Source organism: Alosa pseudoharengus, unplaced genomic scaffold (genome assembly GCF_046254945.1).
Source record: "Alosa pseudoharengus isolate Yale_2024_CS ecotype anadromous, Long Island Sound unplaced genomic scaffold, YU_APseudo_1.1 YU_APseudo_1.1_scf_2, whole genome shotgun sequence".
Classification (NCBI taxonomy): domain Eukaryota; kingdom Metazoa; phylum Chordata; class Actinopteri; order Clupeiformes; family Clupeidae; genus Alosa; species Alosa pseudoharengus.
The window spans coordinates 21345733-21414720 of NW_027468663.1; the positions used below are offsets into that span (position 1 = coordinate 21345733).

The window sequence follows — 68988 nt, forward strand, 5'->3', positions numbered from 1 at the left end:
GCCAAGAGCTATAAGCACAAAGGCCAATCAGGGGTGGCTGGGGAAAAGTCTTTCCCAGGCCCATATGTGTTAAAACATGTACAGTAACCTTTCCTTTTACCTACAAGCAATGCCTAATATGACCAAAATATAATTACTGGTATTACTGGTATTTTGGCCTACTACTACAACCTAACAACTGAAAACTGATAGTTGAAGATCACTATCACAATGTGGTGATACACTCCCCCTGCTGGTCACTTTCGGGAGTGGTTCTCAAGGAAGTTATTGGCTTTAATGTAGACGTTAAAAGCATAATTGAATGTTCAGTTTAGTGTTTATCATGGTGTTTACAGCACACAATCCAATCAAAAGCAGCTTGTTTCCAATTTAAATTTCAATGACCTTGAATGGATTTTTGGTCTGGAGACCGTGACGCTAGCTCCCAACTTCCGGTTCCGTTGTCTCTTTGGTTACCACTGTAAACACTTCGAACTGTAAATTAGCACATGGACGGGACTAGCTGGGCTTCTGAATTTGAAACATTTAGGATACCAGGCTGCGAATTCACCTTACCCGTTTGGGTAGTGAAAGTTGCTGCGCTGACCAGACCAACTGGAAATCTACCCACTGCGTTCATTACAAAATATTAAGGTATCCCAGTTAGATTAGATCATTCCGATGTTGGAGTAAACTGGTCTCCTCGTTAGCTTATGCTTGCTTGCTTGCTTAGTTAGTAACTCCTTGAGGAGGTTGTAGTTACATCGATAGCTTCAGTTTTCTCAGCATATTTGCCTGACTTAAATATAATACACATTTTACACGGCAAAAAATAGACATTTCAGGTATTCCAGATCTTTTTGTAATATCCTTAACGTGAAAGTTATTGTTCAGCGATACATTATTCGGATTAATTATTATCCGATTCACCACACGAATTTGCTCTAGGGAGGAGCTCCTCTGCGTTTCTGGTTGCAGCAGGGATTATATTAACATTATCGTTATGCATGATAGAAGCTGGTTGGTTGTGGTGAAAAGGGGTTTTAAAGATCGCCAAGGTAACAGTCTTTCACCTGATGTCATGTCAGCGTTGTGGACAAATCTTGAACGGTTGAAAGTCATTGTCCTTCTTTTTCATCTAGATGTCTGATGATGATCCTTTCAGAACCCTCGCTTACAAAAAGAGTCCAAAAGTTTCAAAGAGAACCACTTTCCAGGTAATTCGTCCTGAAATGCATAGACCTAATGTGATTGATTACATATTGTAGGCTCTTGTATCCAACTGAGGCGTGTCTATGTAATATTTAAGATTACTTGATGTTGCTATGGAGCCCCTAAGGGGACATGTGCAAAACAAAATTAATTCTGTAAACGTTTTTGGTGCACACCAGAAAGTTTTGCATGCACACCACAAAAGTGTCTGCTGAGCATATGTGGTGGTATGCACCAGAAAAGTTCAAAGATTATTCTTTTTTGTTTGTCCCTGTCCTCTTTGGGGCTTTGAGTTTCTGGTGAGCACAAGTCTAGTTCTGGTGCTCGCAAGAAAGTTTATGGTGAGCACACAAAAGTATCTTGTCCGCACACAAACTTAAACGTTTCTGGACATGTCCCTCTAGGGGCCCCATACATTGCCAACTTTGACGTTGCAACTTTAACCAGCATGCACCACAGAGAAGAGCAGTCTTTCCCTCCATCTCCTGTTTCACTCATTTACAGTACCCCTGGAATTGAGACCACTAAATGTTGTGTTGGGGTTTTTGTGTCACTGCAAGCATGACAATTTTAGTAAAACAAAAATTTGAATTTTTCAAAAAGTTATATTATTGGGCTTTTCGGCCTTTGTTAACTAGAACAGTGAAAGAACCACAGGAAATGAGTGGCAGAGAGAGAGAGAGGGAGTGGGCTCAGGAAGTGACCCCAGGTGGGACTCAAACCTGCCAGCATATGCAAAACTGATACACGTGCAGACTCCAATGTATGTTTGGATCCTAGCCTTCTTAGTTTTTTTAATTTTCCAATTTTATAGATTTGTATCTTTAAAACAGATGTTATGTTTTAGGCACTCTTCCTATCAGCTTTGCTATAGTTGTATCATTTATCTAGTATAAGTATACTCTTTTGATCCTGTGAGGGAAATTTGGTCTCTGCATTTATCCCAATCCGTGAATTAGTGAAACACACTCAGCACACAGTGAACACACAGTGAGGTGAAGCACACACTAATCCCGGCGCAGTGAGCTGCCTGCAACAACAGCGGCGCTCGGGGAGCAGTGAGGGGTTAGGTGCCTTGCTCAAGGGCACTTCAGCCGTTCCTACTGGTCGGAGTTCGAACCGGCAACCCTCGGAAACAAGTCCGAAGTGCTAACCAGTAGGCCACGGCAACCATCTGTCAACAACCTACATATATCATCTGTATCTAACTTGTACTCATTTTAAAACGCTGTGATTTCCACTCCTCTCTCTTATCTCAAAGAGTTACTTCGGTAACACTTTACTTGACGGGTGAGTTCATAACACATTCATAGCAGCTGTCATAAACTGCACATAAAACATTCATGACTGTTTCATGAGACATGACTCAACATTCATACCAAACCTTTCATGAATTGGACTTTTATTTTGACAAGTTGTCATCGTTCTGTTTTCCACATTCATAAAAGGTTTGGTATGAATGTTGAGTCATGTCTCATGAAACAGTCATGAATGCTTTATGTGCAGTTTATGACAGCTGCTATGAATGTGTTATGAACTCACCCATCAAGTAAAGTGTTACCGTTACTTCTATACTTTTTGCTTATCCTGCTTGAAAATAGCACAGATTGAACCCAATAGTTGTAAATGGAACCTTAATAGTAAATGAATGAGTTCTGTCAACATGGAAACCTAATGTTACAGTATTACACAACATAGAGAAGAGACTGTGTCGCATTGTAAATATTGTAATATTTTTGCCTTCAACATTTTTTAGAACTGGTTATTGATTTTCTTCTAGGATGAGTTGGAGGCAGCTGTGTCTACAAGAGCAAGGAAGAAAAACAATAAGGAACATCAGTCTTACTCAGATGACTTTGACGACGATGGTATGGTGTATGAGGTATACTTTTGAAATCCTGTTAAAATGAGCTAACATGGATCAGATGTAATTATTTGCATTTCCTCACAGATGTACTAACAGAAATACTCAACAGACGAAAGAAAAAGTTGGAAACATTCCGTAAAGGGAACAAGCAAGGCAAGGTTCAGGAATTTCAGCTGTCAGATGAAGAGGAGAATGCCAGACCCAAGAGGGTGTCCTTCTTGAAATCTAGGAAGACGAGCTCTCCTGTGGATGTCGAAAAGGGTGAAACTGAAAAGACCGGTATCCACAGTGCACTGAATGAATCTTCACAGTCAACTTTGTCTAGTGGAAAATCAGAGAGTGGTCATCATGGCCATTCAGTTTTGACCCCGATGTCCGAAGGGAGCCCACATGACCCGTTGCAGCTCTGGCAAGATCAGTCAGAAACTTCTGTCTCTCCGAGGGGCCAATCAGAATCTCCCATGGAAAAGAGAGATCTATCAGGATTTTCACCCCAGTGGGGTCCGTCAGAATCTATCCAATCCCATAAACACTTTTCATCTCGCAGTGGGAGATCTGATTCGTCAGCGTCAACTCTTTTCCACCCAGACAGCAGACAGGGGGACTCTTTGTCACCCCCCTTATCTAAAGAGGGGCTGGGAGTTGTGCCTGACTCAACAGAGAGTAGTGAACATGACAAAACACTTGCACAAGGTCCACAGAATCTACCTCTTCCACACCCAAGAGAGCGAAGTGTGAAAGAGAAGCCCACAGCAGGTCAGTGATAGCACATCGTTGTTGTATAGAGTGAATTGAGGGCTCCATTCTCTGCCCGTTTTCTCTACTATTTCATCACAACAGTTACAGGCATGCACAGTGTCATAAATCGTAAGTAAAATAGATTACTAAATGAAATACATTTCACAGAATTAGGTTTACTGAAATAACAGTGAGCACATGAATAGTTCATTGTAGAGAGAGAAGGCTAATAATTTGATAATTATTAATAATGGTACTTAGAAACAGTAATTATCAATTATTGATATCAAAGTAAATCATTAGACAGGCGCGCGGGAACCTATTTTTGACCAGGGGTGCTGAATAACAAAAATAATGGATGTCTGACGATTTCTCCCCTCCTGGACATGTTTCGGATTTTGACTGCTAAATACGTCATTTTAGTGCGGTGTGCGGGTGATATTGAGAAGTTTTAGAAAAGTCCTGGGCAGCCACAAATTCCAATGTTCCGCGACAGCACTCCGACTCCACTGCACCCACCCTAACCCAACAGAAGCGCACTTGACATCATTAGCCTATTTCAGTATAGCTAAGGAAAATTACTTTTCTGATCGTCAAAACCACACCAGAGATGTTTGGCTTTAAATATAGGCTAATAATCAGGCTGCAATGATCTCGCAAATAATTCCTGAATAGCCTAAAGTGTGTCGTCTCCACAGCAAGTATCCTAATAATTTTTATCTTAGCGACTAGTGAAATGATTTCACTAGCTATAATTGATTAATTTTGCAAAACTGTACAACACAATTAAAGTTTCTTTCAGCTTATCCATGCTTTTTTGAACGTGTAAATCGCATAGAATATGTAGGCCTATATCAACCGTAGGCCTACACACTTGATCGCTATCACATAGCTGAAACCACGCTACGGTTCTTACAGTAACTGACTCACGTTCACGTTGATCTCTATAACTGTTAATTTTTAGTAGCCTATATTCGAACCAATCCATAACCCTTTTTTGCTATTTGACTCATCATGTCAGACAGCAAATTAGTAATTATTTAAATATATAATACATTTCAAAAATCTCTCTCCTGCCAGCAGGGGGTGCTGCAGCACCCTCAGCACCCCCCTTCCCGCGCCCTTGTCATTAGACACCTACAGTACCAGTATGCACACGTTGACTGCAAGGTGTGCCAACAAGTGATGTTTATCTTTGGCAGGTATCTAGGGGTAGTGCCCCTGTGATAATGGAATATCTTAACATTCTTTATTCTTATTTTTAATTTGTAGAATTTGTATTTATGTTAGATAATTCAACTGAATTGGACTGTTCTATACCAGTCTGTCCAGATTTGCTGCCAAGAACATCTTGTGTGCAGATCATGGATAATTTAATTGATTAATGGAGCCACTATTTTCATAAAGAGTGGTGAATAAACACTGCATACGCAATGACCAAGTCAGTCAATAAGTCACAGTTGCACTAAGAGATGCATGCTAATTTTGCAAATTAGGTAAAAACAAATAAAATAGTCAGATGTACCAAACAAGAGAGCAAACAGTCAATAACAGAGGTTCTCAATTACCTGCTTTTTCCTCCTCAAAGACATTAGCACTGAAGAAGGGCCTCCCAAACCCAAGCCACGTCAGAAGATGCGTCGGGCAGGCAGCCCTACCATGGAGGAGAGGCCAGGAGCAGAGGGCCCCTCCAGCCCTACTCTCTCCTCTAAAGCTGTCTCCCAGTCTCCCACCATTAGGGCCGGCACCTCCTCCTCTTCCTCCTCAGGGAAGAGAGGCCCATCCAGGGGTAGTCCTCAGGTCAGTAACACTACACTGACCCACCTACACTGTCAGTAACACTACACTGACCCACCTACACTGTCAGTAACACTACACTGACCCACCTACACTGTCAGTAACACTACACTGACCCACCTACACTGACCCACCTACACTGTCAGTAAGACTACACTGACCCACCTACACTGACCACCTACACTTATCACCTACACTTACCCACCTACACTGTCAGTAACACTACACTGACCCACCTACACTGTCAGTAACACTACACTGACCCACCTACACTGTCAATAACACTACACTGACCCACCTACACTGACCACCTACACTGACCCACCTACACTGTCAGTAACACTACACTGACCCACCTACACCGTCAGGTCCAGACAAAGACGTTATGTTTGAAGAATGACTGTCACCACTTACAGTTGGCTTACCTGTGCCAATGCACTCAAATTAAGTTTCTAAAACGGATAGTTCCAGTCCTTGGTTGTGAATGGCTGAATCGTCTTTGATGCTATTGTAAAACCCAGCACAACCCTTCACCTTGGCCGCATTTCATTCTGGGTCATTCCACGTCAATTCAACCAGGGCCCACGCACTTAGGTCTCAAAAAATCTGAAAAAATTACCAGGTGTACCTATGTTACCCAGGAGACACACTGTAAAATTACTCTCATGTAAGATCAATACTTTCCAAGATACAGCCAGTTTTACAGGGGGAGGGGGGTGTCGATTTTGTTCGGGGTCTTTTTTTTGTCAAAGTTCACAAGCCCACAGCGCAAGAACTAAACCATGTAGGAGGCTCAAATTTTGCATGCTGGTACATAAATAGGAATAGTATGTAGCAAAATCGTCACGTTTGGTCTGGATAATCCTGCATGGTCATAGCTGTCCCTCAAAGTTGATACACGTTTTATTGGAGTTTTTGGCTGGGCTCTGTTTAAGCCTTCAGAAGACATATTTGTACTCAACATAGGCTCTTGATTTATTTTCCTTACTGAGATAAGTAGATACACTCTCACAAAAAACAATGAACAGAAAAAAAAAATACCTTCAGGGTCTGAACAGCAGACCTTAGAAGTCTAAAAAATCATTTTGGTTCTCATGTTCAGAGCACCTAAACACCTTGTGGGAATATACAGAGATTTCCACCCTGGGCAACATGGGCAAAATGCACCATTGACATCAATATGTTTTGTATAGAGCTACCACAGGTTACTCTTTACAACCACAGGTGGCAGTGTGGTGACTCTATATAAAACATATTAATGTCAATGGGGCATTTTGCCCATGTTCAGGGTGGAAAATAAAAAAGAAAGATTTGCATAAGACAAGTCAAATTGGTGTTTTCAAAAAGAAGGGATCATGGAGAATAAGGAAAAACACATTTAAAACATCTTTGTATATTTCCACAAGGTGTTTGGGTGCTCTGAAAATGATAACCAAAATGATTTTTCAGACTTGTGAGGTCTGCTGTTCTGACCCTGAAGGGATTTATTTTCTGTTCATTGCTTTTTGTGAGAGTGTTTCTACTTATCTCAGTAAGGAAAATAAATCAAGAGCCTATGTTGAGTACAAATATGTCTTCTGAAGGCTTAAACAGAGCCCAGCCAAAAACTCCAATAAAATGTGTATCAACTTTGAGGGACAGCTATGACCATGCAGGATTATCCAGACCAAACGTGACGATTTTGCTACATACTTTTCCTATTTATGTAACAGCATGCAAAATTTGAGCCTCCTACATGGTTTAGTTCTTGCGCTGTGGGCTTGTGAACTTTGACAAAAAAAAGAGGCTGAACAAAATCGACACCCCCCTCCCCCTGTAAAATTGGCTGTATCTTGGAAAGTATTGATCTTACATAAGAGTAAATGTACAGTGTGTCTCCTGGGTAACATAGGTACACCTGGTAATTTTTTCAGAATTTTTTGAGACCTAAGTGCGTGGGCCCTGGTTGAACTGACGTGGAATGACCCTTCTGTATTACTGCACCACTCACTGCGATACGAAAGTCAGAGTTGCGTTTCGGCATTGCTTGGTAATCATTCTGATAAAAGAAATATAGTTCTTGGTTGAAGAATGATATCTATGACAAATATGATATGACAAATCATTATATTTCTCACTGCTGTGCCTTTATTTATTATGAAATATTGGCAAGTATACTGTATATAGTAACCATTTTAGAAAAGCAATGATTAGCGTAGTGCCCTTCACTGGAATCACTGGAACTTAGGGCCTCTTGGGGCTTATTGGTTAAATGTAATGGATCTAGAACAGTGGTTCTCAAACTCTTTCTGTCATTCCCCATTTTGGAGGTGGGGAATTTTCAAGCCCCACCTGACCTGACCCCTTCAACCCACATTTCGGTTCCATGTTACATTTCTCGGTCCGCTAGTTCAGATGTTATTTTAATTCATATGTTGGTCTGTTTATGACTCCTATGTTTGTGTGTGGCTATTTTGTTTTGAATCTATGATCTTCCTTTTGGCATTGTGAAAGATAGGCACTAAAAAACAAATTTCCTCTTGTTCATCGCACCCGACCTGTCATGTCTCTGTTCCCCACGAGTGGAGCCTGCCCCACACTTTGAGAACCACTGATCTAGAATCTAGATCTTAATTGAGCATCTTATTGAGCATTTCATGACCTGATTATTCAAGTGAGTTACTGCCTAGCAGTAGTTGAGACAGTAGTTAAGTTAATTATTACAAATTAAGTTGTTTTTAGTTACAAAAGTTACATTTTGTCCCCAGGTTGTAGAAAGAGATCCCTCAGCATCATCGAAGCTGAGCAGGTACTCATCTTCTGCTGGTGATGGGATGTCTTTACCGAAATCTACTGAAGACTCTTCCTGCAATAGTAAGGGCTGGGCAGGGCTTCGTTCTAATTTGAATCAAAATGTTTATTTTTATTTTATCTCTTTATATCAAAACGTAAGTTAAATAGTTTAATAGCTACATATGTGTGTATTACTTTTTTGTGTATTTAAGAGTAATTGTTTTTTATTTAGATGGTTTGGAAGAGACAGAGGAAGTCAAAGGAGATACATATTCAGTCAATTTTGAAGAATATGAAGTAAGTGTAATATCCTCCTTTATCCTGTCATCTCCCTGCCTATTCAGGCCATGTCCACATGTAGCCGGGGATTTTTAAAGAAGAGATTTTTCCTCCTTCGTATTGCAAAATAATTCCATCCACACGGATATGCAAAATCAGCCAATGAAGGCCGTTAAGAACACGTCAGTCAAACAGAAGGCGATATTGGCCAGTCGGAGACCTGACGACATTTTAAAGAAAACAATCCAAAAACTCAGTTCAGTAAGCGAGAACAGTGCTTTCGTGTGAACGAAAGGCCAAAACGCAGCGGCGGCTCCTCATATGGGCAGTATGGGCAGCTGTCCAGGGCGGCATCTTCTTGAGGGTGGCATGAGCTCTTGCAAAAAATAGAAGTATATGTTAGCTTTCAATTGCGCCAGTCGGTTTTCTATCGCTCATTTGCACATCAAGTCAATCATATGTGACCGTGTGGAGAGTGGGCACCCTATATTCTTTGCAGGCAGGTGTGTGTCCTTGCTGCTGAGAAGGTCTCACATACAGAAGTTGAGAAGGGAAAGGAGGAGGGGCGAGGGGTTCACCTTTGGAGCACGTCTCCCTACTGGAACAGGGGGAGCGGGGAATAGTGCAACACAAGGAACACAATTAGTAGGCTAAAGTCAGTCACATAGGCTGCATGTTATGTTTCTGGACTGTGTGATGTTGTTAAATAATAAAATAATACAAAAATAATCTGGACACCAATATGAATTGGTTTTGTCTTTACAATTGATTGATGGTATTGAGGGATAGGTAATTTGATTCTGGACAAGAAAGGGTCAAAGCAATCAGGTAAAAGAGGAAAGACAGGGGCGCTGAGGGGGGTGGTTGACCAGGGCCTCATACAAGCTATGTATGTAAAAATATCAGACGTGTAGACATGGCCTCAGTAGGAACAATGCTTAATGTGAATTATTTTTGGATTTACATTGATGAATCAATTGATATTGATTCACATGATTATGTTGACATGCCATTCAAACACAGTTTAATTACACAAATAGGTACGTAAATCTCTGTAAGTCAAAAATTACATTGAATGATGGTTGCCTCTGAACTGGCTTTAGTGTTTAGTCTAATTATCAAATTCTAAGTCTAAGTCTAATTGGACTAATCATCAAGGGTTAAAACAAAATGCAAGTACAGCTGTCTACCATATAATTCTTACCAGGACCAAGCTCAACCAAGTTAGTGCCAGTGGCAAAATTGGATCTGATTTAGTAAACAGTGGTAGGACGTACATATCAATACATAAGTTATGGGATTGCCTTCTACTAGGACATGACTAACTGATCTGGTAACATTGTACTGGTCTCCAACTAATAGGTTTAAGTGTTTCACACTACAGTGAATAGAATAAAAATGATGGTGTGGCACCCTCATTCTCCTATATTAGATTCCGCTTGAAATTGGCCGTTGCACCCTTCAATAGCTGGTAACATTGCCTGGCTTGTGGTCAGATCAATACAGGCCAAACACCCTGAGCTTAACCAATGGATCAAAGGAGTCTTCTTTGGTCAGGTTATTTACTGAGTGTGACTGTGAGTGCATTTTAACCTCTATTTCCATAGAAAACACAGCAAAGGTAATAGTAGGATGTGCTTTATGTTTTCATGTGAAATCCTCAATATTGTGTTGCATTTTAAATGTAGGAGTCTGCAGATCGTCCAGATGGTGCAGTAAGCCAACTGAGCAACACCTCAGGCAAAATTGATACCATCAGGTAAACATCCTCCTCTTAGACATCTGCCAAGGATTTGCAGTCACTTCCATAATGCAGATCCTCCTGAAGATATTGTTGTTTTAAGCAGAATGTGTTGTGTAAGTCCTCTGGTTTTTCTGATCCAAAATTCATAGTTGTTATTTATCCATCCCTCTGAAATCGCTATGACGAAGACACACAGCAAATCTATGTTTATTGTTGTTCTTAACATTTGAATGTCTGTGCATTTTCCCAAATGCAGGCCCTCAAGTGCCCAGCCATCCAGCTCCAAGAAGTCTGGTAGGGTGAGCTCCCGCACAGCCAAGTCTAAATACCTGGGGTCCCTCCAGGTCCTGGACAAGCAGCTCCTGGAGACGGACTCCCAGCCAGAGGCTACCTCCCTCCGGGCAGCTGTCTACCAGGTACTAAAGACAGCATCAGAGATCATCTGGGACACTGGGAATAGATTTTAAAAATATATATTACCGGAGGTGCCATTTAATTCACACTTTTTTGACCCCACTAGTATGATGGAATGGAATGATGCTGCATACACTGATGTCCTACACTTTACTAATGTGTGCCTTAATGTTTCTGGAAATGAACAGGAATGGCTTCAGAAGAAACAGGAGAAATTACGAGAAGAGTTGAAAGCCAAAAGGCATGAAGAGAAACTAAAGGAGGAAAAAAAGAGAGAGGTATAAATGCCTACATCATATCCAGACAAAACAGTTGCATGTTAGCAGTACTGAAAGGTTAACACACTGTACACATCCCACCCCCTGACTGAGTCTCTTGTCCCCTTAGGAGCAGCAGACCAAAAGAGAGGTTGCCACGGCCTCTTTTGAAGCATGGAAGGAGAAGAAGAGAGAAACGATCACAGATATGGTCAAAGAGAAACAAGAGGCCCTAAGAAAAAAGGAAAGGGAGAAGAGTGAAAAAGAAGAGAAAAAAGAAACGGCAAAAAAGGTGAATCACTCACCGAAGAAACTAAGTTGGTGCCGGCAGGAAAATGTTTGGCTTAAAGGTGCTATATGTAAACATGTATTGTAATAAATCATAAATGCCTTACCATAATATGCCTTCAGAGATTAAAGAAACATGTTAGTTTCAAATACTGGCTTTACTGACAACAATGGTACAGTCAGGATGCTCACAATTGAAACTTTCATTTGCAGCCTGCAAATCCTGTTTTGAGTTTGTGTTTTGGCTTGCTGCGCCATCCTCCACCAGTTTACCAATCACATAGCTAGTAGCATTTCTGACTTTGGATTGCCAGATTAGCCTACTTAATGCTTTCAAATGTTTTGATTCCGTTTTAAACACTAGTGGTCGTTCTTACATATAGAACCTTTAAGTAGATTTCAGTGCAGTGAATTACTTTACATGGAAACCCATTTGTAAGATTTATTTCACTGTGGCCTAGTGTTGGGATTCAAGTTTTAACATTTTACTTAGTGTCTTATTTCACAGGTGTTTGAGAAATGGAAACAAGAGCAAGATGAGATTTTGAAGGAGAGAATCAGGAAACAAACTCAGACTGAAAATAAGCTGAAGCAGAAAAAGGAAATGGACAAAGAAGAGAGAAAGAAAGATGCTTCTGCTGCTTTCTCCAAATGGTAGGACTAAAGACATTCCACACTGAATAACACTGAACTTTGAATTGTACACACACAAAGGCAGACATGCAAAAAAAACGTTCTCCTTTATGTAATCTGTTTGGTTAAAATAGTTGGGTGGAAATATTAAATATGGCTAATTACAGTGCCCAGGTTGTAAAGCTTTGGTCACAGCATATTTTAATTCTCTGTATAATTTCCATGCTGTCTCGTGTGGGTTAAAGTTAGGAGTGTCACAATTTCGGCTTTAAGTCGAAAATCGATCAAAATTAGACTGCATCTTGATCTCGAACTTCGAAATCAAAGGTAGAATCGACAATGTAGCCACACCCCCAATGTCACATCCAGCATGCATGCCGAGAGGCAAAAAGCCCACACGTGTTGAACTGCGGTGCGTCAACATTATCCTCAAACTAGAAGCTGAAGCCAGTTAAAACAAACACATCAATCGAACTCACAGCCCCTTCTCCTGCTACTCTAAATTCTAGTTACAGTCAAAATTACTTTAAAGGGGAACTATGCAGGTTTTTAGCTTAATTTACCTTAACTGAACAGCTTCGGAGTCGTTGGAATGGTTATACTTTTTTTGGGTTGAGCGGTGGCCCTCTTGCTTCCCCCTAGCGCCTGTGAGTGGAAAAACCACCCATGCAACTTTGGGCCGGCGGCCGACGGCCTCAGAGACAGAAAGTGCCGCAGCCTCACGATGTAATAAATTGCTTTACTGCACTACACACATACACGCCAGGCACTGACTAGAACAAGGTAGCGATGGAGTTTCTCAGACATTTGCCACGGCAGAGCCAGCGAAAAGAAACAGAAAGCGAGTAAACCGTTGTAGGAGGAACAGGGAACGAGGAAACGGCAGACTGACCAATTGAGGAGTGTCGTAATATACTCTGAAGCTGTAGGGGGAGCTCTGCAGAGAAACCTGTGAGCAAAAAGCGAGAAAACAGCAGTGCAGGTAGACTTCTTTTATTTCAAACCTGAATAAGACATTTCGCTACAAAACAATACAGACTGATGTAAAAGTTTGTGACTGTAGACTGTAAAGAGTAACCATGACTGTGATATAGAGACTTGTATCTGGTATAAATACCGATCAGATTAGAGTAATAGTAGGTGTGAAGAATATGGATAAGTTTGGCTATCAGTTAGCCGAAAAACATTATTGACGCTTGAAAGGGGGCTGAGAGAAATAATCTGGGGGCCGCCGTTTACAATCAAGGGGCCGCATGGCTGTGACAATCATGCCGCTGTCTGATTGACCGGCCGACCCACGAGGGCCCGCTGCCCCTCTGGCATCTGCCCAGTTTCCAGATTACCAGTCCGTCACTGCTTTTGACATAATACGTTGTACAATAAAGAAAACTGATGCTCTGAATACTGATTCAGCTTTCTCTGAAAGTTTTTCTTATTGATGCATTTAACCACAATTTGGATTACACTTGCTTTTAACAGGCGGAAGCTTTTCACTGCAAAACAGACGTGCGCTGTTTTCATACATATGGTGGAATACCTAATCAATCGCTATTAGCACTTCTTCTCCCCTGTATTTGCACAATACTCCCACTTTTCCCTCGCCCTCCCATAAATGCATCAGTAAGAAAAGCGCAGATAGCCATTCTATGCTCCAGTGGCACGCAAAATGCACTTTGATCCACATGCGATCAGTTTTGTACACACATGCCATGTTTTAAGGTGCAAAAAGCGTGAGAAACTCGGTAATTTGCCGATAATTCTTAGTACCGTACATCTAGGCCTGTGTGTTTAAGTGTGTGTTTGTGTGCATAATATGCGTGTGTGTGTGTGGGTGTTTTTGTGTGTGTATGTGTGCATGCATGCGGGCACATGTGTGTGTCTGTGTGCAGTGTGCGTGCTGTAGAAATGTAATAAGTACCGGCAACCCTTCGCTCAAATCCACCATATACAGGCCGATTGGTGTACAGTTACTAAATGTACACATAAATTAATTTATTGTATGCCCCCCCATGAACGGAATTCCACGAAACTTGCCATGCATTCAGAGAGTGTCATAATGATCCTACACTTCAAATTTCGTGTAGTTTTGAACATGTCAGCCAAAGATACCTGCGATTACTACCCCTAATTTGTGCCTTTTCATTTTTAACTAGGTGGTGCTACCGCAAATGAGGCATGGGTTATGGGATGGGTTGAGATGGCCCGTTGAGACAGAGAGAAATCGGTCATCCTAGGCCCAACAGTTCTGGACATATTCACAGAAAACTGTCCACCCTACTCTCCTTTTGGGCGGTCCGGTGTGGCGGGTGGGCGAAGGATCAAAACGAAAATCAATGGTTCTGTGTCATCCGTGTGGGGCTACGTTTCAGTGGGCTACCTTTCAGTGTCTCGGGAATCGTTGACACAAAATTACTGAAGAAAAAAAAAGACTAAACCTAGCTACGCTAGCGGCGGTCATAATAAGGCAAAAAAGTAATCAACACAAGAAATGCATTAATAATAATATAATTAAAAAACGATCGAAAATCAAATCGAATCGCAACTTTAAAATTCAAAATTAAACTGGAGGATTTGGAGAATCGTGACACCCCTAGATAAACTATTGCACAGGAATATATAAATAACTTTCCTCCTGCATACAATTCTAGGAGTGAGACCAAAAAGGATGTCATCCAAGAAAAAACTAAGACAGAAAGAAGAAAGGAGGAAGAAAAGCAGGAAGAGGAGCGATATGAAAAGGAGGAGAAAGACCAGCTGGCTTTGGAGATGTATGAGAAATGGATGGTATGTATATTGTTGGCACTGGAGATGTATGAGAAATGGATGGTATGTATATTGTTGGCACTGGAGATGTATGAGAAATGGATGGTATGTATATTGTTGGCACTGGAGATGTATGAGAAATTGATGGTATATCTACTGATCTTCCCTCTGGTCCTATACATCATTAAAGTATTGGTATTTTTTGCATTGTTTAAAGATTTGCTCTAACCACTCTTTCCCAGAAAAGAAAAGAATTCCAACTAAAACGAGAGAAAAATGAGAAACGAATCCAAGCCATTCTTCAGGATGAGCCTCGGCCTGCCTGGAGCCCCCCGAACAAAACTGTGCCTTTTGGAAAATGACCCTCCTAATACAACACTCAGAATGCACAACCACCCACCACCAGCTCCTGCGCACTGAGTCCTGTGTGCTCACGAGAGACTTCCTGGAATTAGGACAAACCTTGTGCTTTATACGCCATCTTCTTCCCTCTGTAATAATCAGTGATTCCAATTAATCCCTAAATGTTCGGTCTGTTGAGGTCTGAAATAGAGCTCATATCCATGAGAGCTACGGTCACGTCGGCTGCTGGGAAAGCCTTATCCTGTTTTAATTTTTTTTGTTGTTTATTTGTTTAATGCTTGTAATTTCATAGGGACTTGATATTTATTGTTTACAAAAAAACAGCACACTAAAGAAAACCATGACTTTTTTAATGCAACAGGTTGTTTTTCTTGATTCCACAGCATATCTATAACAGACTAAACACAGTAAAAAAACAGTACTAAGAGATAGATCATGTAATACATTGAAACTCACATGATGAAACAATAACACTAGTCCAAGCCCTTAGTTTAACAGATGCTTTGCCATCTACAGTTAAGTGTATTAGTTTTGGGAGTTTTTCAGACAATGGAACCTGGTGAACTTCTCAAAGTAAACAGTAACACTGAAACAAGGTGCTACATTGAGATTTTTGGTAGAAAAGATGAGGCAGTCTGCCGAGAGATCTGCCCCAATAGGCATCATTGGACCATTAAACTACACAATGATCCAAAACATACAGCAAAACAAGGCAAGAAATGGTTAACTGAGAACAATATCTTTATGGATTTTTTCTTCAGAGAGACATGAGTTTACTTGGTCAGTATACAGACGTTAGCAGGTGTTGACTCGACGTCTGCGCCAGGTATGATAGCAGCTCTATGATCCCAGGTCCCTACTAACCCTGCTAACGACTGTATACTGACCAAGTAAACTCATGTCTCTCTGAAGAAAAAATCCACTATAACACACACAAGTAACAAATAACACTACTTACCCATCCAGGTAAACCACCGGTCGCTTCCACGTTGATCTTGTAGTTGCGATTGAGGCCAGAACCGGATACCAATGACTGAAAAATGCCTGTCGTTGCACAACGCCTTTGCACAACACTGCCATCTGCTGGTTGTTCAGTGGAGGGTGTCTTCGCATTAAAATCTAGTGGTATTTATTTGTGGATCTTGTTTTTTTATTTTATTTTTTTTTTTTTTATTTATTTACTTATTTCATTGTAGTCAAATACAACACAAAATAGACAGAACAAAAGACATACAATATTACATTAAATACACAACATACAGGGGTACAGCCACAGTCACAGTAGGCCAAGGTGGACAGGCAGGTAGGCAGAAAAAAAAAGAAAAAAAAACACAGATTTATAAAAGATTTATAATGAAGTGTTTACCTTCATATTCAGCTTCAAAGTCAAACATACCAAAAAAAATATCCTTAAAACAAAATGAAAAATCTGGGATTAATACTGTGTGAATGAACTTTAGGAATTCTGACCAGAATTTCACTGTGTGGGTACAACTCCAAAAAAGATGTGACACGTTTTCATCAGTGCTATTACAAAATGAGCAGCTGGACTCAATATCCTGCTTGTATCTTTTAAGGAAGGATTTTGCTGGATAAAACCTGTGTATTAGTTTAAATGAAATCTCTCTCACTTTATTAGTGACAATGTATTTGAAAGGCAAGGACCACACTTTCTTCCAAGGGATATTCTCTACTATACCATTCCAGTATGGAATAACATAGGGAATAGTAACAATTTCAGTCTGGAATAACGCTCTGATCTTCCTATTGATACTGTGATTTTCTACTGAGAAGCATAGACGACCCACAGTAGTATCAAGTAAACTGTTTAGATGAGTAAGTGGTTGTGGGAGAGTATTACCCTTTAACAACATTATAATCCCAGTGGGAATTGCATCAAAAACAATAGCATATTCCTTTACAGTTACTGGAATTTGATAAATTCTTAGGAATTCTGAGTATTTGTATAGTTGTATATCAAATCAAAAAGTTGACTAACAAGTGTAATGTTATTGTTAAACCAGTTTTCAAAAAAAAGAGATTTGTTTTTGTAGAGAATATTCTCGTTATTCCAAATGTAACATTTGTGAGGTGAGAAGTTATGCTTATATACAGTATATGAGAGACCATGCCAAAAGCATTTGCTTGTGAAAGTTAGACAATTTGATAGGGATTTTACTAATCTTATAATTGCACATCAATAAAAACTCCAGGCCACCAACTTTAGAAAAAATATAGTTAGGGATAAAGCTCCATAAGGATGCAGGGTTATTAATAAACTGTCTAAGCCAATTTATTTTGAAAGTGTTATTTAAGGTTGTGAAGTCTAAAAAGTTCAACCCCCCCCCCCCCCCCCTATTGATTAGAGTTCATTATAACAGACTTTTTAATATAATGTATTCTGTTTTTCCATATAAAGTTAAACAAATAGAATCAATTTTTTTTTGGACAAGCTACTATCTACCGCTAAAAAGAGAGTAACATAAGTAAGTCTGGATATATTTTGTGGATCTTGGTGTGCAGTAGGAATGTCTCAAAATTACTTCATCGCCATAAAAGCAAAAAGATGTTGGGCTCGGCTGAACCAGACATTATTATTAGACATTCTCTGGCTGAAATTTATGCAAATGAGAGCGACTAACGCGAGGCGGTTAGCCAATGAAATGATAGCCAGTGAAGTTCGTCTCTTGCGGGTCCTACCAGAACGATAGAGCCTAAATATTTGTTCCGCTGATTAGTCGTGCAAAATGGAGGAAAAATTAATCGTGGCTGTGGCTAGTTTTCCCGTTCTTGATTTTTGTGTGTAGCCTACGATTTTTGATGAAATAAAATGTTAAATTTGCTTGTAGCCCATTACATAGTAGGCTAGCCTAAGTTTATGAGTTTAGCCGAAATAGATGGGCTAGGCATCTGCAAGCGTCTATGCGCCGCAATAATGGACACGAGCGGTTAAATTATTAGGGAAGTGCGGTGTAAGTTTACATTAATTTGTGCGTAGTGCCGGTGACATTCATTTATTTTACATGTCTTACAACATAAATAAATGCATTCATAGTGAAGTCAGATATGAGCATACAAAGACGCTCATGTTAAGCCTATAGACGCGCACTAAATGCGAATGCGCGATTTGATGCAAGCAAAAGTATTGACTGTTACTAACAAAGGTATTATAGCAATATTATAAATGTGGCGACGGAATAGCCTAGAACTTGGGTACGCATAGCCTTTGCACTTGCGGTGATAACCAAAACTACTGTGAATCGCGGACTATCCTACAACCAAAGAAAGTAAAGATTATTTTTACCTGCATTGGCCAAATAAAGGACGGGACTGCACCCTTCACAAACCGTAAAAAATAAGTTTATTAGTTTTACAGTTGACTACAGTTGACAGTTCACTATAAGTCCACACAAACAATTCTGGTTTCCTTGCACTAGCCAGTTTTGTCAGCCTACTCTGTCTGTTGTATGCAGAGCCATCTTTTTATATGGCTCTGGTTGTATGGCCTACACAGCGCGCAAGCTTTGGTCAATTTCTGTAACAAACAGTGCCACCTATAGGCCTGGGATATGAAGTAACGTGTTGAGTCGTGTTTCCGTGGACGCAAATATACTTGATACGGTTCCAGGGAAGACGGAGGAAAAAAAGGTCGGTTTGGTACGTGTGGACTAGGCCTTAGAGAAGGAAAACCCACTGTGGAGGAATTTAAAGGTAATTACTCTCCAGGTGAATGCCCTTCATCTTAATGAATGCTTCAGAATGGCCCCAGTGGACAGCTGACGAGAAATCAATACTGCTCTGTGTCCATCATGTTTAATGTCTTGTGAGAGTGTTTGAGAAACGTCAGAAATGAGAGAAGTAAAAGAGAGAGGACGCAGGAGGAAAGGATCGAAATTAATTTAATTTTTAAAAAAACAGATAGCGGGATCTGCTTTGGGTAGTAGGAACGATCAAAAGCCAACATACATGGAAGCGACTTCAGGCCGATACCCCTGCGACATTATTATATGGGAGGATTCCATGCTGATCTGAAACCGACATCGGGCCGATGTATGTGTGCTGTCTGGGAGTTTGTTGCAGCATTCACTGTTTTACAGTGACTGTAGGCTACTCAAATACATTGAATAGCCAGCTCACCATTTCAGTGTATTGATTATGTTGTTCTTGAAGCATCTTAAAAGCAGCAATAACATTCAAGATTGTTATGGTTTCTCAGTTATATGATCATTTCCATTTGTCTTTCCATTTGTTGGCAATCATGTTAATTTCATTTCATGGAGAATCTTTCTCAAAGGGAAAAATACTGTAAATACTGGTCTTGAAATGCCTTTGAAATGACTGATGATCTAGACCAGTTCTCCAGGCTACAATATGTATAGCTGTAGCCTGTGGTCAATATAATTAAGGAACAATACGAAAGAGGGCATAGAGAAGCCATCACATGACTTGAGTAATTATCTGCAACTTATTGAAAGCCATTAGACTGCACTAAAGACATTGACTGCACTTAAATAGCATGGATTGCAACAAGCAGGGGGACATCCATCATTATTTGAATTCAATTATGACACACTCACCATGATTTCTGCAGAATGGATTCATTTTGAAGATTTTAGTCAGACATCAGTATTTTTGTAGCCTATGCAGCCCTTAAACACAAATTCCAACGTAAACATCGACGATTAGCAGAAAAGCTCTATTACACAAAGAATAATCGTTTCCTAATAATACTAACTGTGATTCTGGCTTAGATTCACATTAAAAACAATAAATAATGGTAATGTAAAACTCTTCTTTCCTCTAACAATAAATGTGACAATACATGAATTGGAAAGAATTTAAGAATGTATATTGTCCTGTGACTATGAACATCTCTATTTAGAGGGATACATTATGTAAGCAACGCTCAACAAGCAATAAGGTTGCCTCCTTCACTAAACAGAACAATTCACTTTTTAAAAACATAATAATAATAAAAACAGGCTAAAATATGTTAGGCTATCTCACACGATGATAACAATTGCTGTAGGCCTACAATGACTAACGAACAATGAGTAGCTACAATTTCGCAAACCCTCTATTCGTTGGAATGGATAGCCTACAATGGTTCCTGCATATCTACCAGTAGCTAATATCTCTAATAATTACCAGCAGACCGAGGGAGCAGCAAATGCACATATATCATCTCGACTATTACCTTAGTGACATCACCTTCGCCTCTATCACCTTAAATCTCCCTTACAATATGCCCTACAACAAACATGGGTAGGCCTACCTAGCCTACGTAAATTGCATAAATCACCTTTACACGGATAGTGCCCACAGATCTTATCTTAAACATTCGTTACGTGTGTATGCAGACAGTTAATGCCCTTTCCTTCCTTCTCCATTCTTCTGACTGGACCCCTGTTGGCCCCAGCCTGATCAGCAGTCCAGATACACTTGCACACAGCAGTGAATGCAGTTCGGTAGTTCCGGTTCATCCAGCCGTACAGAATCGGGTTGGCAAAAGTGGAGCACATGGCAGTTATGTGGAAGGCGGTGTACAGGAGTTTAAAGTCTCTCATGTCGAGAATACTGTTGTGGAAGTCAACGGCGAGTTGAAAAGAATGAAGAGGCAACCAGCTGAGAGCAAACACCACTACCACGGCCACCAACATCTTTGTAGTTTTCTTGCGGCGTCGATGACGGTCGTTCCGGCCTCCACCGCCTGGACTTACATGCCTATGCAACTTGATCCAGATGCGAGCGTATGCGAAGGAGATGATGGAAAGTGGAATGCCGTACTGTAGTAAAAAGGTGGCAACACTGTACACGGTCCCGTCAACACCACCACCTGGCCACTTCTCCGTGCACACCTGTATGGACTGCTCAGGTGTCAGATCAAAGGACGCATACTCGCGAAAGATGGCGAGTGGACTGGCCAGAATTGCACTGGCAATCCAGGTGAAAACTATGACCACTGCGCATATATACCGTGACATTTTAGTCTCCATGTGATAGACAATGCTGCGATACCGGTCCATTGCTATAACATTAAGTGTTATAGTAGAGACGTGCACAGCAAGGCCTTGGGCGTAAGGTAGCATGAAGCAAAGTGTCCACCCAAACTTCCACTCGCCGTGGAGCGTGTACATGAGTGTGAAGGGCAGGCACAAGGTGTTCACCAGCAGGTCTGCCACGGCTAGGTTCACTATGAAGAAGTTTGTCACTGTATGCAAGTTTTTAAATTTATACACAACATATAGAACAAGAGAGTTACCTATCACCCCCAAAAGAATTATGATACTGTAGGCAAATATTAAAACCGCTTGAACTCCAACTAGTTTTGTACTGTCTTCCAGAAGAAAGTGTTCATCTTGCACAGTCGTTGGCGGGTTGGAGGAATTAACTTGAGACCCGAAAACTTCGTCCTGAGAAACATTTCCAACATCGTGTGCATCCATTCCCAGAATGTGTGGTACAGCCTATAATTAGAGAAGCAGGTGTAATCATACAATCGTTCTTTAGCGCGTCGCGCACATGAGAGAGCAAGGACGCGATTATATTGGTAAATCAATGGAAAAACGCGCTCAACACCTCCTGATAATTGTACACTGGGTGCTGGATGCTTACACGTAAACTACTGAATATAAAGAAAAAGCACAGCACTCGCAGTTCCTTAAAAAAACTTTTAATCGCCCTGCTGACGTTTCGAACAGAAAGCTTTTCCTCAGCGTGTCAATGGCGATTATATTGGGCCATCCAGTGTGTTTGCTAAGTGTCTTCAGAATAGTTCAGAATCAACGTGTCACTAAATAATACGTATTTAACTTCAAACCACCTTTTAAGTGAATTCAGATGGAAGATGTAATTTTATTTAAATCTGTCTGTATTAATTCCTGAACTGTAGACTATTATTATTTCAAGCAGATGGCATACTGGAGCAAATAAATGTAATTACTTTTTACCAGATTGATTGATTGATAAATATCGAAGTAACACTTACCTGGTTTCCAGAAATGAGGGTATTCCATGGATTTTTCCACGAACGCGTTTTTTCTTAACGCATTGTTTCAGAATTCCTGGTTTCTGAATGTAAAGCTAGTATATCCAACTTAGTGAGGTATTAGACATGTTTTTCCTGTCATTACCTGTTTCCCTCGCCGCCTGTTATGTGTACACCCAGCGCGTCTACCCAAATGGTGTGCGCAACGGAAGCCAATGCACTGCGCAATACAATAGGCTTGCCAGAGCGTCGTGGGAACGCCGGTGATAACTAGCCAGTGAGACAGACGGCACTCTTCCTCTGTTGCGTGTTTTCTAAACAGACCTTCCTATAAATAACAAGAAAATGCGTCGAGATGTATTTAGATAACATACAAGGGCTTTACTATGCACCACTGGATCGTTATTTAATTTCTGAACAAAATCCTTGATCATTTTGGTGAACAAATTAACAGACAGTTCTTGGAGACATCAACATAGGAAAAGAAATGTTATAATATGATGTCTGTAATATAGACTTTATGCACAAGCCACAATATTTACAATGTTGGTAAATGTGATTAGATGAAGGACTCTGGGATTATGACACAAAAGGAACCATGATCTCTATCAAGCGGTAATGATCATTGTGCTGTGAGATAATTGTATTGCCATTAAGTCACATGGTGTCACAAAATCAAATTAAGGTTAACCAACCTTGTCTATGTGAAACAGCTGCATGTTAAACTCATTGTTGTAAAACTCATCTGGCTATATAATTTGGCGGCCAACATAAACATAATGACTTGAAGTCTGTTATGTCAGCTTCACTGTGAAGTAATTATTGTTCCTGTAGGGCCAATCTTTTCCCCTCCAGCTCAAATTCCTTCCTACATGCAGGGTTGATGACCTTGTCACAAAGAGAAGGTCAGTCTACTCCATCTTTGCCTTATTCAGCTTTCTTTGACTTGCTTTGAGATCTTTTGAGATTTTAAACCCTCACCACTGAAGCTTGTTTTGTAGAATTTTAGGAAATATTCATAATATAATACCACCAGATTTTTGACTTCTTTGTGTATAATAACTAGTGTATCAGTGTATAATAACTGGAGATGATCCGTTGTCTTTGTACTTGTACTCTGCACAATGACAATACAGTTAAATCAAATCTAATATAAAGATGAAACAGTTAAAAAATAAACAATATGTACAGCCAGCTTGAGAGACAAACCCACAATGCTGGAGAGCTCAATTTGAGGCCAACATCTTAGCAGCCCTTTTCTGTATGGGTGCATGAGTAATTAAACAGTAAATCCATGTAACAAGGTGGTTGCTGCTTAAGGTCTGTGGTGTAGATATGTCAATAGAAGCTTTTTTTTAGAGACAATCAAACCTGGAACATGTTGTGGTCTGTTACAGGTAAGAGCTGACTCAGACTTGAACAGATAATACACTTGAAGACAAACGCATAGCAACAAACGCGATAGCAACAGAGGCGATTATTGATTCCTCTCCTCTCCTTTTTAATTAAGCATCCTGTTGTCACATCAGTCAGTTCAGGCTCATAATACCCTGAGCTCAGCTCACTGACATTTTTTCATGAGAAGGGCTGGACACGGGAGGTGGAGAGTCCATTGTGTATTAAGTGCCCAAACAATAACCCCAATGATGTGGAACCTCTCAATTATAGTTAGATTAGTTGAACTTAATTTATAGCTCTTGTTTGTCTGCATATAGCAAAATGTATTTGGATGCTAATTTGTTTTGAATGGCATTTGTAATAAAAAATATGTTTTATTCATAATGTAATCGTGGTTGTGTGTTTTGTGGAGGATCATGTAGGCTCAGATATGGCTATTCTCAAACACAGAGGAGGACAATGTGAAACTGAATGAAAAAGAGGAGTGGTCATGCAATGGGTTTTTCCATTTAATGTGAGGTAAATGTTTCTCGCTGGCTTTTCTCTGACGTGTTTGATTCTGTACACTTGCATAGATTTCTGGGCCCAACTGGCCCTTTGAGTACAATTTGACGTTTTGATGTTTGTTTCTTTTTTTTGTGTGGAGTGTAGCGTGGAAGGCAGACAGTTCTCAAATTCTTTAGCAAATAATTACACCTATGAAGCCAAACTAATGTTCATCACTGAAAGAGCACATGTGCAACATCCTTTTTTATGACTTGTTTCCTACACCATGTAATCACAGTTTTTGATGAAACACTCTGAAATTGTATTTAACTCACAATATAAAACTGACCTTGACTGCATGTCCAGTTTAGTCACTTTAGCTTTAGGGACACTCTACACCAATATAAAGACTGCCTTTAAAACAGGCTGGGATGTCAACTTGTGGTAGCAGCAATGTTTTGTGGGCCATTTTAATCCCCAGTGTAGCACACAATATCTGGTCCTATTGATTTATTCTGTAACTGTGCCTAAGAGGATAGGGATTTGTGATGATTAGTGTATGCCACTGGGGTCGATGTTAGGCTGTCCATTAACAGTCTGATCACTTAAGTGTTGTATAGTAGCCAAAGAAACAAAGGCTTATAAAACGTGGTTTACTGTATGTTCAATACCAGGAGAGGACCAGGCCAGAGCAGACAGGTCCAAGGACGTTCACTCCACTGCTTTAACCATATTTCTCTGCCAGTCTTTTAAGTGTAGCCTATGGAAGTTCAACCACATAGGACACAAAGGAGTTAGGATTCTTTCTTTAAGTTTATTCACCAGTGTGTAGGTAGCAGCTAGTAACCAAAAATAGTCTCTGGCATTCAACCAAAATACGTTAGCATGAATTGGTAATGTTGAAGCTTTGTTCTCTCCAACTAAAATATGGCAGTGGGCTTACTTTCTAAAACCAAACAAACATACACACAGTCTTAGAAATGGATAACACTTAACATGTATAATATCAAAATAAAAAGTAGTTTCAAGATCTCACTTACATCTTCAGCAGTTACAGCAAATTATAGTAGTTACAGCAAATGTGGACGAATAATCCTCAAACTTCATTAGCACCTATAGCACAAACATATCACGTTTCTAACAGCATATTAAACACTCACTTTGACTCACTCAACTACTGTGTGGAAAAGCTATTTACCAGGAAATGTTCTTAATATCGATACATAATTATCAGCTTAACGTGCTTTCTCTCGTAGCCTCAGGGAAAAAGGAGCGGGTTCCAACTCACGCAGGAAAGTACTAATGAAGTAGGCTAACTATACAACTCATCAGAAGAATTGGCAACTACCGCCCCCTACTGGGTATACATATTACTCTAGATCAGCGGTCCCCAACCACCGGGCCGCGGCCCGGTACCGGGCCGCAGGACATTCCTAACCGGGCCGTAGCCTACGACATGAGTTTAAAAAAAATGCATGCAAACTAAACTAAATTTAATTCGCAATAATGTCACGTTTTACATGGCATAGGCCTATATGCAGTTGTTTGATTGCACGCATGTTTGCATTTTGCAAGGTCTATTTTCTTACGTCTGTCTGTCCCGCCTTCAACACTTTTACATATTGCCTTCAGCGCTGCGCAGCCTCAGGTCAGCTCACTTCACTTGATCAGTTCTTGGCGAACAAAAACAGCAACAAAAAACAAGCATCTTTAGCAGGTCACTGGCCAGAGTGTTTGAGTTGCGAGAGCCGCTGCAGAGATTTCTTACAGAAAAAAAGTCACCGTTAGCTGCACATTTTAATTAGGACTGGGTGTCAAAACTCGCTTACCTGTGTGACATATTCGGGTTGCTTAATGACCTCAACCTGTCACTCCAGGGGAGAATGTCGTCTTTAACGACGTCTTTAAACTGGCAGATAAAGTCGCTGCATTTAAAGCCAAGCTTGATTTGTGGGGACGACGAGTGGACCAGATAAGTTCCAAACAGTATTGGAGGTTTTGGGAGAGACTGAGGCAGGGCCCTTTCTCTCGCAGCTGGTGCGCGATCACCTTGTTGCGCTTTCAAATGAGTTTGAGCGTTACTTCCCATCCTCCAAAGATCCACGACAAACCAATGAGTGGGTCCGCAACCCATTTGTCAAGATCCCGAATAGTCCTAACTTGTCAGCGCAGGAGGAAGAGCAGTTGATCGAAATTGCAAATGACGGTGGTCTTAAGAGTGTGTAGGCCTATAAGGAAACCTCTCTGGCGGGTTTTTTTTATCAAAACCAAAGCAGAATATCCCGAGATAGCCAGTAAAAGCGCTGAAAACGTTTCCCACGTATCTATGCGAGGCCGGGTTTTCGGCAATGACTGCAACTAAGACCAAATTGCGCAATCGACTGGACATTTCAAACACACTGAGGGTGTCACTGTCTTCCATCACCCCCAGATGGAAGCTTCTTGTTGTAGGGAAACAAGCAGGGCTCCCACTGATTATATTCGTAATGCACGTTTAGTTCCCATGTTTTGTTCCCATATTTTGTTAAGCATGTTCACACTTATAGATGTAGCTTCAAGTTGTTCAATATTCATAGTTCATATTGTTCAATTTTCACTTCTTCAAGTTCACGTTTTTCACAAGAGATCGTTACCTTCACTGTTCATACATAACTAAAGCTAGTTCTTTTCAAGTAATGCATGCACAACACATATGGAACATGGAAACCCCCCCCCCCGCCGGTCCGTGAAAAAAAAATAGGAATCAAACCGGTCCATGGTACATAAAAGGTTGGGGACCCCTGCTCTAGATATTGCATCCAACTACAAATAGTAGACAACCATTTTTTTTAGGTTTAGTGTATGACAATGTGAACCTTTGATCTCAATAGAAAACAATAGGCCTAAAAGAAAACAAATGACAAATCTCACAATATAAAAGATGAACCATAAATGTAGTAATTTAATCCCTTCTATACCTGGTTACATAAAGTAACCCCTTTCTCTCTCTAGGAGAAATAGTAGTTTCTCATTTGGCCTGTAAATACTCTATAAATATGAACTGTCACACTGAACCTAAAATGTCATTAGTCAGTGCAGCGTACATAAAAAAAGCCTTTCTTGAATCGTCTCTCACTAAAGAAGCCTGTGGTAGCCTTCAGAAGTATGTCCATTGTTAAGACAATTGGTGCATAATATTTCCTTTGGGATCTGTGGTGGCTGTGGGGTGTGTCAAGCTGGGGCATACTAAAGAGGGTTCAGATGAAAAACAAAGACTATCGGATGAAAAAAAAAGACTCTGTTTTATGCCCAATTAAACTCAGATGTTGCTAAAAAGACAAAACAATTCAGTCACGCTTTTATTGAACAGTTATATTACATTGCATCATTGTTCATTAAGTGCAGTTAATTATTATAACAGTATTCTTTGTCTGCTGTAAACGGGTGTGAGTGGGAGGTGTTGGTGTATGCCTGTGGCATTTCATCTTGTAATTCTGTGCCTGTCTCCATGGTCCTTCCCATCCCACCGATTAATCTTCCTTTATCTTTTGATGTATCTTTAGGTCTCTTGCCAGGCCTACACTGAAGTATATATTATATCTCGTGGCATGTGGTCTTGAATAATTTTACTGCCAAAGCCATTGAAATATGACATGTCCCTCGGATGGGACCTCAAACCCTCAGTTCACATTTGCTTTACTCACCCAAGTCCTCAAGATGACCTCAGCACTATTATTGTTAATTTGTTAACTCCACCCACTCTTCAAACTGGATCATGGGTTTCAGCCAGGAATCAGGAAAAGTATAATCAGACAGAATCCCACCACAAAACAGCGAGCCTTTTTTTTCCACATCCATTACAGTCATCAACCTTCCATGGTGATGAGCATCCTATAGACCCATTCCCACATTATGAGACATTCTTTCCCAGAACAATGGAAATAGCCTGTGGTCTCTCCAAGCAATTTCATCACACCCCTATTTGTGGTGTGCCTTCCAAAATCTGGCTCAAGCAGGTTTATTTCTTATTATAAAACACTTCTTATGTATGTTGATGACAGCTGATGTGCAGTTGCTGAGTCTTCCTCTGTACTGTAGTGCATTATGGCTAATGAGGCCTGGGGAACAGGACCAGCTGGGGTGTTTTCAAGGAAATTGACTGCATATAAATGTATTTCTATGAGATTACTCATGTGGTGAGGAAAATTAAATGTCATCTCTTGTTCATCTCTGTGGATAGTGTTCAAGCTAGTGCTCCCATGATGCCATAGCAACAAAGTCAGAATACAGTTTTGGATGTGTGTGTGCGTGTGTGTGTGTGTGTGTGTGTGTGTGTGTGTGTGTGTGTGTGTGTGTGTGTGTGTGTGCGTGTGTTTGTGTGTGTGTATGTGTGTGTGTGTGAAATGCAGAAATGTATTTACAGCAAACGTAGACCCGCATACATTGTTTCCTGACTGTTGATGCTGTTTGTCAGTTTGTAAAGTTTATGCGAAGTAGGAGGTAACGTTAGGAATCTCTGATCAATGTGATTGGTTAGGATGGACTAATGATTTCAAACGTAACATTACTACACCTCTATCTTTATCCATGCTAGCTTGTAACCAAATCTCAACCATGCAGTGACCAGACTCTATTCACTTTGTGAATGAGTCTTGCTTTTCCCAGGCGGGGGGCGGGGGGGGGGGGGTTCTATCAGGAAGACTCAGGAAGCAAGAATAAGGTTTACCATATTTAATTGGATTTTGAAGAAGGTTAACAAATTGCTTCTCCTTAGAGGATTACTGATATATACAAGACAGCATAAGTATAATGAAAAAGAGTCTTTGCCGTAGGCCCCGTCCTCGGTCCAGGGCTCGGAGCGTTGAGACCCTCACAGATCCTGCCGGATGGGTACGGCAGAGGCGGAGCCTACCCCCGGACAGTATGGCAGGGACCAAACTGGTGGTGGTTGGGCAAGGAGTGAAGGTGTTTTAAAGCATGTGTAGACCGCTGATTGGCTACGAGAAATGAATGAGTGACGTAGCATTGAGTCTTCCTAACAGAACTAAACGCTGACGCTTCCATTACTGTCAATTTCATGAACCCAGAGTACCACCTTGTACAAAGTGGATCATGTTTCAGCGCAGGTCCACATTGGCTACTCAGATTATTATTCATTATTTTTTCTGCATGTGTGTCCCTCGAGCAACTTGGAGTTAAGTGCCTTGCTCAAGGGCACAACTGTGGAAGTCGGGAATCAAGCCCAGGTGGCAACTGCACGCTAGCCAAGCTCCTCAGCCACTTCACTATCACCACCCTCAGATTCAAATGCTTTTTTTGTTATGTTATTGGATTCAAATGCTATTCTTGTTATGTTATAGGATTCAAATGTTATTTGATTATTTGAAGGTAGAACTATCTGATGTTGCTTTAAGACAAGAGACAAGACATAGAGGATGTTCACATCAGGATTCGTCCGTGTCAATGATAGATGCTTGTCTGACTTCTGCTCATTTTACTCTCTATGTCTTCACTCCACATCTCTCTCTCTCCCTCTCCCTCTCTCTCAATTCAATTCAATTCAATTCAAAGGGGCTTTATTAGCATGACTGTTTGGATACAGTGTTGCCAAAGCCAGTGTTACCGATAACACAGTAGTGTCACAAAAGAAAGAAAATAGACATACAGCAATGCAGGTAAACATCTCTCTCTCTCTCTCTCCCACTTTCTCCCACTCTCTGTGCTTTGGCATTTGCTTTATCAATGTTATTTAAACATTGCTGGAGACCCTGGCTCTCAACCTGATCACTGATGAGGTGCTCGGTCTGTCTGAGTTGGACTCCATTCCACTGCCATTCATCACAATTAACTCCCATTATAGTCAGGGAAGAGCGAGCCCATACTTTTAATAGAGCCACATCAACTCGCCTGCCATCCATTCTGCTAATCCATTAGGTAGGTGCAGCACATCAACAAGGGACAAGACATGAGCCACACTTCCAGGCCAGTGAAGAGATCTGACTTCAATAAACCAGGCCAATATGAATACAGGCCAACATGAACACAGGGGTACATAAGGCAGAACTCATCTGTTAATTGAATTGGGTTTATTGATGCCTCTAAGGCCTTTGACAGAGTAAATCATCATAAACTATTTGAAAAACTGAGCCAAAGGGGTGCCGCTGACAGCATTATAGAAAATATGGTAACACTTTACCTGACGGGTGAGTTTATAACACATTTGTTACTGCAATGTAAACAATTACGGTAGACCTACCTTTTAATTTTCAGTAATTCTACCTTATGCAACTGTCAGCATAATGTGTATATAATGTGTATAGTTCAGCATAGTTCATGCTGACTATCATAATACCCATGTGTCTGTAAACCTGTTTTAGTCAGCAGTTACACACTTCTCAAACCTGATTTGTTGTAGGCAGGTTGAAGGCTACTTTTCACCATTATTCTGTATTTTTTGCCACTCTTTAATTGAAAGTGTGATTGATTCAGCTCAGTGTCAGTGCGTCACTCCTCAAGGCCTATAAAGTAGTAGAATATCAGTCGTGTCAGTGGTAGATTTACTCTCCTCTGCAGTGTCTTGTCACATAAGTCAAAATAGGACATCCCTGGATCTCACATTCCTCACAATGACACACAGAGTTTTGGAATTAGGAGTAATGGGCAATAACCCATACTGACCATAGACACAGCACAGTGTGTTCCACCAATCATACTGTATACAGTAGCTCTTCAGCTGTGTTACAGTGAGTATGTAATGCAATGGGCATCGGTGCCAGAGATATCATCTTATTTATTTGAATTTTTATATTTTCATTACAGCTCACACCATCCAGAGTTTCCAAACAAATTAGGAAATTCCCACTGATTTACATCATTGGTGACTATTATTACATTATGTGTAGATTACTTTAACATTGAACCATGGAACTTTCTGTTGGTTGGTGAAATAAGGGTTGCTTCATTGGACTTGCTTTTTTATAACCTCAGTAGTCTTTATTGGACTTCCTGCAAACACTTCTCCAGGGGTTGAGTCGAGGGGCAACATCAATAATTCCCAAAGTAATGCCGTTTCCAGGCATCATACCCTGCTGTTACTGCATTGGCAGATGGAGCTGTGTCATTAACCCAATAAGGTCGAAATCCAGTCGTGACTATCCCATGCCGGCTTCAGTGTCAGAGGAATCTGGCCAAACACCTATGTCTATTTTAGTAAGAGATTCAGGTGTCTTACACCGCAAACACATTTTGGATATTGCAAATGGAGGTGTAATCACCATCTAAAATGTATTAGATAATTGTCTTTGACTTGATATTGTTTTCAAGTCTTTGCCATTGCATTATGACATAAAGAAGCATCATGGACTGAATGCACAATTAGTTTCAGATTTAATCCACAGTGAGCTGCATCACCATACAGTTTTTAGTTACAGCTTTGCACACAACATAATAATCTTTTTATATTAAAGAAGCCCTATGCAGGTCTGGTTGTTCCTTCGCTGTTTCTGGGTTTTCGCCTGATTTGGGCTCGCATTATTCACGACATAGCTCCCCCTGCAGCTTCGGTAGCAAGTGACTGCTATGCTAAACCCCCAATAGCTAGCGAGCTAGCATCAATAAACCAGGCTAAACACATAGGGCTCACAATAAAACGGTCGAGCAAAAATCACATTACAAAAACGAAGTTCACCCAAAGGTAGGCTACTTACAATTTCAACAGCAACAAAGCCAAGTCGGAGTCCGTTTTGCAGTCTTCTTAGAAACTACAATCTGACTACATTTTCGAGTATTTCCGCCGAGTTACATCCGGATGTGTTCCGACCGTTACCAGAAAGTTGCATATTCGGTTTTTCCGCGGAGAAGCACTAGGGGGAGACGAAGCACCCACCAAACGACCCAAAAAGTGTTGTAGAACCATCAGAACGACTCTCAACCTGCATAATTAAGGTAATTTTTGCTAAAATTGTTGCATAGGGCCTCTTTAAGACACTTATTGCAAAAACATTCCTAGACTCAATGAATAATTCATATGCTCATTCATTTGATATTTTTGTGGTGCCGAGTCTGGCCAAGCATTGCTTAAAAGGAAAGGAGCATTGTGTTTTTTAAAAGCATATTGTTAATGTGTGACCAATATCAGGGAGGCCGCAGGTTTACAGCTATATTTTGTTTTTGGTAAGGAGGGCTTCTGTTGTGTGATTGTGTGATCAACACAGACCTGCCAAGATACAAGATGTATTTCAGTGTAAAAACACTCCACAGAATAGTTACTTGTCTGTCTCCACAAATTAATGTCCATTTGAAAAGCAAGCAATTGATCATCAATTGTACCAAGAGGGTACTACGTGAAAACACAAATCCCATCAGTTACTGTTCCCCTTGTCAGTATGGTAAGCCTATTCTCTAACCAAATGTCAAAATTGATCTCATCTTCCCAGAGTGTCTTTGTGTTATCTCCTTGGATCATATTTGGCAGTGGAATAATTTATCTTTTCATGGGCACAATTTTACCATGTCATAATTCCCCAATTCCCACAGTTCATTTTGCCCTGCAATGAGACACACACAGAAATAGAGAAAGAGTAAGAAAGATGGAGAGAGAGAAATAGAGAAAGAGTAAGAGAGATGGAGAGAGAGAGAGAAAGAGAGATGGAGACTAACACACACACATACAGACAACAAATGTTTGCGCTGTGTGACACTGCCTTGTGGGTTAGATATCAAGAGTGAGAGAATAACGAGATCGTGACTCTGTCATCTGTTCATCTGCAGGGATCGAGCGCTTGCTTTCCTCTGCCAACTTGTACTCTACAAAGGATGTAATTAAGGTTCTTCTGATGAGCATTTGTGTCTTGTGCATGAGAGCAGCATACATCTCTGGCCTCCACAGATATGCAGTGTATTCAATTTCATTCATCCCAGCCTGTGTGTTGAAGTAAACTCCAGGTACAGGAAAGCATCTCTGTCAAAAAGTGTTATGCACCTAGCGCAAAGCAAAGGTGGAGGGAATTGTTTTGAGCCTGAGTTGAGCATCAAGGCTGTTACCCTTTCACATGTCTGTAAGTGGATTAGAGTGGATATGGCTGGCGTGTGTTTTCATTATCGAGAGCAGCTGGGGTGTCAACCTGCTGGCCAGTGCTCTGTAATGACTGCCGAGGGTCTGCGGAATATTCAGGGTGCGTGTGGATTGTTTGTGACAGGTTGGTCAGCAGCCACTGCTCTGGCTTTCTGCAGGTGTAGCAGAGGGCATCAGGACCTCCATCCCTCAGCGATGTGGGTATGGAGGTATCAGTGTCGTGGCCCGGGGGTAGCCTGGCCACAAAACCCCTTACTACAGCAGTCACATGATCCACCACATGGCTGTTGATTGGCCCATGAAGTATGTGCATGGAGTCATGTTCACATGGTGCAGGAGTTCAAGTACAAGTGCTTGAACTCTTGTGTACAGTGTAAATGTGTTTGTTTGTATGGCCACCATAAGAGATCTTGAAAGAGAACTCATTTTCTATTTACTACTATTTACTCATTTTGAACACATGCATTATGTCATAGCAACCTAGTTTACTCAAATATGTGACAATGTTATACATTGTGCATACCCAAATTTACTGAATACAAAAAAGTTATACGAATACAAAAAAGTTATATGACAATACATTAAAATATAAGCTTTAACATTTACAACTGATTTAACAGTTAACAGTTAGAACTGCTATTCACCTCAATAATAGTTATCCTAACTGACTACTCACCATCTGTTACCTCTACATTTTCTCTAAAATAAGAAAGCTTTTAAATAACCTTTTAAACAAAATATTGTGACAAATAAAAAAAGTGTGATGATCTGATAATGATCCATCTGAAAAGGGCAAAGCTGCCAGCTGGCTACGATGCCATCCAGATGAGGAAGGGGGTGAGGATGGTGGGCAGGGTGGTGAGTGGCGTGACGGAGCCGAGGTAGCTCATGATGCCCATGCCGGTCAGGGCCGACAGGAGGGCACACTTCCTGCTGCAGAAGATCTTCCTCACTGCCTTACAGAACTGGGAGAGGAAATGGACACAAGGAAAAAGGGCACACATGTAAGATTCTGAGACAGACAAAGTATGACAGAAAGATGCAGCAAAGACTTAACACAATGCAGAAAGTCCAGACTGACCAGACTGTCCTAAAACAGGTTGTTCTCTGAGGCATGGGATTGGATTGTGTTACTACTTTATTTTTAGCACTTTCCTTTTCAATTTTTATCATTTCAAATATAGAATTTTCAGCATACATTTAATGTTGGCTAAATGATTGTGTGTCTAAATGATCACAACTTGTGTTAGGGTAGCTTTGTACACTAGATGGAGCTGCTCTCATTATGATTGCCAATTATGCTCCCAATCCCCCACAAACCCAGGCTTGCTTTTGAGATCAACTGTATTAACAGAAGGATTTAGGAGAAGGCTAAATGCCTGGGGAAGAACATTAGAGAAGTATAGTTGAAGATTGATGTACACTTCTTGCTATTCTGCAGAAGGTTGCAATTTACATTTCTCAATTTTCTTTGGTTTATCAGCATTGCTGTTTTCAAATATCAGCTGTAAAGGTCAATATGACCTTTAGTCATGACAGCTCTTCATCACTTGAATTCCTTCTGTTGGAAAATACCGTCTATACAGCCCATATAGATGTATGGGATCAACAACATATCTACAGCCCATCCACAGTCTGCAATTCTTCTATGAGATGTATCCCTGATCTCTCTATCCCCCCTTATCCCCCCACCAACGTCAGCACAGTGGTGTAAATAACTCAGCTTTTAACAGAAAAAACACTTGTTTAGTCAGTTCTTAGTGTAATCTGAATACGCTCATTCCAAAGACTACCTACACGTGAAATAAAAGCCCTGTGGAATAAGTCTTAAGTTTAATTGCTCAGTAGTCTGCATTTCTGGCATTCTCACAAGAATTGCAACAACTCTCTTAAGAAGCACCTGGCCTCTTAAGATCCTTCACACGTGAGCATGACCTTAAAATACTCTGGCCTGAAATGTTGTTGGCTTATTTTCCCTGCTATAATTTCACACAGCCTCAAGAGCAAGCCCTCAAAAAAGTGTGGACAAATACACTAAGTTGTTCAGATTAATTCGCACACAAGGTTTGACTAAGAAATTGCCACTATTTGAATATGCTCGACTGACACAGATACAGTACTTTACACATTATTTCAACTCTCAGGAGCCCCCACCCCACCCCACCTCAAAACCAGGCTCCAGTCCCAGCTGCTCATTTTGTTCCATGTGCGGCCTCATCCCACCCAGCCTCCCCCCGTCCTCTACCTGGTAGGTCTGAAAGCTGATGGCCGTGCCATAGCGGCAGTACATGACGTAGTGCTCACAGTTGAACCACAGCAGGCTGTAGGCCACGGCGCCCAGCAGCTTCTCTGCCCGCTGAGCCACCTCCTCTGCGTCTAGGGCGGGCTGGCTGCACACATGGTCCATGTGGTTGACCAGAATCTTTGAGCCGTAGGCAGGGCCACCCTGTTGTTGCCCAGATAGATGCCAAAGTGGGTGAACAGGGTCCTGGGCACCTCCAGGAGGTCACCCCGTTTGTACAGGGACAGGTCGTACGTGGGCCTCCTGCTGTCCTCCCCCTCCCTCCTCTTCTCCCCCCACTCCTCCTCATCCTCCCTCGGGTCCTCGTGGCCCTCCACGCTGCCGCCGATGAAGAACACGGTGAGGAGATGGAGGGGGAACATGTTTGTGTGCAGTAGCTGAGTAGACCCTTGGCCCTGTTTTATGGAGGCCCTGCTGGGAAGGGCCAGGAGGGGATTTAACAGCCTACAGAGTCCTACAGAGCCCTACAGAGCATGAGTGTGTGGATAAACAGCTTTACTCCATCACATGCTAATGGCGGTGGTGGAGGTTGTATTTCACAATACAGTTCCAAGCCTCTTTGTCCATACATTAATGTAGCCCATTAAGTAGCTTTGAAAGTTGAAGTGACTAAGTATTCGATTAGAATCAGTTGTATAATGCTTACTTGCTTTATGTGTGAAATGTGATCCATTCTCAAATAAAATTGGCCTCTTTTTTGATAGCGGTGCCGAGGTGTCAGTTCATTTTTTAATCAATAAATCAAGCAGCCAAAGCCGTTTAAGAACCAGAGAACTTGAGTACAGGCTATCTCTTATACCACTCACCTGGGCATCCAGTTCCAATGAGAATTTTACAGAATCTTCAGCCACGAATTACTCAGCACAAAACTCATCTCATCCATATCCAGATAGTTTGCGTTTGACACGAGTGGCAAAGGAGTGCATACAGCCTTACACGGTGGCCTGTATCGGTCAGTCAAGGGTTCAGAAACAGTTCTGAATTTAGAGATCTGTCAATCGATTAGTCATTACAGATATTATCAATAATTAAAGCTCATATAAAAAATGCTCCACTGAGGTCATAAAGTAATTTACATTATTAGAGCCAGAATAAAATAACACAGACATCAATATTGTGTAAGCAGCACCTTCAGGTGTGCCGTGGAATTTTGAGGAACCCAATACGTTTTTTTACAGGCTCATGAAATAGACTATAGGGCTATTTTTAAATGCATAAATGACACAGCTTCTTAATTTAAAAAAAGCTCAGTTAAAATCATGTGAGCATACCTATTGCTGTGGTCTCAGCTCATTAACATTATGCACAGAGAAAATATGGGCATAAGAATGAACACCCCCGTTATAGCCTATAATAATGTGTGTGACATAACGCTACTTTATAATCAGCAGAGATGGCAAAAGTACTCACTTCCCGTACTCAAGTAGAAGTACAAATATTTGTGTTAAAAAATACTCTGGTAAAAGTAGAATTTAACTTCTTTACTCAAGTAAAAGTAACAAAGTACAGGCTTGGAAATGTACTTAAAGTATAAAAGTAAAAGTAGTCTTGTAAATGACAACCATTTTTTATGCAACGGTACCTGGATCACACACAGTGCCAGTCTCTCTTTTTAAATCTTCCCCTTAACCTGTTGGGCCATTTAGGCTTTCACCCCCAACATTGCAATGCCTACTTCAGAAGGCAGTGTGTTCTTTTGGCCTACCATCAAATGCTGGACATCTTTAGAAAGCTAAGATCCTGTAGTTTTTTAAGAAGCAGTGGCACAGAGTTACAGAGCCTAGAATATTGTTTTTTATTTCTTTCTGCCGGATAACAAGCATCTCTGAACTGACCACATCACCATGTTTGGTGATGGTGGAGGTTAAGTGGTTCATAGAGTGTTGATGAGTGTACATATTGTTATTGTGGATAATACCGTGTGATTTTTAAATGTTAACAGTTGTAATTGGTGGAGATAAACTCTAATAAGAGGTTGATAAACTATTTCTGAAATTTCAGGTGGGTAAACTGCGTTTAGCCTAGCCTACTTGCGTTTAGCCTCCACTACATCCCTGTTCAAGACCCAATGCTGCATCTACCTACTTACTGCTAACGATATAGGCTACACTGCAGCTAGAAGTTAAGGAAGCACTAATAGTAGAGCGGCTACAGGAAAAATCGGCAGGTATGTGCTCAAGACCAATACAAAAAAATCTGCCTGATTTACCAGTTTAAATGACGGCCATTTTCCAAGATGGCCGCCAAAAAATACCATAGAAATAGATTTGTTGCACAGAATTGATCAAGCAAGTTATTATACAAGCATGAATTTTGGCATGAATGTGCTAAAAAAACAATACAATCAAATCTACCTGACTCGTCACTTGAAATGGAAGCCATTTTACAATATGGCTGCCAAAAGACTGAATTTAGCCCAGAAGTGAGCAAGAAAATGATGATACAAGCATGTAATTTTGTGTGTTTGTGCTAAAGAGCAATATAATCAAATCCACCTATTTTGCAACTTGAAAATGTAATATGCCATTTTTAAAGATGGCCACCAAATAAGACACTAGAACTTAATTAATTGCAATTAATTTAGCAGATGTGGCCCAAATCAATGTTAACATTCACTACATTTCTGTTTCCTTCTATGATGAAGTCATTGGAAATTCAATCAAGCAAAAATCAAGCAAAAAGGCACATAACTGATATTCAGTGTTTCACAAATGAACTACATGTATGTACAAAGACTACAAACCCTGGAAGGGCTAAATTAATCTTAGAAATCTATGCAACAGCATCAGGACTGACAGAGCCGTGCACCAACTTGCCGTATCTAAAATACGACTGTACAACCAGAGCAGGCGATAACAGAGCATGTTTTTTTTTTTGGTAACTGTAACAAGGCAAAGAACTCTGATGCCAAGAAGAACAATGGCAGTAAGTATCTCAGCATGGAAAAATAACAGTCCATTTCACAGCAAATGTGAGCAATTTTTCAATTGTGTTTTTAAGAAAACACCATCAACATTTCACCCTTTGGAATTAATTGAGTCACTGTAACAGTGCTCTACATCTACTATTCACATGTGCAACCACATAGTGCTGTGCACAAAAGCCCCAAACGGAAGCACTTGCATCTATGGGTGCAACCTTTTTTGCATGAACACTTAGTGAGTTCCTGACAGCTGGCTGCAATTGGAGGCAAAGTTGTCCAACAAACCTGCCATGTATCATCTCCTTTCATCCAACCCCATTCAGCAGGATTCCCAATATCTGGCCTGGCGATTGTAGTCTGGCCCCAGATGATTATTCTGACCATGTCACAAGTAAGATGTAATATTTCTTTACCCACCCTCACCTTGAGCATGGAAAAGGGCAATGTTGCTACAGTTAGTCAAACCAAACTTTTTTTTGACGTTGCGGTCAGTCAGGCCTTCAGAGTGGTTACACAGAACACTTAGTATGCCTCATATATAATATTCCTGTCTGTTCTTACTACCCTACTTTGTAGCCTACTCTCCTACTACAAATTACACTGTATATGCCGTTTTACATTTGAGTATATGTACTGTATATCACTCTCGATATCCTTACAATATTTAGACCAAAACTATCTGAATTAAACCAGCCACTGAGGTTATTCAGAATTAATTTTAGCCACTTACAGCGACATTGGACCACTGCTGATTGATTCACTCTGGTCGCCTTGTTCTCTAACTCTGGGGTAATTGTGGGGACAGTCGCAGAGAGCACAAATTATAGTGAGCGGCACATTATTACCATATTATTACCGTTAGTACCATTAGCACGTTATTAGTGTTTTTAAACGCCCATATCGAGAAAATCATAAATTACCGTTATTAGCATATTATTACCACAATGGTATCGCATCACGCACCACCCTCCATTGACATCAAGAATTGTCATTATTAGCATGTTATCATGTTATCAGTGTGTTATAAGGGGCTTATTTGTCGTTAATAACTGTTACCGCTGTTATTTGCATGTAAAACCAAAAGCGACTTATGCGACTGGAAAGACGGAAGTCATTATTTGTCTATGGAGGGTCGGCGAATAAAGCGACCAAAGTGAATTCGCCGGGAGCGAACCAATCTGGGCGACCCGAGCGATTAAGCGATTTAGCAATTAAAAGTCAGCTAATATGATGGTAATAAGCGGTTCGGCAAAAAACAATTGGAATGCTCTTATCTTCGAATGTCCCAGGCTGACAAGCCAGAGCCATTATGTGATTAGCTAAATCAAACATGTCAATGTCACGTCCAGAGCGAAAAAAGCGAATTCATGACAAAGCTTCTTCAATGACCTTGGCTACTTGGTAGCTGAGGTTGTTTCTGGTGTACACGCATCTTTTGTTTAACAGCAACATCGAGAAAATCATGAATTGCCGTTATTAGCATATTAGTGTCATTGTATTATTAGCATGTCATAACCATTTTATTTGTTTGGGGGGGGTGGGGGGTGGCATCACGCAACGCCCTCCATTGACATTAAGAACTGGCATTATTAGCATGTTATCACCATGCTATTTGTGTGTCATAAGTGGCTTATTTGTCATTGTGGAACATTTTTAATATCTGTATCACTTCATCATATATGGAAACATATTTAAGGAGAGTGAACAATGATTTACACCACATTTGCAATTTGCAATTGCAAATTTCTCGGGTCTTTTTGGACTCCATCTTGGAAAATGGCCAGCATTTCAAGTAGCAAATCAAGTGGATTTGATTGTATTGGTCTTAAGCACATACATGTCGAATTGCATGCTTGTATCATAATTTGCTAGGTCAATTCTATGCAATAAATCAATTTCTGGAGTCTTTTTTGGCGGCCATCTTGGAAAATGGCCGCCATTTCAAGTGGCCAATCAGGTAGATTTGATTGTATTGGTCATAAGCACATACCTACCAAGTTTCATGCTTGTATCATAATTTGCACGATTCTTGCCAAATTGGCCTTGTAGCCGCTCTACTACAAAGGCGTAGAGAGGAGGAGGGCATTTTTACTCAATTTAATTGAGACATAGCCTACTACTCACGTTAACGTTACTGCCATTAAGCTGCATATATATTCCCACCCGCTATTGATGACGCGAAAAATAATAACGGTAGCCTAACTCCACTGAAATTATTTGAAACTAAAGTAACGAGCCAGTTTTGTGAAATGTAAGGAGTAGAAAGTACCAATATTCGTGTTAAAATGTAAGGAGTAAAAGTAAAAAGTTGCCTCAAAAATAAATAGTAAAGTAAAACATATCTGAAAAACCTACTTGAGTACAGTAACGAAGTTACTTCCCATCTCTGATAATCAGTAACCATGAGTCGGTGTGCCTGGGCGTTTTGGTTTGACGTTTGGTCAAGAGGTTGACAACCTCTGCTCTATTACACTATAATTGCATCACATTAAAGGATTATGTGGAAAACTCCCATGATCTATTGATGATATATGATTAGTTTTCCTTCAAGACCAAAGCAAAAGTCTCTTTGGATGCAAACAGTTTTAAATGTGACTGATATCCATACCTGAAAACATGTTGTGCATCTTGTGAGCATTGTGATTGGTCCAGAGGGAGGATGCTCTATGACAGGGAGTGCTGTCCTCTAACAGGACCATAGGATTCCCTAGTTTTCTGTGAGAGCTGGCTAAATTCAATATGCTGCATGGATCAATGGTGGGTGCAGTGTATCACAAACTTCTGGTGACTGCAAAGCAAATTCTATTCAGAGACATGATCAGAGACATCAAATTCAAAATGAACATATATTTTCCATGAAATAGTCAAATTTGTAATTTTTAACATTTGATATGTTATCTGTGTCCTTTTTTGCAACTAAATATGAGTTTAAGAGATTTGCAGATTATTACATTCTGTTTTTATTCACATTTTACACAATGTCCCAACTTTTTCTGTTTTGGGGTTGTACATATGTATGTATAAGGGGGAAATATATTCATTTTATTGGTTTTATTAAAAGCAAACTTTGTGAAATGGGCTTGGGACAGTCACACCATAGCTTTTCCTGGTTTGGCTGAAAATTGTGAAAAACAGGAATATGACTGGCATGAATGGTCTATATGTTCATATAAAACAGCTTTTTCTGAACAATATAACCACATTTATTTGCAGATTAGACATTTCTTTACTTATGTTTGACATAAAAAAGGCCATGTCACGTCAACCACCCTGATATACTTGTATTAGCATATATGGAAATATATTTTAATCTTTACAAAAGAAATGATACAATCAAGACAGTTAATTCTCTTATTCAGTACAAAAATAGAGCATCTAAATATACTTCAATAAAAAGGCTATACGGGCTGTAATTGCACTTTGCGTAGATATCAGTTTTCAGCTGTGCCAAGGTAAGGAGGATTTCACTGAGGAATGTGTGCTCATGCAAATGGTTACTCAGACAGTTAACCTACAGCCTGAGATATAAAGTTGTAGAGTCATCACAAGGCCAACTGTTAATTAGCGATGTCGTAAGTGATATTGACAGACACGTCGGGAATGCGGTCAGCATGAACATTTCTGTATCGATGGTTTCTAACAGCACCCTTTAGTTAGTGAGATCTGAAGTGTGACAACCAAGTGTGGTCTCCCCTAATAATAATAAAAAAACCAAAACAAAGTGGAAATAGACAAATAAATCAATTTCAAATCAATTGTCCTGATCAGTGCTGCACACTCTTACATATCTTCAGCAGCCTAAGCATTCTCAAGCCGCCATTCATTCATAAATGCAAATGACCCAGAGATCCAAAACTCTGTGTGCAAAATTAACAGACTAAAGCATTGGCTTTAAACAAACCATCTTATTCTGTACATATCTCTGGGATGATGCATTTACAACAAACTTGAACCCAGATGTTCATCTGTTACATCTGTTACATCAGTTCTTGAGTGGACACCCTGTGAAGTGTTCATGTTTAGGTTCCTCATTGTAGTCCATGTCCATCAACCTGCCATCCACAGTGTGAATGGAATAAGTACTGCTGGCAATGTAGTTGACGGTGCCAGGCCAAAACAAACAATGGACAGCACTCCCAGCGAGATAGTCAGCAGGACACTCCTCTGGTCACGGACGACTGTTTTCAGAACATCACAAAACTGATGAAAAGACAGAGGAGAAATGACACATGCAATATCAGTAACACCATCACTCTACTTCCATTGACACTTGTTATTCAGAATGAGTTATTATGATAATTTAATTAGAAGATTTTGTTTTGCATTGAAAAACGTCGTTATTAAGTGAAAAACTTCAAAATCGAGAATTTGACTCAGAATCAGCTTTAATTGAACTAACATAACAATTAATGTATTTAGTATAATTAGGCCTGTACCTGATCTGTTTGCTGACTAACGGGTGAGCCGTATCTGCAATACGTTACAAAGTGTTCACAGTTATTCCAGAGCAGGCTGTAAGCAACTTCTCCCACCAATTTTTCTGCTCTCAGTGCGACATCCTCTTGAGACAGTGCCTGCATTTTCATTCTGCTGTCCATGGTGTTGACGAAAATACTTGCGCCATATGCGAAATCTTCCACGGTGTCGACGCGTATGCTCGCTTTCTTGTAGATGCAGCCAAGGATTAGCCTCTTATTCGTCACGACTGACCTTATCTTCTTCTCGTTAATGGTGAGTATGGGCATAATGTCAGGCATGAGATGCGCAACTTTGTTGTCACCCAGGTAGATACCGAAATGGATGAAAAGAGTACGCTTCACCTCCAACAAATCCCCCCGCTTGAAGGAGGATGTGCAGCAACCTTTTTGTTCTTCTTCCGGCCATAAGTTGAAATTGGATAGAAGGAATAGCTTCTCAAAAACGAACGTGAGTGAGTCTAGCATTTTGTTTTTCTGGTAATTTGTAGTGATGTTAGGGGTGTATTTATATGTCTAAAAACTTGCTTTGGCACGTGTCGTGTAAGGTGGGGACAATGGTACGGCTAACTAATCCTAAGAAAATGATTGGTTGCGAATAAGTTTCTCACGGCTTGCCCGAAAGACTGTTAACCCCATGAAAAATACGATAGTTCATTCTGACAAAAATATGTTGCATTTGTGTTGTCAAATCTATTAGAACGGATTCGAAACGAGCTTCATGCTAATTGTATTTACTCAAAACAGTGAACTGTAACAATCTGACAGTAACTGCAGCTAGAAATTGCCCATGCGCACAACATTGATTATGGCATACAGGATCATTACTGTCCAATAATGACAACACTAGGTAAACTTTATTGGTAACGCTTTATTTTAAAGTTCACATGTTAGCAACTTATACATACCTAATTAATGCCTGTATTAGTGACTTGTAGAGCATGTGTTAGGCAACATTAATCATTAGGCGTGTATTCACAAATGTCGTGTTCATGACGAATTAGGCCTTTATTCTTGATATAATCTTAATAATGACCTATAAGCCTTGATCTCTACTTACTAATTAGTAGTAAGTAAAAGAGAATATGTATAACCCACTAGTATACTGTCTGAATAAATACCGAATAGTGGGAGAACAGTTGTAGAATAAGCAAGTATGGCTTCACCTCATTGCTGTTTCACTGCCCAGGTTGCTGTGTTAAACAGCACTTAACAACTGGGAGATTATTCTACAACTGTTCTCCCACTATTCGGTATTTATTCAGACAGTATACTAGTGGGTTATACATATTCTCTTTTGGTACTTACTACTAATTAGTAAGTAGAGATCAAGGCTTACTAGGTCATTATTTAGATTATATCAAGAATAAAGGCCTAATTCGTCATGAACAAGACATTTGTGAATACACACCTAACAAATTATTAATGTTGCCTAACACATGCCTTACAAGTCACTAATACAGGCATTAATTAGGTATGTATAGTGGCTAACATGTGAACCTTAAAATAAAGTTGTGACAGTTTCCCAGCAAAATGTGATCCAGGCTGCAACATATTATGTGCACAGCACATGCAACCCACTGTGCAAGTGTGGGTCACCTTTCTTTCTAGAACTGACTGAGGCACAATGCATCCAACCCACACTACCTGTAGGCAAAAAATATACAGAAATGGGTGTGGGAAAAATGGTCATAAATGCCACTACTAATATCTAATATATTCATTCATTCAATCTTTATTTATTCACGGAGGTTCATTGAGGGAAATCCTCATTTTCAGTGAAGCCGATATATATATATATACATAGAGAGAGAGAGAGAGAGAGAGAGAGAGAGAGAGAGAGACAGAAATAGTGAGAGAGAGAGAGAAATTGAGAGATGAATCCAATGGTAGAAACAGATTTTACACATTATCTGAAATATTGCTGCAATGTATCAAACATTCTACTGGTAGTACTGAAACTTTAAACCATCTAACCTACATAGCTGATCTGAAATGGATAGAATGCAACGGATCCACAAACAGATTAAACAAATTCTGTACAAAAGAACCACAAAGCTGATAAAGAGACTCAGGCGCCAATGAAGTTCAGACGCAGGATTTGGTATAGAAGGAATTCCATGGCCTAGTTTATCGAACTTATTGCAATGCACAGTGTGTAGCGAGCCAACACCGGACACCGGGCCCTTAGGCAAGATTATCAAGGCAGGCCCCCCTGTGTCTCAGGCTGTAGAACTTTGAAATTGTCCAAGTTCAACGTGTTTGCTGTTTTGCACGCAATACGCATGTTCACTTAGCCTACCATATCCCACAATCCCTAGTCACAAATTACACCAAATTACGCCTGGTTGCTCCGGGCCCGTAAGCGATTGCATACCCTGCTTACCAATAGTTACGCCACTGGCAATGCATCAAGTGGGAGATAATTTGTTAGACAGCAAAACAATTGAGAAAATATACTGACCTGAAATGATATCTATCTAAAAAATTGCTGTAGTGTGAGAATGACTTTTATGGCATAGCTAAATATTCTGCCTCGAAATTTCATAAAAGCAGTTCTTTTTCCAGTCATTATATTAAAGAGGCAAAACTGCTTCAACCTTTTAGACTGATGATAATGTCAGATGAATTTTGTCATACAGAACTATGAATGGCTCCTTGCAGGAGAGAGAGAGAGAGAGAGAGAGAGAGAGAGAGAGAGAGAGAGAGATGATTTCGCTCAACCTGCAAATACCTATTCACATCATTGGATAGTGTGTCCAGACTCCAGGCAATTATCAGATAGCGTCTGTCCAGTCTTCACCTCTGTCCTCAAACTACAATCTTCCATCTTCAGTTTTAGGGGATTACCTCTGGGCATGAATCAAAATGTTGTTCACTCTGACCCAATTCACTGGGTCACCTAGTTCTAATTGCTCAGCAAGATTACTCTTTGGGATCCTGAAATGTTATTGTGTGACTGATCCAAACAGCAGTGTTGAAAGGAGGTGCGCTGTAAGCTTCTTTGGGGTTAATTGGCAGTGGGACAGAGGACAAAGAAAAGCATCAAAATGGCCACTGCCTCCTCTACCCTCTCACGTCTAAAGACCGGTTGTGCAATGCTGGAAAACTAGTGCAGTTCACTCACTGATGGAGCGTGTCTGGAACATACAGGGTTTAAGGTATGGATCCTACAGGGTTTAAGGTATGGATCCTACTGTAGTATTTCCCATTTAAGATTTCTTGCATTGATTTGGTTGCCATACAGACTGTTCCCAAATGAATGGAATGTAAGAGGAAAGTCGCTTTCATTGATAATAAATCAGTTTTTTTTCTTTTCCCTCCCATGCAAATCAGCACCATGTATTGCACCATTTGAAACCATGTATTGCACTTCTTCTTCCTGTCATTACAAATATATTTCTTCCTGGCATTACAAATATAGTGCAATGGTTATTTTATTCAGGATTAGATTGATTAGATAAAGACTGTTTAGACTACCGTATTTTCCGGAAAATTAAGTCGTTCCGGAGTATAAATCGCATTAGTCAAAAAATCCGTCATGGACAGGAAAAAAACATATATAAGTCGCACTGGACTATAAGTCGCATTTATTTAGAAATGTATTTCACAAAATCCAAAACCAAAAACAGAGACTATGTAACTGGACTATTGAGGCCAAAAAGATTAATGTTAATGAAGACAAAGAAGGAGTGAAGGCAGCCAAGAAGAGGGCCGGATAGGCCTAATTGTAAAGCAAAAAATTCACTGAAAGAAAATGCCATGTGGTACACCAAAATTTTGCTAAAATGTGGAGAATACAATGCAATCAAGCATTTTGGGCAATGTGGAGTCACAAGCTGGCAGCAGATTAAATGCTCAGGAGAGAGAAAAAGACGGTTTTAAAAGGACGTGACCAAAGCGCAAGCCAGGCGATCGGCCTATAGGCCCGACAGTAATTGTAAAACAATTTTGACAAGCCGGCAGCAGATTAAATGCCCACGAGAGAGAAAAAGATGCGTTTTAAAAAGAGGTGCACAGACCGGTTTTTAATAGGACGTGCTGACCAAAGCTGCAGCAAGCAGGTGATATTTAGACATTTATTTCACAAAATCCAAGACCAAGAACAGACAGATGTAACTGGACACATAGAGGCCAAAAATATTGAGAATTCTACAGGGAATGTTAATGAAGACGAAGGAGTGAATAGTGGCAAGAGGCAAGCCGAAGGCTGCTGACGAGTGCCCGCGCTAATTGTGAAGCAATTTACAAAAGATTCACTGAACAAAAATGATGATGTGGTACATGAAAATTTAGCTAAAATGTGGAGAATGCAATGCAATCAAGCATTTTGGACGATATATTGACACAAGCTGGCAGCAGAACAAATACTCGGCCAGCCACCTCCGAGAGAGCGAGAGAAAAAAATATGTGCATTTAAAACCAGGGCCTAAATTTCAGCGCCGGATTGCGGGTATTGCGCATAAGTTATTAAGTATTTAGCATAATAATAAAAGTCCCACAACTCCATCATAATGAGAGAAATTCCCACACATGTTAGCTGTCTGATAACGTTAATCTAATAATGGAGCGGCCTGAATGCGGGACTATTGACTGGACGGACCAACTCTGACTTCAATTGAACCCCATGCAGACACACACACGCGCGCGCATGTACCACTTTGCGGGTGCCTCTCTCTCCCTCTCATCGCTGAAGTCAAATTATAGCCTAGGAGGTGCTTCTACATCAACCGCGATCGACAGAAAAGGAAAACAAATCCTTAGCGATCAGGAACCGTCAGGAATTTTGCAAACACAGAAGCATGACAGCCTATAATGCGAGAGAACATGGATGTGTTCTCCATTTGAGGAACGTTATAATCGATTGCGGACGTGAACAGACAGATACAGACATGGAGCGCATAGTAGGCCTACTTTCACTTTCTAGTGTGCGTATTCAGTACGTGAAAGATAATTAGTAGCAAAACAGCGATCAAATATTAGCCTACATGGCAGTGAGTTTTGTTTTCAAATGTTTTCATGCATGTCTAGATAACGGGTGAGGAATGTTTAGGAGACAGACTCGTAAATCCTCAAATTATGTCTGGGGTCTTTCTTATTTAGGCTGCGCAAAGCACAGCACCTTTATTTGGGCCATGGGTTACTGTTTGATTATATTGCTAAATATCGGGACTGATGACCACTGAAATCTGTGGGGTATTTGATGGTTGACTATTAGGTTTCATGTATGGCATCCGCTTTCATTTATTCATGGAACGTGTGTTGTGCTGAAATCGAAACCTTTTTCAGCCTAAATTTAGTTATTTTTTTAATTATGCATGATTTACTTTTTTATAAAATTCGTAGGCTGATTGTGTTTAAATGTAGGTTACTGCTTCAGCCTCTGGCAAGCTCAGAAGGGGGCGGCATGCAACTGGTAGCTTGAGAGCAACGTGTTGGAGACTCGTGGTGTAAGACAATGACTTTTCATTGGCAACAATATTAAACCAACCAACAATATAAAATATGAAGAAGAGCTCTTTTATGAGTTAAATTTAAACAAAATTATTACTGGCCTTTATTTGTCCGAATCTGAGGTCCAAATAGACTCCTGGCCATAATTTGAGGATTTAGGTATGCAAGTGTGTTTCCGGCATAGCGCTAATCTCTGACTGAACTTGTGCATTTGAGAGCACTCTCTCGCGGCTAGACAGTAATGTTTCATGTAGGGTTCATGTCAGTTAATATGAATTAACATTTAAAAACATGTTCAGTTATGTATTTTTTTATATATATAAGTCGCACCTGACTATAAGTCGCAGGGCCAGCCAAACTATGAAAAAAAGTGTGACTTATAGTCCGGAAAATACGGTAATATATTCACCCTTTGTAATTTCATGTGAAGGGTGTTGCATTAAAGAGATATTTCCTCTTTCAGGAATGTACAACTGTTTACTTACATGAAGTGTTTGTTACTCAGCTGGCAAATTAATAAAACTAAAGTTTGACTGAAGAATATTTACAGCCCATTGGCTTACAATTGTGTGTGTGTGTGTGTGTGTGTGTATGTGTGTGTGTGTGTGTGTGTGTGTGTGTGTGATAGAGAGCGAGCGAGAGAGAGAGAGCGAGAGAGAGAGAGAGAAAGAGAGAGAGAGAGACCAATGAAATGCACTTTCAAAAGGTATCAGTATCTTTGGACCTGTAGAGATTTACTGGTGGGCATCTAATGAACCCCAGCAGCACCCAGCAGATGTGGAGTAAAACCAGAGGTCTGTCAGGCAGGACAGGAGTGACTTCCAGGTCATTGCAGAGGCCTGATGAACTCTCCCTGCCCCTCTGTTGTTAGAGTCGTGTCTTATGATAGTAGTTCACACCAGAGACATGACTCTCTGCAGACTCAGAATGCAGTGGTGGTCTTAGACCAGAACAAGTGGGTGTCATCATAGCAACAGATGTGGGAGTTGGGGACATTTTAGGACATTTCAGCACTGGTTCAACCACCCTGATTTGACATGCTGGCATCAGTATGTGAAATAATTTAGATAGAGGCAGAAATTGTTGACTTTCTGAAATCTTTACTTTAGCCAACCTAAGAAAACCTATAATGTGCAATGGTAAAAGTGACTGTTATTAGCGTGTACTTAAGGTTGATTTCTCCAGTAAATCAAGATTGTTTGCATAAAGCGTTACAATGTTTTGTCACTTTTACTTTTCTGCAAAATGTATATAGCTGCAACAAAACAACACAGCACAACAATATACAAAGCCTAATCTCAGGCACAACTGTTTGCCATAGATGTGTTTAATGTCATCAGAGAAGAGTCAAATAGCCGGGTGTATTTATGAAACTATAGGTAGTTCAACAAGAATTAAACCCTAAATCAATACAACCGCTAAAGCTAGGGCTTGTAATTGTGTATTATTTTGAACTGTCTGTACTAATAAAAATAATGACTCTACAAAATCACTGATCTCATAAATCCCAGAATGGATTGGTTGTTTATGAGTGAGTGAGTTATTTTCCAAATGCTAAATCGCTGAGATCCCCGTCTGTAAGAAGGTTAGTGCTCCCAGTAGCACATGTTTCTCTCGTACCATGGTCAGGGTCGGAGCAGCAGACTTAATGCTTTTGGCCAACTTGTGAACTCAGACCCTCATGGAAGCAAGGCTGAGACCAGCCCCTCTGTCTTCCAATGTGGTGGATTAAGGCCTTCAGACTTGAGTGCTGGTCTTTGATTACTGGGCTCTAACCTTTCATAGTCATTTTGTGTACATACCGGCCTGGGGCAGCCTTGTGACCCTGTGTCACTGCAATAAACCAATGCCCTTTTTTGGGAGTTAGTTTATGGAGTTTTCCCATATTGAGGTAGTTTATGGAGCTTTTCCATATTGAGGTTACAGCAAGGCTCTGATGAGCTCAGCTGTTACAATTAAACCATTTTCATTTTGTCAGGAAAAATGTGTCTGGAAATTTCAACGTTGACACGCTGGTGACCCCAGCATATCTTATCAGTTGTTTGTGAGTCTGAAGATAGAGCAGCATTCTACTTGGGGCTGGAGTGGCGTCTTCCATCTGGTCTTGGGCAGTTCAACTAGAGGCCATTGCTGTTTAGGTTCAGACTCACAGTTCACTCTCAAGTATGAAATCTGTCGCCTGTTGCAACCCACTGTTATAAAACAGTTCACAACAAAAGGCAAGATTTATGGCAGTACTAGTCATCTAGTACTACAGCTGCCATGATCGGCCATTATTGAAATTAGTAATAAATGGCTCTTTCTGGACTTTCTTTACCTCCTGCTACCTCCGCTGTGACCTTGTTACAATTGGGGCTAGTGATGACCTTGTTCGATAGCAAGTCAGAGGAAGATTGTAAAACTCACTGAACTAATATTTACCTTTTCTGCCAACGTGATCTGTGATATATTGTTTGCTAGGTTTCACTTATAATTATTCACATCAAAGTGTTGGATTTTCTACCTATATAAATTCCACAATAGTCACCTTTTATGTGTGTATAACATGTGTATTATTATTACTTACATGTAAATATACATCAAAATAATAAACATAGTATAGTATGGTTATATAGAATGACACTGTATGAGGTGTACAGAACATAGATCTCATCTCAATGTGTTAATCGCTTTTAGAATTCTCCAGAGTCCGTATGAACATTCCAAGGTCCAGTGTATCTTGGTGCACTTCGATGAACTTAGCATGTCAAATAAAGGACACATGAGGACAGTGATTCTGCTTATACTCAGGGGCCATTGAGGACCCGATGCTCGCTCCTCCTTAAATGTCTGTAAAAAACATTTAAACTATTTATAACTGATTGTCCTGGCTAATTGGCTACAAATAAACAAATCTGAACTTGAGTAATTTTTGTACTTTAGATGGTTTGTGTTTGTTCCATATTCATCTATAATTAGCCTATCATTTGTGGTTCAGAGATAATGAATTGTCATGAAATGAATGTAATGAAATGTTTCTATTATTCAGCTCTGCCATGGAAATTGTTACTGTCTTTTGCATATTGTATTTTAAACGTACTGTTATATTAACACCCTAATATAATTTATAATATAATAATTCACTTTTGGAACTGCCTTTTCAACTTCACTTTGCTCCAATATAAAAAAGACAGAATTACATCTGGGTTATAATGAACTATGCCACTTCCCTGTGGGATACCTTGATTTGTTGAACACCTTATAATGTCAAAAGCATTATACCTTAAAATCCTGGTAGTCTCACAGATAGCTCACCACTCCTGTGATAGCATGAGGCAGGGAGCTATGATTCTCAAAGCACCTATATACAGTATTTTTTTTAGCACAACATTGAGGATGTCATGTTGCTCAGAAGCACCGAAACATCCATCTTGTACAAAACACTGAAGCATTAGTGAGTGGCACACAGACAGGAGGGGCTGTTACACTGGTGGACCAACATTGGGTCTTGTGTTTGTCTTATGTGGGTCTTTTGTGTAACATGAGCTGGTTACAATGTTACTCTGGCTTTGCATTCTGCCTACCCTATTTAGAACCTTGAATAGGCTACTCATCTCATCTGTACTGGGGAGGTCTGGGCTACACAGAAGCACAAAGCTGTAAGACCTATTGAGTAGGACCTCAGAGTGTCTAAGGAATTCACAAGTATCAGTAAAACGTTTTAAAAAACTGTTATTTTCAGGACACAGCTGACTGAACAAAGCTGTTTATTCTAAACACAACGCTAGAGGCCAAGTGAACTGTTAAACTTTTTGTAAAACAAAGGAAACTAACAATATTCATACAACATGCTCTTTACAATAATGGTTCATCGGTTGTTATAAAAAGTATTGATTACATTTTTTGTAGAATTGAAAGAGAAAAAAAACCTAATTGCATGTCTGTCACATCTGAGTCTATGTACATCTGTCAAAAAAAAAATCAGCATTCGACTAATCCAATATTCTTTTGTTCTAAAGCAGTTGGTTTTATAGAAAGTTCTTATATTTTGATAATTAAGAGGAAATAATTGGATTATCTCACTGGCACATCATTATACATACAGTATGTATCACAGCCATAATATACAGTATGCCATTATAAAATGGCCTGTCAGTGTCGCCTAAGATAAATCCTTGGTTTTGCAGTCATGATGCCTCACAGAAAAAATAATGTGGACGTGTGGACGCTCACCTGGTAACCTGGATTACAGATTACCTGACCGAGCGACCACAGTTCGTCAGACTGAAGAACTGTCTCTCTGACACTGTGATCAGCAGCACCGGAGCACCACATGAAACTGTGCTCTCTCCAGTCCTGTTCACCCTGTACACATCTGACTTCTGCTACAACACCAATGTGCAATGGTGCAAACTCAATCACCTTCAACTCAACACTTCAAAGACCAAGGAGATGGTGGTGGATTTCCGCAGGTCGAAGCCCACTCTGCTACCAGTCCCCATTGATGGGGTCAATGTGGAGGAGGTAAGCACCTACAAGTATCTGGGTCTCCACCTGGACAATAAACTGGACTGGTCAACACTGATGCACTCTACAAGAAAGGGCAGAGCAGGCTGTACTTCCTGAGGAGGCTGCGGTCCTTCAATGTGTGCAGCAAGCTCCTCAGGATGTCTGTTGTTGCCAGCGTCCTCTTCTATGCAGTGGTATGCTGGGGAGGAAGCACAAAGAAGAAGGATGCGGGGTGAATTGACAGGCTGGTAAGGAAAGCTGCCTCTGTAGTGGGATCTGAATTGGAGTGCATCACTTCAATATCTGACAGAAGGACCCTGAACAAACTGATCAACATCTTGGACAATGAGTGTCCACTCCACAGCACTATTGTTAAGCAGAAGAGCCTGATCAGCTGGAGACTTCGCTCACTGCCTTGCACAACAGACAGACTGAGGAAGCCATTTGTCCCCAGGGCCATTGAACTGTTCAATGCTTCACTTTAGGGAAGAGGAGAGAGACTTCTCTGTGTAGCACTGTTAGATTCAGTGCCACTAAGGCACTGCGCATGCGCGATAATCTTTCTCTTGCTTTTGCAGTCCAAGCACAGAACATCACCTTCTTGAACTAAAGAAAATATTCCATATAACTACACATTTATAACTTCTAGAAATATCTATCGTGATAGATTTTCTACTTCTTAACTTTATGTCTCTTATATTTCGCACCAAGAAGATATTTTATTTTGTTTCAACACAAGAGCTTCGGTGAGTTTATTTTATCACGGTTGTGAATGATATGTGAATAATCTTATGGTGAATTGGAGACCATGAAAGCTCACTAAAAAACAGTCGAAGCATTTACACATACACTACACACATACAGACACTTTTATTTGCTGAATTTGAGTGGTAGGAGATCCACATTTTCTTTGGTTGTTTTGATTTAAAGTTTGAATGTAACTAGACGCGAATCTGCGCAGCTAATCTGTTCATTGAACTCACATGGTGATATTAGCTTGCTAATATACTTAGAAATTAATGTTAGGTTGACAGTTAGTCGACACTTGTGGGTGAAATATGTATTGTTGTATATTTTCCTTGATAATTACGGGTGTATTACCGAACCGTTCTATATGCTGTCTGCTCAAGGTTGGTTAGCCGTGCTGGTTTACCAGTAATTTGTGCTAGCAATCTGCTTGTTGCAGCTGAGATGTAGCCTAGCCTCCATTTGTGGCAGTATTACGGCGTTATGCCGATTGATTTTTTGATGCTATAGCAAAAGTTTAAATGAGATCTCATAGAAAAGAAATGTTTGATGGTAACTGTTACACTGTTTCGTGTAGATTGTTTTTTTATACGGATAGAAGATTTCAGTGGATTCCAGACGAGCTAAAATGGCGAGCCTGTCCAAGATATTCAACGTGTCGACCGCCCAGCCTGCTGCAGTCTGATCAACTGCAGCAAGGTTTCTTCACCATCTGCGTGAACTTCGAGCAGCGCACACGGATTACAGATAAGCGTTCCTTCCCACACAAGGAGCCCAAAGGAAACTACTTTTGAATTTTCTGTTAATACCATAAGGGACTTTTGCATTTATTTATAGTTCAACATTTTCTTTAATACCTAAAAGGACTTTTTCTTTCTTTCACAAATTCACTGAACTGCACTGATTAAATTGCACTTGCTCTTGAAGGGTGATTGATTGATACTGGGAAAGTGTTTATTTGTCATTTTTACAATTATACTGCCTTACATACACCACATCCATACATCATACATTGCTACATTTTACTAATAATTACACACATTTATTTTCTTTCATTTACTAAACTAAGGAAAACTGTACAAAATAAAGTGCTTAGTTGCCATATCTCGGGTTCAGCTTTTACTTATTACACGGCTCAAGAATATAGTAATCTCAGCTGTGTAGCTTTTAACTGGTCCACAACACAAGTGCTACATCTGCATAGTCTGTCTGCCTCTTCACCCCCTCCATGTTTGGATACTGTCTGTCCACTAGCCACTTTTTACCACTGTCTTTCTGCCTTACTGTTTGTGTGCTATATTAGCACATATGCATAACCCCTCCCTCCATCCGACAGCCAAACTGTGGCCACACTTATACCTTTTCTTAAAATAGTTATATATATATAGATATATAGACTTTATTCTTGCACTGTTGGACTTACTCATTTGCACTATCACCATGACCACTATCACCATTGCACTATCACCGTGACACTCACTCACACAGAGCACCTTACCTTACCTTACTATGCACAGAGAATCACAGGCTCAGTCCCTGCCTCAGTCATTGCAAGCGCCTCTTGATTGATTAATCACCACTATGTGGATACTGTTTTTAGAATTGATTTAGATTAAGTGTTAGTTAGTATAATTTGTATTTTAGTATATTTAGTATATTCTTTATCTTCTACTGTCCTTATTGCTTAGTTGTGTTTTTATATTATATACTTTTAATTACTTTTTCTGCTGTTAGTGAATGTGTGTGTGTTGTCTGTATGCTACTGAGACCTTGAATTTCCCCTGGGGATCAATACAGTATCTATCTATCTATCTATCTATCTATCTATATCTATCTATATATCTAATGCACTGAAAAAATAAGATATGTCTAAGAATGCATGCTAGTGTATTAAATTAGAGTCAATTGAAAGCTTTTTACTGCATGTGTAAGAATTAGTCAATTAGTAATGTGTGTCATTTGAGTGGTTTGGGACCCTGTGTTGGAGTGTTGAGCCCCTGTACTTGCTGTGTTTGGGCCCCTTTGACTCCTGGAGAGTTACACAAGTTCCCTAAGTGGCATGTGTAGCCTCTAGTGCAGTGGTCTCCAACACGGTGCCCGCGGGACAGCTATGAGGCGCCCCCAGCGCACTTTATAAAAATAGCCAACAGGTCGCCTGCAGATCACGCTCTAAAAACACGCTCCATTGTGAAGTTTTCAATAGATATTGAAGTCTAGACCAGAACCATTTTAAGAATGTATGTAGCCATACATCTGTAACATTAAATTGATACTGGTGATACCTTACAAATTGTAGCTGCGTTAAATTTTAGCCTAGTGTGCCGTGAGAGATCATCAGGTGTGCCGCAGAAAATTACCCAAATGTCATTCACTGGTCCAGAAAAGCAACTGTTGCATCAAAGAATAACCACATGCTCTCATTGATTGTATGATTTCACTATTTGTGGTATGCAGGCATTGTACAACGGGGGCCCCATATCCAGTATTCACAGAATCATCACATATTCAGTTCATAATAACAATTAAATTAGATATAGTCACCTACAAATGAAACAGAGGGCGCTTGTTTTATTGAGCAGGTCTTGCATAGAAGCCATAATAAGGCCATATCTGTGTATTATTTAAAATTTTAGGCTATGGTATGTTTATTTTTTCTTCACACAGGATGTTAGTGTGCCGTGGGACATTTTAAGTGTCAAAAGTGTACCGTGGCACAACAAAGGTTGAAAAACACCCACCTTGAGTATGACCAGAGGTTACATTACAACATACTGTAACATTACTATCAAACCAAAGTCATCTTTCCTATGCAGGTGACCCTATGCAGTATGAAAAAACAATGTATGGTGTAATAGCCAGGGGATGTCGTTCTTCCAGTGTAAACTATGCCTCCTGGTAACACAGAGCCTAATAAGGATCTTAGATCTGAGAATCAAGGTCTTCATCCACTGTATGACATGTGTCACATTTGGATGTTTGCAGAGTTGACTCATGTAACCACAAGGCCTAGCTTAAGCTATGTGATGTACCAGACACAATGCAATTCTTAGACTAAGGGTTAGTATTTCTGATTTACACGCCATGGATCTAGAATATTGGGCATGCTATTTAAGTGTCTGCTGTAAAGCAGAATCAGGTAGTGGTCTCAAATTTAGGAAACAAGACTATTTTATCACATGTGTCATCTCCATAAGCATGTCTCTTATGGCCACTGGCTGTATCACAGGAGCGTAGCACAAGATCCCGGGCCCTATGCATAGGCAGTTCTGATGGGCCCACATAATAAATATAATAAAATATATTCCAGACTTTTCAAAGGCCCTCCCTCCCCTTGGGGCCCTAGAAATCAGTACTGGTTTTACCCCCAGTCCGACGCCCCTGCTTACTCACTGTCCCCTCCCTGCCACCCTGTTGCCGACCCCTCTGCCCTGAAGGCTCTCCTAGAGGAGAGGACGCCCTCTGCTGGCAAACTTGGCTTGTAAGGTTGTCTTATCGACATTGGCTTACCTTTCAATCATTCAAAGGGTTGCTCAGGCACTTACTGAGGTAACATTCTGGCTGCAGGTGAAATTCCCTCACGTTGAAAGTAGAAAAACAGTCCCGGGTTTGAAATGGGCCCAGGATGCTATCCTTACATCCAATATAAGATAAAACTACTGTGTTGATCGAATGAGTTACGGGAATGTTATCGATCCTGGTTCTGTGACACTGACCTCTATGTTGTAAGTCCTGATGAGCATAGAACAGGTCTGCTCTTTTCCTTAGGGGGAGGGTGGACGCTGATTCATGTCCTGACTCATGTCCTGACTCATGTCCCTTCAAATAATAACAAAGTAAGAATAAATTATTAACTGGCAGTGACTACCAGACACTATCTGAACTAGTTTTGCAGGAAGTGTTTATAATGCTGTCCACTTCAATTCAATAGTTAGGCTAAAGCATTTTGGGGGGGGGGGGGGGGGGGAATCCTAACAAGAATCCTTTCTCAAAAACTTTAAAATGCAGTTATACAGTACAAATGGTTGAATTACAATCTAGTCCTTCAAAGAGGGTTCCCAACAAAATTGTGAACAATCCCAATGAAACTTTTTATGACCTTCAGTGATGAATAAACTATTTAAAAAGCTACATCCACCTGTAAACTGTGCATATTACAAGTGTAATTAAAGATGTAGATATTGCTATGGCATTGCATAATCAAAACGTGTGATACCTTTGTCTTGTTTGCTTGTTTGTTTGACGGGCTCTGGTGACTCACATGCTGTCACTCAGTGAGCCGCAGCTCTATGGGATGGCATGTTTACTCAGACATCTGTTATCTCCATCTCCAGAGGGGACCCTGATCGGATAAATATTCCTGCTGGAGCCTCTGGGTCCTCAGTATCCAAAGGCCAGAGTGTCAGACAGCATGGCCCCTCTACTGCACACGTTAGCCTCAGCACTGCTCCTGAGTTCTCTTGCCTATGCGGTGAGTTGCTAATTACACATTATCTGTGTAGGCTCAGCTGACCAGGTTTTTGGATCTAACACATTTTGTTCTCTCCTTTAGCAAACTCGTGGGGACTATCCTGCTGCAGGCTGTGATCCACGTGATGGATTTGTAAGTATGACAGAATGAAAAATTTGCTATTTTCCAGTAGTAATCTGATTCTCCACTGACTCGTATAGCAATTCTTCATACTCTTCATTATTAGTCATGTTATTCAATATTGCCATACAGAGTTCCCTGTTTGTCCTCACAGGGAACCTACTGTCCAACCACATGTGGAGTAGCAGATTACCTTGACAAGTATAAACCAGGAATGGAGAAGGATCTAAAATATATGGAGGACATATTAGATGACATTGCCAACACTACCGAGGGGGCCCAAGAGAAGGTCAACTATATGAAAGACCAGGCAACACAAGCCCAGAAGACCTCTTCAGGCAAGGAGCCCTTAATGCCTTTCAATCAAACTGTAGAGTGCAGATCGATATTTATGCATGTTGGTCTAATGCCTACTTATAATCTACAGACCTCTACATCAAGAAGTCAACCAATATGTTGGATGATATTCTACGCTATGAGAAGACCATTGTGTCTCAGGAAGAGCAGCTATAGTACGCATTGTTGCCCTTAAATTCCCTTAAATAATCCTTCAAGTTGTTTATATATATATATATATATATATGTCTTATTTAATATATATATATATACTTAATAAATATGACAATTTCAATCACATTCAATTCAATCACAAAAGTTATTTTGTTTAACATGGTTGCTTTTATTCCCTCTAGTGCACTTCAACAAATTCTAGACTCCACTACCAAGGACATGCTGAATCTTAGACAGCTGTCTCTTCAGCTGGAGCAGAAGTGCATGGAGCCCTGCAAGGAGACTGTGACGATCCAGCCCACCACAGGCAAAGGTAGGAACTAGACACAGCACCAATCGCTGTTTCTTTCTTTGAACATTGCCTTAATAAACCACCCAAATCATGGTTTGATGCCCTATGCACAGATACTGTATGATGATGTATTTACCATTTATTCCACAGACTGTCAAGATGTGGCTAACAGAGGTGCCAAGGTCAGTGGCCTGTACTTCGTAAAACCAGACCAGGTGGACGAGGAGTTCCTGGTGTATTGTGAGATCGACACCTTTGGCCGTGGGTGGACTGTACTCCAAAGGGTATGTTTACTGGGTCGACACCAAACTCACTTGACCAGTACACAAATCAATAGTGATAACTTGGATTCTGAGGTCAAGGCAATATTATGTAATAGGATTCTTGTTCTAGTATCCATTTAGGAAATTAATTCAAATGATTTTAAATTGTTGCCTTGTATTTCAACCTCTAAAAGTAGTGCTGTTTTAATTTCAACTAGCCTTTTTATAGGCAATGAGGTTCAACGTTTTCTGTGTTCTGTATTTGTGTGTGGCCTTCAGAGACGTGATGGCAGTGTGGATTTCAACCGAAACTGGATCCCATACAAGGAAGGTTTTGGATACTTCTCTCCAGATGACACCACCGAGTTCTGGCTGGGTCTTGAGAAGATACACAAGTTGTCTGTGCAGTCAAGCATTCCTTACGTACTGAGGGTGGAGATGAAGGACTGGAACGGAGTGACAAAGTAATTACTGTTTTCTCTGTTGGTGTTGGCTGGAGTCTAAATCTCCTTTTTCTGACACCATTGATTGTTGAGCAGTTATTGTTTAACTTCATTTGTCCCTAAAATGGCATAAGAATTGTTTATTTGCTTTAACTCAGAGTAAACCGTGAACTTTGCTCCTCTAAGAACTGGGCCAAGTTATACCGATGGACATTAGTTAAATATTATACTGATAATGTAGTTTGCTGTTCCAAACCACCATGTATGAAATATGAAATACATTCTAGTTCATTAGAATGAACATTCCTTTGAAGTGATGCATTAACATACATTACCTCTTCCTTCACAGGTATGCTGACTACTCCATGTTCCGAGTGGGCTCAGAGCAGGACATGTATCGTCTGACCTATGCCTACTACAGTGGTGGAGATGCTGGAGATGCCTTTGATGGCTTCGACTTTGGTGATGACCCAAGCGACAAGTTCTACACATCCCACAATGGCATGCAGTTCAGCACACCCGACAAAGACAATGACAAATATGACGGAAACTGTGCTAAGCAGGATGGATCAGGATGGTGGATGAATCGTTGTCACGCTGCTCATCTTAATGGAAAATACTACCAGGGTAAGATTTGTTTTCAAGTGATAAACATTGAGGACTCGCAGTGCTGTTCATCTGCTCGAATAACTTCTCTTTCTGGCTCTGCTACAGGTGGCCATTACTCAGAAAAGGATGCTGGCGAAAATGGTTATGATAATGGCATTATTTGGGCTACATGGCAGAGCCGCTGGTACTCACTGAAGGAGACAACATTGAAGATGATCCCCACCAACAGGCTGCATGCAGGAGGGCAGCAAGCTGGAGTCAAGCAGGTTGGAGACATCTAAGGGCCACCTCTGGAGACCTCCACTCGGACATTTTTTGTTTTGCACACTGTTGTTTTCTCTATATGATCATGTCGATACGGAGCTGAGTTTTTGTTCGGATATGACCAATGAATAAATGTTTTCTGTTTTCTAAAAGCATCATGTTCTTTTGTGTTATGTGTCAAGACTGATTTTTACTAGTTGTTTCCATTAGTATGACTGATAGGCTACAGTGCTAATGCTGTTGGCAGCGGGTGTCTCATCTTCAGATGGTTACTGCACACAGTTTACATGTCACTGTGAAAGAGGTCTCATTTTCAGTAAAGTACATCCATATGTCCTCCTTTATAATAAAGTATTCCATAAAGAAACACTCTTTCCTCTTCCTTTCTGGTAAGGGAAAATATGCCTTATAACATTTATAACATTTGAAATTAATAATTCACAAAATGTGTGAACACTGGAAGTACAATTGTGGTGATATGTTCAGGAGAAATCTACAAAAAATGCATCATAATGCCTCACATCACTCAATAAAGAAAAGCAGACACAACAGGAGCACTAACAACATGAGGATAGGTTCAAATCAATAATACACTTCATACGCATCAGCTTTATTTCCCTTTTTAGTAATAATTGGGAGTTTAAAAGATTGTGGTGGGACAAATTGTGTTGTTTGAAACATAGCTAGAACAAATTCACAGAAGGCACAGAGTTCAAATCGCTCATTACTTCTCCTCTGTCCATACTTGTTTTCTCCTTCTATGCTTAATACATCATCATGTAGGTTTTCAGACCCACTTTTTGTTTGAATAAGTGTTCATTTTATGATGTCTGTATAGTGGGATAGTCTGTAAATCTAGTCTTGTGTAAGTGTATGTTTGAGTTGCGTGTGGAAGTAGCTATGTGTGGGAGTATGTTTACCTCTGCTCTGGTCAGTTGCCAGTTAGACTAAAGTCAATATTGTCTTGTAGATAGAACATCTATTTCAGGACATCCACTTTAGGGAGACTGACATGATCTGAGGAGTTGTTTTTAGCTGAAAAGGTAAAACTTTAATGATAATACATTTTATGACTGTTGCTAGTGCAGCAGTTTTGGTCAACGATTTCCAGTCCCAATATAAAACTTGATGGGCGTGTAGCCTTGTTTCTGGAAACCAATTTACCACAAATTGTACAGTGTACAGCAACATTAGCCTCCTAAGACCTAGCAATTCATTTTTGTTCTCTGTGGGGGACCTACCGTATCCTTCAGAATTAGTGGCACCTCTGCTAAAGTTTTTGTTCAAAATATTTATTTCTTTATGGGATTTTCTTTTTTCTCAAAATTTATTTGCTTACCTTCAAGGTTGGATTTTTCCTCATTTTTTTCCACAAAAAATCACCAACACATTGTTTTTATACTGGTTTTTAGTCAACTTTAGCAGAGGAGCCAATAATTCTGGAGGGTACTGTATGTCAAGCACCATTTATGCAATTTATTTGAGTCCTATACACTCTCAAGAGGACATCCTGGGCTTTCTGGTGCAGTCACAATTATACATATGTGTGATTAACAGAGCACACAAACGTTCTTTTCAAAATGGTGGACATAGCATTTTCTCTTGATTTGGCAAACTAATGACCCCATTGGCTTACTTATACCACTGTACTTGTGCCATCCTAGGGTTCCCCCACACTCATCTCTAGGGTCCATCACACATGGCTCAGGGGGTCCTTTGTAGTGAATGGAAAGTGCAGTCGCCCCTCCTTGGCTAAAACCCAGGACTACAGGGTACCATACCTGCACCGTGACTGTAACGGCAAAGATCCTAGGCTCATTGGTATGGCTATCAGAGTGCATACTCAACCATAGTAACAGCACTCCATCACAGAGCAGATCTCTGGAGGCAGCCTTTAAATCACTCCAGGGGCAACACTCCTTCCTTGACACATCTATACATGTAGTGTCACAAATACCGTAAGATCCTATCAATGCAATATTATTAGGCTACATTAAATTAATATTTTCGGAAAAATGAAGATCCAATGTCCCCTGCAAGGGATAAAAAAAAAAAAACACTTTTTAACGAAAACAGACAAAAAAAATAAATACAAAAGAACATTTTGGGAACACTTTCAACCATAATACTTACAATACATAAAAACAAAAATCTTAATATTCAAACTTTTTTTCTGGCTCATCATCATAATACTAATAGTAATGCATTTCACTACTAACAGGTATAGGACAGCCCATCTTTGCCAAGAAAACATAAGCTTTTTCTCCCGTACACCAGATGGCGCAAGCTCAAATATTGCTGACCTATAATCGCACATTGTGGCAACACACAACACACTTGTGCTTCCGGTGCATTGCACTTTCGTCTGTTCGTCGTTGTCGGTGTCTGTTTTCGTTAAAAAGTGTTTTTTTTTTACGTTGTTTGCTTACTTTACGTGAGATTTAATTAAGCACGTCCACAGAATGGCAGAGGTATGTCTGTTTTATTTATCTGGAAAGAATCTGCTTTAGGTAAAAAAGCTAAGTTAATCACACTAACGTTAACGTTTTGCTGGCTAGTTGTTGTTTGAGTAATGTTAGCCTAAATTGCTTATTTCATCAGTTGCTATTGTAACCAAATGCCGGATATGTTGTTTCTTTTTTCAGGATGTGCAGAAACATTCGGTCCATACCCTGGTTTTCAGATCCCTCAAGAGGACTCATGATATGTTTGTGTCAGACCATGCAAAGCCGGTTGCACTGGACGAGGAAAGGTAGTTTGCTCCAACCTCCTAGATTATCTATATAAATAGTAGTAGTTTTAAAAACACTTGTCTTCATTCACATTTGGATGTCTGCCATGTTATTATATTATAAAATGATGGTGATGATTTCTATCCTGTTCCAGCCACAAGACTAAAATGGCTGTAAAGTTGAGGGCTGAGTACGGTGCCATCCTTCACATGCCAGTGTTAAAAGAGGGAAGAGATAAAGACCCACACACTTCAGATCCCTACAGTCAGGGCTACTCGGATCCTGGTGAGTTTTCTTTAACTACTTTTATTTTCTGAGTAGTAGCAGACTGTAATTTAAATCCAATAATAACCTAATAATTTAACTACAGTGCTAGTAAAACCTTTATATAGAACAAAATAAATGTTTTTTTCCATAATTTGTTTCTTTTTTACCCTTTGCTCTTGCAGGCTTGAACCCAGAGTATCTAATAACAGGAACACATCCTTACCCATCTGGACCAGGTATGTGTTTGTCAGGTGATGTAATAGTAAGGTGATGAGGTTTCCCTCTGGAGGACCCTCACCATCCCACCCAGTGCTCTTGCGCACACACACACATGCACTCACACTTACTACCACCCCTTCTTGTAAAGCGACCTTGAGTTTCTAGAAAGGCGCTATATAAAACTAATTTATTATTATTATTATTATTATTATTATTATTATTATTATTTCTGTGTTCCCTCCTGAATGCTTTTCTTAACGCATCTCTCCTTTGTGTGAATTATTTTGTCAGGAATAGCTCTGAGTGCAGACACACAGATGCACAAGATGCCATCAGAGGGAGGAGTTCATGCTTTGGCACTGGCCTTGCCCCCCTCCCAAGCCAGGTATGCCCTCTACATCTACATTTTTTAAACCCCTAACCAGATAGTAAAAAAAAATACAGCATATTCCTCACTTGCCTTTTGCATTTAGATGTTTACTAGTTTATTGTGTAGAAACGCTTGCTGAAAGTATTGATCTTTTCTGTTTGTGGTGTGGTCTACCTCTCAGGCAAGATGTCAGTCGCACTGCAGCCAGTGTGGGAGAGATCCACAGGCATGCTGGGATGCCAGAGAGATCGATGCCACAGCATAGCCTGGTCAGTCACACTCAGAGTTCTTTGAGTTCCAAAGCATTAGCCTAAGATCATTCTCTATGCATGAATCCGTGTTAATCTCCAATACTTTGGCTGTGTATTGTTTAGTGGTCTAACATTTATATATCCTCAAATAGGCTTTTGTCATATGTACGTAGCCCATGTCTTGTTTCTTTGTGCTGTCTAGTAATTTAGTAGTGGAATGTGGAATCTCGATTGAGGAATTCCTGTGCAGATGCTGTTCTTGCATTGCAATGACACGCTGCTTTCGAATGATCCATTTCAGTCCCTGCTGGAAGGTGGAGGTACCAAGACTACCACCATGGTGCCTAGGAAAGCTCCAACCATGCCCAAGCCACAGTGGCATCCTCCCTGGAAACTGTATCGCGTAAGGACCTGCCCTAAGCCCTTCATATACTGTTTTGTCTATTTTGTCAGAAGTTTGGTGTGTAATTGTATTAACTATCTCAGGTCATCAGTGGTCATCTCGGTTGGGTTCGGTCCATTGCTGTTGAACCTGGTAACCAGTGGTTTGTAACCGGATCAGCAGACAGGACTATCAAGGTTAGATATTTCACTGTTTTTTTTTTCAAATTTAGCGTCTGTCCTGTGAAACGTCCGTTTGCTGGTTAGTGTTTGTATGACTACACAATACGAAACTGTCACTCAGAAGCTTTCCCACTCTTGATTGGATGGTGTGATTAGATCTGGGACCTGGCGAGTGGGAAGCTGAAGCTGTCTCTGACCGGTCACATCAGCACAGTGAGAGGCGTGGCGGTCAGCACACGCAGCCCCTACCTCTTCTCCTGTGGAGAGGACAAACAGGTCAAATGTTGGGACTTGGAGTACAACAAGGTACTAACACTTACTGCTCAACAGCCATATGCTCATTCATTTCATGTGGTGAGGCTTCATGTTGGTTTGGAAATCTTTCTGTAATTCCAGGTCATCAGGCACTACCACGGCCACCTCAGTGCTGTGTATGACCTGGACCTGCACCCAACCATCGATGTGCTGGTGACGTGCAGTCGTGACTCCACAGCAAGAGTGAGATTTTCCCTTTAAACATTTTAACTCATTCTTGAGACTAGGGGCTTTGTATCAACTTGAAATTTGTAAATACTTTATAGAACTGTTAACATTATTGTGTTATGTAGCAATACTACATAGTGTTATGTAGTATTTTCATGTTTGAGTATTTTTCCCCATCTTGATTGTGTTCAGGTGTGGGATATCAGAACCAAGGCCAATGTTCATACACTCTCTGGCCACACCAACACCGTTGCTACGGTGAAATGCCAGAATGCTGAGCCACAGATCATCACAGGTAGTGTCTGCTAGTGTCTTCTGTCTGTGGTGTTATGTTATTGAAACACACCACTCATCCACACCCGGTCATTACATCACGTTTTTGTCAATACCACAGGAAGCCACGACACCACCATCAGGCTGTGGGATCTCATTGCTGGGAAGACGAGAGCCACACTGACCAATCATAAAAAATCTGTGCGCGCAGTCGTGCTGCATCCACGACAGTGAGTCAATGTTTCATCATACGTACAGAGACTCTTCACTTTGTTTAACATTGTACATTAACGAATGGCCATGCTGCATTGAGGAGCTGTCTGCTGGTCTGAAGTTCTGAATCCCTGTGGTTTCTCCTCTAGATACACATTTGCCTCTGGCTCTCCTGACAACCTCAAGCAGTGGAAATTCCCAGATGGAAATTTTATTCAGAACCTCTCAGGCCACAATGCTATCATTAACACGCTGGCGGTCAACTCAGACGGTGTTCTGGTATCAGGGGGTAAGGAATCCTCAGAGGGAACCTGTGTCTGGACATCAGCTTACAGCTTGTCCTCAGTGTCCTATGAGAGAGCGCAGTAGCTGTTAACTCCATTGGTCTCCTCTTCCCTCTACAGCTGATAACGGCACCATCCACATGTGGGATTGGAGGACGGGGTACAACTTCCAGCGCATTCATGCAGCGGTGCAACCTGGCTCCCTGGACAGTGAGTCTGGAATCTTCGCCTGCACGTTCGACCACTCTGAGAGCCGCCTTATCACAGCAGAGGCCGACAAGACCATCAAGGTGTACAAAGAAGATGACACTGCGGTAGGATCACTTTTTCTATATGTTTTATTATCAATAGTATTGAAGAAAATGCCAAGGTCTGTTATGTGTGTCAGTAATTTAAAAATTCCTTTATTCATTTTCTTCTTTCAGACCGAAGAAACACATCCAGTCAATTGGAAGCCAGAGATTATCAAGAGGAAGAGGTTTTAAAAGACAAACTAGTTATGAGTTTTTTTTTTTTCCCTTGCTTCATATTTCTTATTTCCTTCCAATTATGTCTGATGCTCTGGATGTATGTAAACCATCATTTTCACAGATATGTGATGGTCTTAAATAGAAAACATGACAACATCCTCTTTATATTTGGAATGGTTGGCATCTCATTTAAGAATTTGTTTTTTGTAAATGGAAGTGTGAGCTCCTCTCTCAATAAAGAATTCATTTTTTTTGTAATTTGACATCTGAGCTCCTCTTTATTCATGAAAACCTCTCTACCCCTCATACGAGACCAGTCTCATACTAGTTCAAAAACCACTTGCACTCCTCAGTGTGGTACGGCAGACCTATGAAGCGGCCCTGCTGAACAGCCAGGAACTTTCCAGAATGTTTGTTCTTGATGACCACTGCCCTCTCGTGACTCTGGTCAGATTCATCCACCATAAGGAGCCATTCCTCCGCTCCGTAAGGATTTGCTTTGGTGTATACATAGTCTCCATTAGCATCGAATCCTGCAGGAGGCACCGCAAAAGACCAGAGAATTAGAACATATTGTTTCCTTTTTATGGATGCATTTGGATGGAAAACAGTAGAAACTAGGAAGCTATGAATAATGCTGGCTTTACTTTTAATAAAAACTTAGCATTAAATAATATTGCATTAAAACAGGTGGATGTCGTTTCTTTCCTAAAGTGATCTGGTCCCGATGAGTTAAGTTAGCAACAAGGAAATTGGAACTGAGAAGAAAATAAGGGTATTTTGAGATATTAAGTTGATCTTCCATTTGGATTTGAACTGAGGCAAGAGAAGGGTTATTTCATTGCTGAGAACTAGCCCTCCTCTTCTCAGCAAGTTCAATTTAAGGGGCATTTAGTGGCTCATTTGTTCAGTGAAGAAAAAAATATACATTTATATAAGATATGGTTTACCAAGGTATCCATTGGTTACTACGTTGCGGTAGTGTTTGCAGCCACTGCCTTTGATCTCCTCCCAATAGCCGTTGTCACCAGGGCTGTCGTGGAGTTCCACTGTATTCCGAGTCTCACTTGCTGGATGAAATTTCTGTTCTCCTGTGGTAGAATTTTAAGGGGATGTGCTTACTCATGTGTTTACTCGGTAGTTTTTGAAAACACAAGTGAGTAGCCCAAAAGTGTAGTCACAGATATAGTTGTTGTGGATGTTCTATATGAGCAGAATGCTTAGTTAAAACTACATACAACTTGGTAATATTGAGTCCAGTATTTGCACTAATATTCCGTTTACAAAATAGTGATATGGCCGTGATCAAAATATAAAATAATGAGCCAAAACAATGTTTGCTGAAACCTACCTGATTCCCGAAGGTATAGCTGAGTGAGAGCATGGCGAAATCCTCGACCAGGTTTTCGCTTAAGTCTCTCTCTACTTGGGGTGTTGTCTGGGTCATTGTTGGGTTCCTGAATGGTCAATACATTTCCAGCCACAAACATAATCTCTTCCTCCAAAGACTTCACACACTTCTCAAAGTGATCATCACTTTTGTCCACGTTCCTGATGAGTAACCAATAGTGCATTGAGGGTTGAAATACAGAGAGCTCAATCTGTGCATGCCTTTGATTGACATTTATAGCATGATTACAGCATCCAAATGTACAACACCAATCTAAACCCATATCTGTAATAATGAATATTACATTAGTTTGACAGTTTGACTATGACAATGTCTGAAGACGTATTCCACTTTGGCAGGAATCAATTTAGTGTGAAGATTTGACCGTAGGCCTATCCTCTTCTAGTTGCCTTGTCATTTGTGTTGCTCCTGCTTTAAATAGATTAACTCTACTGAATGGCTGAAGTGCTAAGTGTGTCACAATGACAGAGAGTAAAAGCTATGTGTGAGACCTCCCTTTGAATGAGTCAATACATACATTGAATTATGTTTTCCCTTCCATTGTCAGCTCACCTGAAGTCCACCCAGAGCTGTCCAGCAGTGAGCAGTCCAAGCCACTCGCTGGCCTCCCAGTTCTTGGTCACCATGACGGGGACGAGGGGCACCTGTCGTGCGTCAGCATAGTTCAGCTCTTTCTTGCAGCTGCGGGAGGCCTGGTAAGCAGGGGTCATGAAGGGACACACAACGACTGCATCCTCCACACCAGCAGCCATACTGTGCACACACACACACAAAGAGAGAGTCGTTGAGCAGGTTGAGGCTTATGCTCCCGATTTCTAAGAAGAGCCTAATACAGTTGAAGAGTCATGCATGTGTGTAGAACCAGACATCATTAGTTATTACTAAAGCATTACATAACATATAGGCTTTGCCCTGGACTTCTGAGAGAGAGAGAGCGAGAGAGCGAGAGAAGGAGAGAGAGAGAGAGTTATCAGTCAAATGTACTCACTAAACAAATCGCTTTTTAATAATTCAGTTGTAAGATTACTTCAGTAGGCTATCTGATTAAGTTGATTAACTCAGT

The 68988-nt window shown here is 40.5% G+C and overlaps 6 protein-coding genes and 1 long non-coding RNA gene across 8 annotated transcripts; 3 read left to right on the plus strand and 4 right to left on the minus strand.

Moving 5' to 3' along the window:
* The first annotated feature begins 473 nt into the window (after window positions 1–473).
* On the plus strand, window positions 474–15413 carry map9 (microtubule-associated protein 9). Of its 2 annotated transcripts, none has more exons than XM_076294166.1 (14): window positions 474–633; window positions 1122–1196; window positions 2972–3059; window positions 3143–3814; window positions 5385–5596; window positions 8341–8446; window positions 8598–8662; window positions 10333–10403; window positions 10645–10804; window positions 10991–11080; window positions 11190–11351; window positions 11841–12001; window positions 14629–14764; window positions 14986–15413. In XM_076294166.1, exons 2-14 carry the CDS (start codon window positions 1122–1124, stop codon window positions 15103–15105), a joined length of 2118 nt encoding a protein of 705 aa, XP_076150281.1. In that variant the 5' UTR covers window positions 474–633; the 3' UTR covers window positions 15106–15413. The 2 variants fall into 2 exon arrangements, with proteins under 2 accessions (XP_076150281.1, XP_076150282.1); XM_076294167.1 differs by having other exon boundaries at window positions 11856–12001.
* Window positions 10481–16129, minus strand: LOC143134081 (uncharacterized). Its single transcript, XR_012988594.1, has 3 exons — window positions 16065–16129; window positions 10718–10838; window positions 10481–10565 (listed from the first exon to the last, which is right to left on the minus strand). It is a non-coding gene; the product is annotated as an uncharacterized LOC143134081 (long non-coding RNA).
* A 4310-nt stretch (window positions 16130–20439) lies between these two features.
* npy2r (neuropeptide Y receptor Y2) lies at window positions 20440–21552 on the minus strand. The gene has a single exon (XM_076293168.1). It carries the CDS (start codon window positions 21550–21552, stop codon window positions 20440–20442), a length of 1113 nt encoding a protein of 370 aa, XP_076149283.1.
* A 12287-nt stretch (window positions 21553–33839) lies between these two features.
* On the minus strand, window positions 33840–35694 carry LOC143133406 (lecithin retinol acyltransferase). The gene is given in 3 exon segments (XM_076293170.1): window positions 33840–33995; window positions 35276–35469; window positions 35472–35694. Coding segments are annotated over 3 exon segments (573 nt in total).
* Window positions 35695–42302: 6608 nt separating this feature from the next.
* On the minus strand, window positions 42303–43201 carry lrata (lecithin retinol acyltransferase a). Its single transcript, XM_076295843.1, has 2 exons — window positions 42692–43201; window positions 42303–42455 (listed from the first exon to the last, which is right to left on the minus strand). Exons 1-2 carry the CDS (start codon window positions 43196–43198, stop codon window positions 42303–42305), a joined length of 660 nt encoding a protein of 219 aa, XP_076151958.1. The 5' UTR covers window positions 43199–43201.
* A 15240-nt stretch (window positions 43202–58441) lies between these two features.
* fgg (fibrinogen gamma chain) lies at window positions 58442–60741 on the plus strand. The gene is made up of 6 exons (XM_076295844.1): window positions 58442–58519; window positions 58700–58830; window positions 58960–59093; window positions 59352–59536; window positions 59865–60142; window positions 60230–60741. The coding sequence occupies exons 1-6, from the start codon at window positions 58461–58463 to the stop codon at window positions 60403–60405; spliced, it is 963 nt and encodes a 320-aa protein (XP_076151959.1). The 5' UTR covers window positions 58442–58460; the 3' UTR covers window positions 60406–60741.
* A 1990-nt stretch (window positions 60742–62731) lies between these two features.
* Window positions 62732–66777, plus strand: plrg1 (pleiotropic regulator 1). The gene is made up of 15 exons (XM_076294169.1): window positions 62732–62859; window positions 63034–63140; window positions 63275–63405; window positions 63570–63623; window positions 63898–63991; window positions 64158–64245; window positions 64529–64630; window positions 64714–64806; window positions 64948–65097; window positions 65188–65289; window positions 65467–65569; window positions 65669–65777; window positions 65910–66049; window positions 66165–66358; window positions 66470–66777. The coding sequence occupies exons 1-15, from the start codon at window positions 62851–62853 to the stop codon at window positions 66527–66529; spliced, it is 1536 nt and encodes a 511-aa protein (XP_076150284.1). The 5' UTR covers window positions 62732–62850; the 3' UTR covers window positions 66530–66777.
* Window positions 66778–68988: the final 2211 nt, after the last annotated feature.

Bases quoted from the DNA above. Each gene is read 5' to 3' on its own strand.
- map9 (XM_076294166.1), top strand. From the start codon at position 1,122: ATGTCTGATGATGATCCTTTCAGAACCCTCGCTTACAAAAAGAGTCCA. The intron at 3,060-3,142 runs GTATGGTGTATG...ATTTCCTCACAG, and splicing joins AGATGACTTTGACGACGATG to ATGTACTAACAGAAATACTC. The intron at 5,597-8,340 runs GTCAGTAACACT...TTTTGTCCCCAG, and splicing joins CATCCAGGGGTAGTCCTCAG to GTTGTAGAAAGAGATCCCTC.
- fgg (XM_076295844.1), top strand. From the start codon at position 58,461: ATGTTGGATGATATTCTACGCTATGAGAAGACCATTGTGTCTCAGGAA. The intron at 59,537-59,864 runs GTAATTACTGTT...CTTCCTTCACAG, and splicing joins GACTGGAACGGAGTGACAAA to GTATGCTGACTACTCCATGT. The intron at 60,143-60,229 runs GTAAGATTTGTT...GCTCTGCTACAG, and splicing joins TAATGGAAAATACTACCAGG to GTGGCCATTACTCAGAAAAG.
- npy2r (XM_076293168.1), bottom strand. From the start codon at position 21,552: ATGGATGCACACGATGTTGGAAATGTTTCTCAGGACGAAGTTTTCGGG.
- plrg1 (XM_076294169.1), top strand. The intron at 64,246-64,528 runs GTCAGTCACACT...GATCCATTTCAG, and splicing joins CGATGCCACAGCATAGCCTG to TCCCTGCTGGAAGGTGGAGG. The intron at 65,778-65,909 runs GTGAGTCAATGT...TTTCTCCTCTAG, and splicing joins GTCGTGCTGCATCCACGACA to ATACACATTTGCCTCTGGCT.
- lrata (XM_076295843.1), bottom strand. From the start codon at position 43,198: ATGCTAGACTCACTCACGTTCGTTTTTGAGAAGCTATTCCTTCTATCC. The intron at 42,456-42,691 runs GTACAGGCCTAA...TCTTTTCATCAG, and splicing joins TTAGTCAGCAAACAGATCAG to TTTTGTGATGTTCTGAAAAC.